The sequence below is a fragment of the Zingiber officinale genome, chromosome 8A (assembly GCF_018446385.1).
Source record: "Zingiber officinale cultivar Zhangliang chromosome 8A, Zo_v1.1, whole genome shotgun sequence".
In the NCBI taxonomy this organism is placed as follows: domain Eukaryota; kingdom Viridiplantae; phylum Streptophyta; class Magnoliopsida; order Zingiberales; family Zingiberaceae; genus Zingiber; species Zingiber officinale.
Genome location: NC_056000.1, coordinates 76,305,594 through 76,377,682, shown reverse-complemented (window position 1 = coordinate 76,377,682; position 72,089 = coordinate 76,305,594). Strand labels below are relative to the sequence as shown.

Sequence of the window (72,089 nt, the reverse complement as noted above, 5' to 3'; positions counted from 1 at the left end):
ATCAGAGTCTCAATGACCTAATTATTCAAGTTCATGCCCAATTAATTTAAATATTAAAAAATAAAATTCAATTTCTAATTTAATTGAACTGTGAATTAATTAAACTATTTTCTAATTAATTGCAACATGCATTAATTAAAAAAATTACACTAACGCTATCGGTGTTGTCATTACTTTCAACATGCATGCGTTTCAAAAGTTTTTTTTTCATGTATTAATAAACCTTACTTTAATGCATTAATAATAAACTTAATAGTTGCCAAAAAAAAACTTTGTTGAAATATAGGCATGAAACTTGGTACAAAACCTAATGCTTCAAGTTTTGTTCGCTATCACCCCCATCGCTTTTCTCTTCTCTTTCGCCAGCACTCACGTCACCATCACCTCTGACTCCCTTCGTCCGTCAGTCATAATCAGAGGGTTGAGCTCATAATTGTCCACCTGCTAAAAATGAAAACAAATTCCGTGGTTATCATTTATTGTGCTCAAGAATTGTAGCCAATATGAGTACAAGAAAATTGAATTCAACCGAATCGACCGAATCAAATAAATCAAGAATCGAACAAATTGAAATTTTAAAAAAAAAACTGAACTGATTGAATTTTTTTTACGAAAATCAAACAAATCAAGCTGATTAAATATCGGTTAATTTTATTTTCGACTGAATTAATCAAATTAATTAAAATTTTAAAGCTAAATTAATCAAATTTAAATTTTATTTAATTAATTATATTTTAAAATTAAAAAATAGATTAATATTATTATTCGGTTTAGCCGTGATAGGATCCGTTGGCCGGCTAGAAGGGGGGTTGAATAGCCCTACACAAATAAATAAACGAACCCTTCTCGGACAACTAACTTAAATAGCGAGCACTTGTATAAAATAACAAAGAAATCAAACAGATAGAGGCTCAGAGAGTTTTTACTTGGTTACAACCGGGGAGGTTGTTAATCCAAGGAAATGAATCGCACTATTTTCTCCTTCAGGTGGAGAAGCCTCTTTACAGCAGTAGAAAATGAGAAGCTAAACTAATAAAGAGAAGTGCACAAGTGATGTTTATCAAGAATGATTGTTGTTCTTCAGCTTCTGAACCAAGGCTGTATTTATAGCCTTGGTCGGTGTTGGTTAGTCCTAGGAAAACGTACTGGTTCCACTGTACAAAAATTTTGTACAAGTGTCGAACCTTTCCTTAAATAACCTATTGTGTTCTTTAGAAGTTAAATTAGGAATCACAGACGGAACTTAACATCATTGATTCCAAATTTAACTTATCTGTTCTTAATGGTTTAGATTTGAATCGCAAGCGGAACTTAACACTATTGATTCAAATCCACCTATGTTATTAATTCCATTAAATATTAATTTCCAAAATTGGCTTCCAGGACAGCATGGCGAGGCACATGGACTTCTTGGATATGGGAGCAACCACCACCGCCTAGACAAAGTCTTTTAAGGAAAGCTAATATTTAATTTCCTTAAATAACTCTAGGTTAACCAAAAAGAACAATCGAATCACAAATTCGAAAAAGAAGAAACACAAACTCGAAAAACTAATTTGAAAAACTAGATCTAATTGTCTCTTGTATTTAGAATTCTTACAAAGAAAATAACTAGTATGATGCGGAAGAAAATTACTAGTTATACCTTCTCTTTGTAAGCTAATGACCTCGAGATCTTCTGCCGTATTCCTCGCCTCGCCTTGGACGTCGTGTGGGTGACGATCCTCCAAGATGAACACCACCCAAAAACTTCTTCCTCTTCTTCTAAAATCAGGCCACCACCACCACCAAGGAGAAGAGAGCAAAAGGGAAAAGAGAAGGGAGAGGGCCGGCCACACCAAGAGAGTCTCCAAGCAAGAGAATAAGAGTTATCTCATGAGGCCTCCTCACCCCTTCTTTTATATTACTTGCCCAAGGCAAATAAGGAAAAACTTTTTACAAAAAATAAAATCATCCTCTAGTTTTTCCTTTCCCTTTTTATTTTTCCTTTTCTTTCCTCTTGATTGAATCAATCACCAACATTAATTTTGTGATGATTTTTTATTTTAATTATGGTCGGCCCCTTGCTTGGGCAGCAAGCAAGGTGGTCGGCCACCTCATAAAGGGAAAAAGGAAAAATAAAATTTTTAATAAAATTTTATAAGCCGTTATAAAATTTTATAAGCTCTCTCCTAATTTCCTAAAGTGGGAGTTAAAAAAGGAAAGTTTTAAAAAAATTAAAACCATGTTTTAAAATTTAAAACTTCTCTTATAAAATTTTCTTTTTTAACATGGTGATAGAAAATTTAAATTTTAAAATTTCTCTTCCTTTTTTTTTCTTCGACCATGAAGATGGTTTAAAAAAGAAAGTTTTAAAACTTTTAAATTCTCTTTTAAAACATGTGGCCTAATTCAAAAAAGGAAAGTTTTTAAATTTAAAATCTCTCTTTTAAACCTTGTAGTTTTCTACAAAAAGAAGATTTTAAAAATTCAAAACGCTCCTCCTATTTGAATTAATCTTGGTCGGCCCCTACATGCTTGGTCACCAAGCAATAGGGCTGGCCCCTATAGAAGTGAATGTGATCGGCCCTTGCTTGGTTACCAAGCATTGGGTCGACCCCCTTCTTGGACACCAAGATGGGCCTTTTTTTGGATGGACTTAAGGCTTTAATGAGGCTACGACAGGGACCTAGAGGAGAAATTTGTTTTGGCCTTCCGATGAGCTTGAGTATCCCGTGTTCGCCCCGAACATACAACTCAAGTTCATCGATAATAACTCATTCCACTAGAGAGTTATTACCGCACTACCGCACCAATCCCAAATTACATTATGGGCTCCTTCTTATTATGAGTGTGTTAGTCTCCCTGTGTTTAAGATAACGAATGTCCACTAATTAAGTAAGTTACTGACAACTCACTAAATTAATATCTATCTCCGAGAGTAGTACCACTCAATTTCATCGTCATGTCGGACTAAGTCCACCTGCAGGGTTTAACATGACAATCCTTATGAGCTCCTCTTGGGGACATTCTCAACCTAGATAACTAGGACACAGATTCCTTCTATAATCAACAACACACACTATAAGTAGTATCATTTCCCAACTTATCGGGCCTATTGATTTATCGAGCTAAATCTCACCCTTTTATAAGTTAAAGAAATAAATACTAAATATATGTGCTTGTTATTATATTAGGATTAAGAGCACACACTTCCATAATAATCAAGGTCTAGTTCTTTTATAAAGTCAGTACAAAAAGAACTTACCAAAAAATGGTCCTACTCAATACACTTAGAGTGTACTAGTGTAATTTATTAGTCAAGATAAACTAATACTTAATTACACTACGACTATTCCAATGGTTTGTTCCTTTCCATCTTAGTCGCGAGCAACTGTTTATAATTTATAAATAACTGATAACATGATCTTCTGTGTGTGATACCACACACCATGTTATCTACAATATAAATTAATTGAACAACTTACATTTAACAAATAAATGTAGATATTGACCAATGTGATTCCTTTATTTCAAAAATAAATGTTTACAAAAGCTAGGCTTTTAGTGTTGGTTGCTACTCGGAAAACCTAGAGGTTCCACTGTACAAAAATTTTGTACAAAGGTCTGAACCTTTTCCTAGCTACCATGTGTTCTTTTAAATTAAATTTTGGATTGCCTGCGGAACTTAACACGTTTGATCCAAAACTTAATCTATTTGTTCTTTTAGGTTTTGACTTGGATCTCCTGCGGAACTTAACACGTTTGATCCAAATCACCTATGTTATTAATTCCATTAAATATTAATTTCCAAAATTGGTTCCCAGTACTGACGTGGCGAGGCACATGGCCTTCTTGGATATGGGAGCAACCACCACCGACTAGACAAAACCTTTTAAGGAAAGCTAATATTTAATTTCCTAAAATAACTTTAGGTCAACCGAAAAGAACAATCAAATCACAAGGAAAAGAAAAACAAAAGAACACTATATCGAAAACAAATTCGAAACACTAGAATCGTATGCCTCTTGTATTTAGTATTATTTCCAAAAATAACTAGTATGATGCGGAAAGAAAAATTACTAGTTATACCTTTTAGAAAGACCTCTTGATCTTCTACCGTATTCCTCTTCTAACCTCGGACGTTGTGTGGGTAACGATCTTCCGAGATGAGAACCACCTAGCACCTTCTTCTTCCTTACAAGTTTCGGCCATCAAAACTTCTCCTAGGATGAAGAGGTTCGGCCACCACCACCATGCTCCAAGGGATGCTAGAAAAGAGGCTTCTTTTCTCTCCTTCTTCTCCTTCTTAGTTCCGGCCACCAAAGCGATCTCCACCATGAGAAGGTTTCGGCCACACAAAGGAGAGGAGAGGAAAGAAAGGGCCGGCCACACCCAAGGAAGAAAAGAGGGAGAAAAATAATAGAGTTGTTCATCCATGAAGGCACCTCTACCCCCTCTTTTATAATCCTTGGTCTTGGCAAATAAGAAAATTTAAATAAAAAATTCCTTAATTCTTTTGCCATGAAAAGGAAAATTTATTTAATTAAAATTTTTTTTTCTCTTCTCAATTTAAATGGCCGACCATTATACAAATCTCCAAGCAAATAAAATTTTAAACACAAATTAAAACTTCCTTATTTGCTTCCGGAAATTTATAAAATTTTTCCAATAATTTTATCCCTTCATGATTGGTTAATAAAAAGAAATTTTATAAATTAAAATATTTCTTTTAAACATGTGGATAAAAAGAAAGTTATCTCTAAAAATTAAAATCTCTTTTAATCTACAAATAAGGAAAGATATCAAATCTTTTCTTAATCTTTTGCAGAAACTTATAAAAGAGATTATTTAATTTTTAAACTCTCTTTTTAAATAATGAACATGTTTAAAAAGTAAAGTTTTCTTAAAATTTAAAATCCACCTTTTAATCACTAAATAAGGAAAGATTTTAAATTTTTAAACTCTCTTTTAAACATGTGGATGATTTACAAATAAGAAAAGTTTTTAAAAATTAAAACCATCCTTTTAATCTACAAATAAGGAAAGAGATTAATCTCTTCTCTTAATCTTTTGTAGAAAGCTATAAAAGGAAATTTTAATTTTTAAAACTCTTTTAAATCATGATATCCACATAAGAAATAATTTTAATAAAAAAACTCTTTTAATATTCTAGTGGCCGACCACCTAAGCTTGGGACCCAAGCTTTGGCCGGCCACCTACATGGCTTATCCACTTGGTCTTGGCCGGCCCTAGCTTGGGTTCCAAGCTAGCTTGGCCGGCCCCATTGGATGGGTAAGAAGGTGGGTATGCGGTGGGTATAAATCTCTATGTACTAGAGGCTACGATAGGGACCGAGAGGAGGAATTGGTTTTGGTCTCCCGATGAAATTACGTGTTCGCTCGAACACACAACTTAATTTCATCAATAATAATTCATTCCACTAAAGAACTATTATTGAACTCTGCACCAATCCCAAATTACATTTGGGCTCCTTCTTATTATGAGTGTGTTAGTCTCCGTGTTTAAGATAACAAATGTCCACTAATTAAGTAAGTTCTTGACAACTCGCTTAATTAATATCTAGCTCAAGAGTAGTACCACTCAACTTCATCGTCATGTCGGACTAAGTCCACTGCGAGGTTTAACATGACAATCCTTATGAACTCCTCTTGGGGACATTCTCAACCTAGATCACTAGGACACAGTTTCCTTCTATAATCAACAACACACACTATAAGTGATATCATTTCCCAACTTATCGGGCTTATTGATTTATCGAACTAAATCTCACCCATTGATAAATTAAAGAAATAAATATCAAATATATGTGCTTGTTATTATATTAGGATTAAGAGCACACACTTCCATAATAACTGAGGTTTTTGTTCCTTTATAAAGTCAGTATAAAAGGAATGACCTCAAATGGTCCTACTCAATACACTCTAAGTGTACTAGTGTAATTATATAGTTAAGATAAACTAATATCTAATTATACTACGACCTTCCAATGGTTTTTTCCTTTCCATCTTGGTCGTGAGCTACTGTTTATAATTTATAAGGTAATGATAACATGATCTTCTGTGTGTGACACCACACACCATGTTATCTACAATATAAATTAATTGAACAACTACATTTATCACAAATGTAGACATTTGACCAATGTGATTCTTATTTCTAGATAAATATTTTATACCAAAAGCTAGGCTTTTAGTATACATTCTAACATTTAGTATACATTCTAACAATCTCCCACTTATACTAAAAGACTAAGCTATCATATCTATTGTCATACATCTGATTCCCATCCCTTCCACATGCCGATCAAAAGCTTTCACCGGAAGGGCCTTAGTGAAAGGATCTACCAGGTTATCCACTGATGCAATCTTGGCGACGACAACTTCTCCTCGCTTGACGATGTCTCGTATTAGGTGGTATTTGCGCTCTATATGTTTACTTACCTTATGGGCTCGTGGTTCCTTCGAGTTTGCAACTGCACCGCTATTATCACAATAAATTGTGATGATTTTGGGAAAATCAGGAATCACATCTAAGTCCATTAGAAAGTTCCTGAGCCATACAGCTTCTTTGGCTGCCTCAGAGGCTGTCACATACTCAGCTTCCATGGTTGAGTCTGATACGCATTTTTACTTAACACTCCTCCATGCAATGGCTCCACCTCCTAGAGTAAACACATAGCCTGATGTAGACTTACTGTTGTCCCTATCTGATTGGAAGTCTGAATCCGTGTAACCTACAGGGAGCAAATCATCTGCCTGGTAAACTAGCATATAGTCTCTAGTCCTTCTCAGGTACTTTAATATATGCTTTACCGCAGTCTAATGTCCTTGTCCAGGGTTACTCTGATATCTGCTAACCATGCCCACGGCAAAACAGATATCAGGTCTCGTACACAGCATTGCATACATAAGGCTTCCTACAGTCGAGACATAAGGAACTGCCTTCATGTCCTCTATCTCCTTTGATGTCTTCGGAGACATCTCTTTAGATAAAGCTACTTCATGCCTAAAAGGTAAGAAACCTTTCTTGGAATTATGCATGCTAAAACGAGCAAGGATCGTATCTATATATGAAGCTTGAGATAGGCACAACATTCTTTTCTTGCGATCCCTTATGACTTTGATCCTAAGAATGTGTGCACATTCTCCTTGTTAGGACCTTCGGACGCGGCTAGAGAGGGGGGGTGTGAATAGCCGACCCCAAATTCACGTTTCTTCCTACAATTTTAGTTAGCGCAGCGGAAATAAAAGATAGAAACGAAAATGGAGAAGATCAAACCTCAAATGTGACGATATAACGAGGTTCGGAGATGATACTCCTACTCCTCGGCGTGTCCGTAAGGTGGACGAATCCTATCAATCCGTCGGTGGATGAGACCCCGGAAAACCGGCTAATAAAAACTCCTTCTGGGTGGAGAAACCTCGCCACAATCTCTCTTGCAATAGCAAGATCAGCGTACAAGAAATACAGCAAGAAGCCAAGAACAATATGAATGTAAAAACACTAGTTTGCTTGCCTTCTTGTCGACTGTTGATGAAGCAGCAACTTCACGCCAACAACAGCAGCAACTGATCAGTTGGAGTCCAGCCGAGGGAAGCTCACACGAAGCTTCAGCAGTGGAGAGCTCAACAAAGCTCAGATCGCAAGGAACAAGAAGGAGCAAGAAAAAGCCTTCACCTCTACTGTAGAGGCCCTTGATTTATATGAACCTGCGAAGAAGAAGAAAGAAGAAATCTAGCCGTTGTGTCTCAACGACTAGACCTGGACCGATCAGGCTCCACCCTGATCGATCCAGGATGGATCTGATTGGTCAGGGGACCGATCAGGCCCTAGGCTGATCGGTCCCCAGACCGATCCCAACTCTCACAGAGAGTTGGTTTAGGGCCTTGATCGGTCTGTGGACCGATCAGGCCATTGGTGGATCGGTCCACAGACCGATCCCCTCTCCTTTCTCCGAAGACTGAACGCTACTGTTTGGTTACTGATCGGTCACCAGATCGATCAGATGACCCAGTGTATCACTGGATCGGTCAGCAGACCGATCCAGATACCCATAGTATCACTGGATCGGTCAGCAGACCGATCCAATTTCCCAGCCTTAAACCCTAAATCCTTTCTGATCTAGAGAACGAGCTACCGAGCCCTCTCTAACCTAGTCCGGAGAACGAGCTACCGAGCCTTCTCCGACTTCCACGTCCGGTCCAGAGAACGAGCTACCGAGCCCTCTCTGACCTAGTCCAGAGAATGAGATACCAAGCCCTCTCTGACCTAGTCCGGAGAACGAGCTACCGAGCCCTCTCCGACTCCATCCAGTCCAGAGAACGAGCTACCGAGCCCTCTCCGACTCCATCCAGTCCAAAGAACGAGCTACCGAGCCCTCTCCGACCTCCCATGCCAAGCTTCCATACTTGGACTTTTCCCCGTGCCAAGCTCCCTGCTTGGACTTTTCCCGTGCCAAGCTTCTTACTTGGATTTTTCCGTGCCAAGTCTCCATACTTGGACTTTTCTCGTGCCAAGCTCCCTGCTTGGACTTTTCCGTGCCAAGTCTCCATACTTGGACTTTTCCCGTGCCAAGCTCCCTGCTTGGACCTTTCCGTGCCAAGTCTCCATACTTGGACTTTTCCCGAATCAGGTCAACACAAGTCGGGTCAACCAGGTCAACCTTGACCAAAGGTTGCACCCACAATCCCCCAAGTTCCTATTCTTGTCAAACATCAAAATATTTCTCTATTCTTGTCAAACATCAAAATATACCTCGAGTCAGGTCAACTCGAGTCGGGTCACCCAGGTCAACCTTGACCTAAGGTTGTACCAACAATCTCCCCCTTTTTGATGTTTGACAAAAACCATAATCAAGTTAGGTTAACTCGATAACCTAACTTAGGTTTTCCAATAGTTCTCCAATGTTCTTCCTTGAACATTCTCTGAGCATTCTCCCCAAACTCCAATGTTCTTCCTTGAACATTCTCTGGACATTTTCCCCCTTTTTGACACACATCAAAAAGAGTGAATCAAGGTCAAGAGTTTCTTCCTAATGAAAGTCTCATACCTTTCATTGAAACCCTTAATTTCCCCCTTGATACTAAAGTCAACAATCAACTTAGTGATAATCCCATATCACTCATCCTCAGAAATCTTGACGAGTAAAAACTCCCCCTAAAAGTCAACTCCCCCTTGACCAATAGGTAAAACTCCCCCTAAAGGTCAACTCCTCCTTGACCATTGCACCAACAATGTCTTGGAGAGTTTCAACCCTTTAGAAATCTAAAATACCAACTTCCACAGCTAAAATTTCAGACAACAGTCGAAAATCAGCATTTTGGCACGCTCTGACCGGTCACCAGACCGATCAGGCCTCCACTGGATCGGTCACCAGACCGATCCACACTGCCCTGGATCGGTCCAGTGACCGATCCAGACTTGCCTGGACCGATCAGGATCTCCTCTGATCGGTCCACGACTCTCTGATAAGATTTCTGATTTTTCTCCCGAAATTCAGAAACTCCTAAAAAATTACAGAAAATTCCAAAAATTGTAAAATTTTGAGGATACATTCCTCATAACATATATTATCATGGAAAAATAGTTTTCTATGAAAATAACTTACAATTTTTTAATCTTGATACAAAGTTCGAAAGACTTTGAAATAGCTCAAGGTTAATCCATCTTTGTATCAACTTGCTCAATGATGAATGCTATCACTAGAAAAGCTTCATCAAGGTTTTTCAAAACAATTTTGAAATGATCTTAAACCATTCAATTTAGGACCACAATCTTAGGGCTAAATGTACATGACTTGTACACAAGTTTTCCCTATGATCCTCAAATTCAAATTAGGCCCATCTAGGTACAAGAACTATGCACCTTGATCCTAACTCATAATCCTAATATCTCACACACATCTAAGGTGTATCAAACACATACAAGTCAATTTTGATGTGAGATATGGGTTTAGGTCATCTTAAGCTAAATTCTCATGCATTTTCTAAACAACAATTTGATCTCCATATCAAATTGTGTTTCTATCCTTAAATCAAATTAATTGATCATAAATGCAAGAGATGATGACATGACATAAAATAATATCATAAGTGGAAATATCTGCCAATGTCATGATGTCATGGCATAAAGTATGAAACTTAAATAAGGCATGACATATAACTAACCTAAGCATTATCATGACATTTCAAATGATAATAAAATAAATATGATGTCATGACATGGCATATGACAAACAATGTATGACAAATAACATATAAAGGTATAGAAAATACCTAATTCTAGCCTTAGTTGCCATTTTTGATAATTTTGATCATTTTTCCATAAATTCTATATTCCTAAGTGTAATAGACCTAAAATCATATACTAAAGATTTTTAGATCACTATGTGCCAATTAGATTGACCCTAGAAAACTCCTCAAATGTGGTTGGCACATCCTAATCACCTTAGGAATAATTTTTAATTTCATTTTCAAGGCTTGATTACACCTTGAAAATTCCTAAAATGCCACCTTTTGCCATGAGTAGGTTAACTACCTATCCAATTAAGGTTGGCACACCCTAACCCATCTAGCATGATGGAATCACACTCCTAGGAACCCAATACCTATTTGAGCTCATTGGGTTCACTAAATATTCACTAGGGATGACTTCCCTAGCAACCCTCCTAATGACCCTCCTAGGCTTTAAAGCCTTGGTCATTTGGGACTCATCAAGATCAACTCTAGGGGTGACTCCCCTTGTGACCTTGGTGATGGTCTTCCTAGCCCTAGGTCTTGTTCCATAATCGAATGGAACATTATGATAAGTGGGCTTGACCACTTGAGACTTAGGTTTGTGACCCAAACCTCTCATGTCCTTGGGCTTTGATTTTTTACCCTTAGACCCTAGAGTTGACTTCTCCAAATTCTTAAGAGCCTTTTCTAAAGTGTCAAGTCTTGACCTCAAGACTTGATTTTCCTTCTTTAATACCTCAAGCTTTAATTTTCCATTTTTCTTTGAGGTATTCCTAGGCATATGTCTAGTTGTTTTGGGATTCCTATTTAGGTTTTCCTTAACCTTAGATGAGTTAACTCTAGGGTTGGCATTTCTAGCATTGTCCTTATCTAGGCTAACATGTTTGGCACCTAAGCACATGTATCGGTTTCTATGGTTATCATGCTTATCATTATTGACAATTGCAATAAAACTACTAGCATGTGTCTTATTAGAATTGCAAGAATGTGCCTTAAAGGATACCTTAGGGTTTGCCTTAGCTCCCCCCATAGATGTGCTTGGTCTCTTGTCCTTGTGAGGTTGCCTCCCCCTTGGACATTGACTCCTATAATGTCCCCTTTGCTTGCATTGGAAGCACACCACGTGCTCCTTGCCCTTGCGTATCGGGACTCCGGCTTCCTTGACCTTTGGCGCCGGTGGAGTCTTCCTAATCCTCTTTGGACATTTACTCTTGTAATGCCCATAATCCCTACACTCAAAGCACATTATATGTAATTTAATTAAGATTAAGTTGCTTGAGTTACCTAGGGTTGAGGATGGATATAAGCTCTCTCCTTCATCCCTTCCGGAGGTAGAGGCTTCTTCTTCTTGCTCCAATCTTGAAGAAGAACTCTCCTCCTCTTCTTCCTTAGATGTTGAGTAGCCCTCAACTTCTAATTCCATATCTCCATGATGTGAGCCACTTGGCTCACTTGACTCCTTTTCATGACTTGAATTGGAGCTCTCCTCATGGAACTTAGCCAAGTTGTTCCACAACTCCTTGACATCGTTGTATCTACCTATCTTACACAAGATATCATTACGTAATGAAAATTCAAAGATTTTCGTTACCTCGTCGTTGATTATGGATTGGTGGATTTGTTCCTTCATCCACTTCTTCTTCTCGAGAGGTTCTCCTTCTTTATCCACCGGAGGAATAAAACCTACTTGTACACAATTCCAATTTACTAGGTTAGTCATAAGAAAATACTTCATTCTTACCTTCCAATACGCGAAGTCGTCGTAATCGTAGAAGGGTGGAATCGTGACGTCTTCTCCAAATTGATCCATTCTCTAGCTCGTGCTCCCCCGGGTGTTAATCCGACGAAGAGCGACCTCGCTCTGATACCACTTGTTAGGACCTTCGGGCGCGGCTAGAGAGGGCGGGTGTGAATAGCCGATCCCAAATTCACGTTTCTTCCTACAATTTTAGTTAGCGCAGCGGAAATAAAAGATAGAAACGAAAATGGAGAAGATCAAACCTCAAACGTGATGATATAACGAGGTTCGGAGATGATACTCCTACTCCTCGGCGTGTCCGTAAGGTGGACGAATCCTATCAATCCGTCGGTGGATGAGACCCCGGAAAATCGGCTAATAAAAACTCCTTTTGGGTGGAGAAACTTCGCCACAATCTCTCTTGCAACAACAAGATCAGCGTACAAGAAATACAGCAAGAAGCCAAGAACAATATGAATGTAAAAACACTAGTTTGCTTGCCTTCTTGTCGACTGTTGATGAAGCAGCAACTGATCAGTTAGAGTCCAGCCGAGGGAAGCTCACACGAAGCTTCAGCAGTGGAGAGCTCAACAAAGCTCAAATCGCAAGGAACAAGAAGGAGCAAGAAGAAGCCTTCACCTCTACTGTAGAGGCCCTTGATTTATATGAACCTGCGAAGAAGAAGAAAGAAGAAATCTAGCCGTTGTGTCTCAACGGCTAGACCTGGACCGATCAGGCTCCACCCTGATCGGTCCAGGATGGATCTGATCGGTCAGGGGACCGATCAGGCCCTAGGCTGATCGGTCCCCAGACCGATCCCAACTCTCACAGAGAGTTGGTTTAGGGCCCTGATCGGTCTGTGGACCGATCAGGCCATTGGTGGATCGGTCCACAGACCGATCCCCTCTCCTTTCTCCGAAGACCGAACGCTACTGTTTGGTTACTGATCGGTCACCAGATCGATCAGATGACCCAGTGTATCACTGGATCGGTCAGCAGACCGATCCAGATACCCATAGTATCACTGGATCGGTCAGCAAACCGATCCAATTTCCCAGCCTTAAACCCTAAAGCCTTTCTGATCTAGAGAACGAGCTACCGAGCCCTCTCTGACCTAGTCCGGAGAACGAGCTACCGAGCCTTCTCCGACTTCTACGTCCGGTCCAGAGAATTAGCTACCAAGCCCTCTCAGACCTAGTCCAAAGAACGAGCTACCGAGCCCTCTCTGACCTAGTCTGGAGAACGAGCTACCGAGCCCTCTCCGACTCCATCCAGTCCAGAGAACGAGCTACCGAGCCCTCTCCGACTCCATCCAGTCAAGAGAATGAGCTACCGAGCCCTCTCCGACCTCCCATGCCAAGCTTCCATACTTGGACTTTTCCCCGTGCCAAGCTCCCTGCTTGGACTTTTCCCGTGCCAAGCTCCTTGCTTGGACTTTTCCGTGCCAAGTCTCCATACTTGGACTTTTCCCGTGCCAAGCTCCCTGCTTGGACTTTTCGGTGCCAAGTCTCCATACTTGGACTTTTCCCGTGCCAAGCTCCCTGCTTGGACCTTTCCGTGCCAAGTCTCCATACTTGGACTTTTCCCGAATCAGGTCAACACAAGTCGGGTCAACCAGGTCAACCTTGACCAAAGGTTGCACCCACAATCCCCCAAGTTCCTATTCTTGTCAAACATCAAAATATAACTTCTCTATTCTTGTCAAACATCAAAATATACCTCGAGTCAAGTCAACTCGAGTCGGGTCACCCAGGTCAACCTTGACCTAAGGTTGCACCAACACTCCTAAGTCCTTCATATCAAATTGTTTAGACAACCATACCCTTATGTTCGATAATACCTTGACATTGTTGCCAATTAACAAAATATCATCTACGTATAGTACAAGAAATACCACCACGTTTTCGTTACACTTCTTGTATACACAAGACTCATCTGGACACTGAATAAATCCATATGACTGGATTACTTCATTAAACCGGATGTTCCAAGACCTTGAAGCTTGCTTCAGTCCATAAATGGACTGATTGAGCTTGCACACTAGATGCTCTTTGCCCTTTTCAATGAACCCTTCTGGTTGCTTCATATGGATGTTTTCTTCAAGACTTCCGTTAAGGAAAGCTGTCTTGACATCCATTTGCCAAATCTCATAATCCATATGAGTAGCAATGGATAAGAGTATCCTGATAGACTTAAGAATAACTACCGGTGAAAAAGTCTCCTCATAATCGATTCCATCTTTCTGAGTGTACCCTTTCGCAACAAGTCTTGCTTTGAAGGTTTCTACCTTCCCATCTGTCCCTTTTTTCCTTTTGTAGATCCACTTGCATCCAACGGCTTTTACACCATCAGGTGGTTCTACAAGCTCCCAGACCTTATTAGAGTACATAGACTCTATTTTAGAATTCATTGCCTTTTGCCAAGATACTGCATCTATATCTTGGAGTGCTTCATTATATGTCCGGGGATCAGGTTCATGTTTACCCGGGATCAAGTCCGAAGACTCTCCCAAAAACATGAATCTCTCAGGCTGCCTTACTACCCTCCCACTATGACGAGGCACCGTCTGTGGTTGTGTATCATGTGTGACACGTGTTGCAGTCTCTTGTGGTACTTTATCTTGTACTGTTGGTACTGAAGTAGACGTGTCCTCTCTAAGTTCTTCTAGAATAATTTTGCTACTGAGCTTGTGATCCATTATATAGTCTTCTTCTAAAAATTGGGCATTGGTGCTAACAATGACCTTCTGGTCTTTAGGACTATAAAATAAACCACCTTTCGTTCCTCTGGGATAACCCACAAACACACGAACTTCTGTACGAGATTCTAACTTATCAGCATCTGGTTTCAGCACATGAGTTGGACTACCCCAAATCCTAATATGTCTTAGACTGGGCTTTCGCCCATTCCACAATTCTGTGGGAGTAGAAGATACTGATTTAGAAGGTACTAAGTTCAGAATGTGCGCTGCTGTTTCCATAGCGTATCCCCAAAATGAATTTGGTAATTTTGAATAACTCATCATCGATTTAACCATCTCCATAAGAGTCCTATTCCTTCATTCTGCCACACCATTCTGTTGGGGTGTACCAGGTGCAAAAAATTGGGATTGAATCCCGGCCTCTGATAAGTAATTTCTAAACTCTCCTAAGAGGTATTCGCCACCACGATCAGACCGTAGTGTCTTGATATTTTTACCTAGACATTTCTCCACATCAGCCTTGTACTCTTTGAACTTATCAAAGCACTCAGACTTGCGGCGCATCAGGTAAATGTATCCATATCTTGAATAATCGTCTATAAAAGAGACAAAATATTCAAAATCACCTCTAGCCTGGATAGACATAGGAACACACAAATCAGAATGAACCAATTCTAACGCTTCTTTGGCTCTATACCCCTTGGCCTTAAAAGGCCTCTTGGTCATTTTACCTTCCAAGCAAGATTCACAAGTTGGAAAATTTTCCAACTCTAATGAACCCAAGAGTCCATCAGCTATAAGCCTTTGAATCCTACTTAAGTTAATATGACCAAGCCTTAGATGCCAAAGATACGCTTAGTTCATCTCCGAAGGTTCTTTTCACTTATTGGAATTAGAAGATGTGTCATTAATTTTCATTTGTTGCTTTGTGGGAGAAATTAGATTTAAAGTATATAAATTGCCAACCAATGCACCAGAACAGATAATAACCCTATTTCTATTTATAACCACATTGTTATTAAAGGAAACAGAATATCCATCCAAATACAGTTTAGAAACTGAAATTAAATTCTTTCTAAAACTGGGTACATAAAGATAATTTCTTAAAACCAATTTTCTATTCCTATCAAAAGATAAGTAGACGTCTCCCACTGCAACAGCCGCCACGTTAATAGCATTGCCCATGTAGACGGTAATCTCTCCTTCAGATAGTCGTCGGGTTTCCTGGAACCCCTGCAAGGAATTGCAGACATGATCAGTGGCTCCCGTATCTACACACCAGGTGCTGGTAGATAACACCGCTAAACATGTTTCAACAACTAGAGCATGAGATATACCTTTATTATTCTGATTCCTACGAGGACAGTCCGCCTTTCAATGCCCTATCTGCTTGCAGATGAAACACTTGCCTTTCGGCTTCTTCTATAACGACCCAATTTTCCTCATTAGGAGTTCTAAAAGTTCTTAAAAATATTTAGAGATTCTATAGAAAAATTCTAGAGATTTTTAGAAATTTTTAGAGTATTTTTATGCAATTTTTGGAGGTCGTTTGGTATTTTTACTAAACGAAAGAAGTTTTGACAAAAAATGTCCAAGCCGAGATTTGAACCAGCGACCTTTGACTCGGTCAAAACCATCCTAACCAACTGTGCTGGCGGTCATTGCTATTAAATTAGGAAGTGAAATATATTTAAGCTATAGTTAGAACGTTTGAAATAAATTGGAATAAAAAGTGCACAGGAGGAATCGAAGCCTAAACCTTTGATTCGGTTAAAAGCCAGCTAACCAACTGGGCTAGCAATTGTTATTTGATTAAGTAAAGGAAGAATTTTATTTAAGTAATAGAAGTTAATAGCAAGAAATAATAGGAAGAAAATAGATTGCAGTCGGGATTCGAACCATTGCGCCGGGCCTTAAGCAGAACGCAGCCCACCAACAGACCAGCCGAACTTTTCTTAACTAAATCTATATTGAAATATATTTAAGTAGTACTAGTTAACAGAAATATGAGAGTATTAAAAGGAGAACTTAGGTTTTAGCCGAAACCAAATTTCTCCTCCTCCCTCACGCGCGCGACGGTGATCGGCGGAACCGCAGAAAAGCTAGGGCTTTGTTCTCCGGCGCCGGTGAAGGCCTTTTTCCGGCCGGTCTTTACAGATTCGAGGTTCCCTAGTCGAAGAGAGCTCGTGGGCACGAGGAAGGGTTGAAATCTCGAGGTTTGAAGCTTCACCCGAACCCTAGACCTCCTTCCTCCTCTCGGTTGTAAGTCCAAGCAAACAAGGGGTAAGTCGCTTACTCACCTGCAGTAGGATAGCTTCGGATTTCTATTTCTTTTGTGTTCCGAACTTGTTCTGTGAAGAAGGTTAGATTAGGGTTGCTGCCGTGACCTTCAAAGGAAGAATAGATTATGTTCTTATCTAAATCCTTTGTGTCCTTAAGTTATCTAAAATAGTTTAAGGATTCATGTTTCCTTCAGTCTTTAGTTTTCTGCCGAGAATATCAGAGAAGAGAAACGGATTATATTGTTTCGAATTATAGATTTGGTCCAGTTGTGATCCCTCTTACCAGATGTCTAGTTGCCCATAATGATTTAATTAGGGTTGCTTACAAAAGGGTTAAGCTGTGAATTTGATATATATGTAATCAGTATTTGCTTTGGTTGCTTGTGGTTTGCAATAGAGTAATTCGGATTCCTTTATTTACTGCCATGAATTGAAGTTTATATTGTTGGTTTTCTTTGCCATCTGATGAAGCATGATTTGGAGAATTAGGGTTGCTTACCAAAGGGTTAAGCTGTGAATTTGATATATATGTTGGTTTGAATAGCTATGTATAGCATTTTGCTTCCCTTATATTACTTTCTTACCGTGGAACTATAAACAACTCCCACCGGTAGGCATGAGCATGAGCAAATCTATTCAAGTGAGCATTTATATTCATTCAAGTAGAAGTAGGCATGAACAGATACATTCAAGTGTGCATTTACATATTCATTCCGTTACTTGCTATTTAGATTTAGTAAATAACATGAACATGTGCAGATTTAGATTTCTAGTTCCTTTGCTATTGGAATAACATGAGCAGATTTCTAGTTTCTTATGTTATTAGATGTGCATGAGTATCCTTCCTTCTAAAACAATCAATTTCTAGTTTCTTTAGAGCTTAATATGCAGAATTGTGTCAGCTTAATATGCAGCATTTTAGTGTGCAGATTTTTATTAAGTATTAGTGTGCAGAATTCATTTACCCTTAGCTGAACATGTGCAGATTTTTATAAGCATAGCATGCAGATTTTTATAAGTATAGTATGCAGATTTTAATATGCAGAATTTTATTAGCATAGTAGGCAGATTTTTGGGTTAAGCATTCCAAAGTTAGATTTTGCTTAAACATTTCAGTTTCTTTTAAAGAAGTATTCTTTTAGAAGTATTAACAAGTATAAGAAAGATAAAGAAAAGAAAGAAAAAGGCCAAGGCCTTAAGTGGATCCCAAAGTCAAGACTTTAGGGATTTTAGCACACAAGGTGCTAAAGAAAATGCCGAGGCATTATATAGAAGTATTAAAAGATAACAAGTATTTTACTTTTATCAGTGGCACTGTACTGGACTCTCTGTCCTTGGGCTGGGCTCCCATAGTCGTCCCTAGGTTTAGATAACCTAGTAGTAACGGCTCGGCCGACGGTCGACGGTCGACGACCATAGGGTCGCCAAATGGGTCGGGTCGTTACAAAAGTAAAAGCACAGTTGCCGGGCCCAAGAAGAAGTTAATTATTATTTTGAAGTATTATAAGTATAAGTTTTGAACAAGTAAAGCAAGTTTTACATAAGTACAAAGTATTAAAGAATAAGTTTAGAACAGATGAACTAAGTTTCACTTTGTTTTAAAATCAGCAAGTTGAGTTTTCTTTTATGCTAGCATGCTATTTAGATTAGCTTACTGTTCTTTGCTATTTTCTGAGCATGAGTAGCTTTATATGTTTAGCATTTCAGCATGTCTTGTTCTTTTATTAGTAGATGAGCATGAGTAGTCTCCAGTAAGTAATCAGTTAGATCATGTTATAGATATATGTACATGCATATCGAGATTTTGTGAGTTAGATAGCGCTTACTAAGCAAATTTTGCTTATAGACTACACTTTCTCTTACTGCAGATAAAGGAAAAGAAAAGATTTAGCAAGGAAGGCGACAAGGTGGCGCGGATGGTGTGTGATGCCAGGACTATGGAAGCCTTGGGACTTAGTTTAAGAATTTATTAAGATTGCCATTTATTAAGAATGTATTAGATGAGTCATTTAGTTTTCCGCTGTTAGTTGATTGTATGTTTTTATTTTGTTTCCGCTATTCATTACTTGCATGATTTGATTTCATTAAACTGCGTGGTGATGTTATTCCTTTTGTGTGTTTGATATGTGTTCCAGCCGCCTGTGGCTGTGTATATTATGTTATGTATGTCAGTTTAAGGTCACCGGTACAGGGGAGATTCTGCCGAAATTTTTCGGTAGGGTTTCCATGTGATTTTTAATCATACCGGTTAAGTAGAGTTAGTAGTTAAGTAACGGTCATCCTTAGAGAATAGTAGTAGTAAGAAGGGTGGTCGTTACATCTTCATTCCAGCTTTTTGTCCTGTACTCCGAGGTTTATTCACCTTCTTTGCTGAAAAGACCTATTTCTTCTTTTTCTTGCCTTTCGACTTAGAAGTAGAACCATTTTCAGCATAGTGAATTTGAGAACTTTGACGAAATATACCTTTTGCTGCCTGTAGTTCTGTCAGAAGTTTCGCCAACGTATACTCTCTTTTGTTCATGTTATAGTTCAGGCGGAACTGCTCAAAACTTTTGGGTAGCTTTTGGAGAATTATATCGACCTTGGTTTCCCCATCGATTTCTCCTCCAAGAACTTGTATTTCGTTCAGATAGGCCATCATTTTGAGGATATGATCCCTTACGGGTGTCCCCTCAGACATGATGGCTGTCATTAGCTTTCTCATTGCCTCTTGCCTAGCAGTCCGACTCTGGTGCCCAAAGAGTTCTTTGAGCTGTTGGTAAATCTTGATGCTGATGTTGTAATACATTTGACATTGATGCCAAAATGTAACACCGCGCCATCTCATCAGCTTTTACCCATTTCTTATGATACTTAATCTCCTCTGGGGTAGAGTCACCGTCAGGTGCATCAGGGCAAGCCTCAGTCAGTACAAACTTATAGCTTTCAGCAGTAAGGACAATGTCCAGGTTTCTTTTCCAATCTATATAGTTGGGTCCAGTAAGTTTGTTCTCTTTCAGTATAATGGCCAGTGGGTTGAAAGTCATCCTAAGAATCACAAAAATAACTTTGGTCAGGACTCTAAATTTAGAATAATATTAATTCCTCAAACAATACTATTTTAAATTAACCAACACCTCAAAACACCGTGAATTTTGTATGCCACGATAGTGTGGACGTATACAAATTCAACATTTGTAAAAGGAGAGTGTAACCCATTAATTTTATTATCTTGTCAACCTAACTTTTGACAAATATAATTAATAGTTGGTTTCCTTCGGTCACACAAATAATAGCAGTAACTCCGATGGGGAGGATACTATTAGACGTGCCTAAGTGTATACCATTACTTGACACTAAGTCTATTAATAAGATTGTGCCCCTTCCAATGGGGAAGAACACACATTCTTAATTAATTTCCTATAGTCATCCAAAATGAAAGTTTGATCTAGTGATCCGCAAACAAACTCATCCGATATGGAGGAAGGCACTCAGAGCCAACGCGCAAGTTTTTTTTGCATCACTTACAAACCAGTAATGGAGACCGTAGAATTTATTAAAATAAATCCCTCTCCCACTTAGTTATTTAAAGTGAGGAATTTTAAACTATGCTAGCATATACCTCATGCATACACACACATCACAGTAAAAGCAATAAATATGGAAATTATTTTCCAACTATTATGGTCTTTTTCTGTTACTGTCCTCCATGTGCTCCAACCTTAGCTGCTGCCATCTTTAGCCACCGCCATCGGGTCGAGTCGTCGCATCCATCTTGCTTCTTATTCCGCTGCGCCTCTAGTGCTCCATAAGTACCACGCCTTGCAAGAATTTGATCCGCGATAAAAATAGAATTTTATATATATCGATCTTATATGCCACGAGGGAATGTACATGTAATCTAGATCGAAAATAAAATTATAAAATCCTAGGGCTAATACAGCTCCTGCTATATTAGTTACATACAATCATGCACACACAAAATATTGCCCTTGACATGTCTAAGGGTCCAATCACACACAACATCAATAAGTCATAATAGTTGGAGCCTGCAACCAAAGAGTTAGCACATCCTACCATTATCCTACCTAAATTATGTATGACATGTGCATAACCTATTTGAATTCTAAACACACAAAGGCAAACCCTAGCTCTGATACCAATTGTTGGTTAATCCTAGGAAAATGTACTGTTTCCACTGTACAAAAATTTTGTACAAGTGTCTAACCTTTCCTTAAATAACCTATTGTGTTCTTAAGAAGTTAAATTAGGAATCGCAGACGGAACTTAATATCATTGATTCCAAATTTAACTTATCTGTTCTTAGTGGTTTAGATTTGAATCGCAAGCATAACTTAACACTATTGATTCAAATCCACCTATGTTATTAATTTCATTAAATATTAATTTTCAAAATTGGCTTCCAGGACTGCATGGCGAGGCACATGGACTTCTTGGATATGGGAGCAACCACCACCGCCTAGACAAAGCCTTTTAAGGAAAGCTAATATTTAATTTCCTTAAATAACTCTAGGTTAACCAAAAAGAACAATCGAATCACAAATTCGAAAAAGAAGAAAACACAAACTCGAAAAACTAATTCGAAAAACTAGATCTAATTGCCTCTTGTATTTAGAATTCTTACAAAGAAAATAACTAGTATGATGCGGAAGAAAATTACTAGTTACACCTTCTCTTTGTAAGCTAATGACCTCGAGATCTTCTGCCGTATTCCTCGCCTCACCTTGGACGTCGTGTGGGTGATGATCCTCCAAGATGAACACCACCCAAAAGCTTCTTCCTCTTCTTCTAAAATCCGGCCACCACCACCACCAAGGAGAAGAGAGCAAAAGGGAAAAGAGAAGGGAGAGGGCCGGCCACACCAAGAGAGTCTCCAAGCAAGAGAATAAGAGTTGTCTCATGAGGCCTCCTCACCCCTTCTTTTATATTACTTGCCCAAGGCAAATAAGGAAAAACTTTTTACAAAAAATAAAATCATCCTCTACTTTTTCCTTTTCCCTTTTTATTTTTCCTTTTCTTTCCTCTTGATTGAATCAATCACCAACATTAATTTTGTGATGATTTTTTATTTTAATTATGGTTGGCCCTTTGCTTGGGCAGCAAGTAAGGTGGTCGGCCACCTCATAAAGGGAAAAAGGAAAAATAAAATTTTTAATAAAATTTTATAAGCCGTTATAAAATTTTATAAGCTCTCTCCTAATTTCCTAAAGTGGGAGTTAAAAAAGGAAAGTTTTAAAAAAATTAAAACCATGTTTTAAAATTTAAAACTTCTCTTATAAAATTTTCTTTTTTAACATGGTGATAGAAATTTTAAATTTTGAAACTTCTCTTCCTTTTTTTTTCTTCGACCATGAAGATGGTTTAAAAAGGAAAGTTTTAAAACTTTTAAATTCTCTTTTAAAACATGTGGCCTAATTCAAAAAAGGAAAGTTTTTAAATTTAAAATCTCTCTTTTAAAACTTGTAGTTTTTTACAAAAAGAAGATTTTAAAAATTCAAAACGCTCCTCCTATTTGAATTAATCTTGGCCGGCCCCTACATGCTTGGTCACCAAGCAATAGGGCTGGCCCCTATAGAAGTGAATGTGATCGGCCCTTGCTTGGTTACCAAGCATTGGGCCGACCCCCTTCTTGGACACCAAGATGAGCCTTTCTTTGGATGGACTTAAGGCTTTAATGAGGCTACGACAGGGACCTAGAGGAGAAATTGGTTTTGGCCTTCCGATGAGCTTGAGTATTCCGTGTTCGCCCCGAACATACAACTCAAGTTCATCGATAATAACTCATTCCACTAGAGAGTTATTACCGCACTACCGCACCAATCCCAAATTACATTATGGGCTCCTTCTTATTATGAGTGTGTTAGTCTCCCTGTTTTTAAGATAACGAATGTCCACTAATTAAGTAAGTTACTGATAACTCACTAAATTAATATCTATCTCTGAGAGTAGTACCACTCAATTTCATCGTCATGTCGGACTAAGTCCACCTGCAGGATTTAACATGATAATCCTTATGAGCTCCTCTTGGGGACATTCTCAACCTAGATAACTAGGACACAGATTCCTTCTATAATCAACAACACACACTATAAGTAGTATCATTTCCCAACTTATCGGGTCTATTGATTTATCGAGCTAAATCTCACCCTTTGATAAGTTAAAGAAATAAATACTAAATATATATGCTTGTTATTATATTAGGATTAAGAGCACACACTTCCATAATAATCAAGGTCTAGTTCTTTTATAAAGTCAGTACAAAAAGAACTTACCTAAAAATGGTCATACTCAATACACTTAGAGTGTACTAGTGTAATTTATTAGTCAAGATAAACTAATACTTAATTACACTACGACTATTCCAATGGTTTGTTCCTTTTCATCTTAGTCGCGAGCAACTGTTTATAATTTATAAATAACCAATAACATGATTTTCTATGTGTGACACCACACACCATGTTATTTATAATATAAATTAATTGAACAACTTACATTTAACAAATAAATGTAGATATTGACCAATGTGATTCCTTTATTTCAAAAATAAATGTTTACAAAAGCTAGGCTTTTAATATACACTCTAACAATCGGGACGCCTGGAAGCGTTCCAGGCGCCTAGAGTGGGATAGAAATCTATCCCCTGACGCAACGGTCAACATCCATGTCGAAGTGGATAAAATAAGGTTCCGGGCGCTCGAAATGGGTCCGGGCGCCTGGACCATAAAAGTCAATAGGGTTGACTTTTTTCAGTTCGGGCCCTCTGCTCCGGTGCTGCTAGCCTGGGTGATTTCTGCCATCCGGAATAGGGCTCACTCGAACCCAACTTCTGACCTTTGAGCAAACTTCCGCTCTTGCTTCTCGTCGCTCGGAAACGTCGCACGCGTACTCTTCCATAGCACCTCATCCCTCGAGCGAATAGAGCACGTCGGCTCTCTCCCATGTCGTCCTTCTCGCTAGTTGCGTGTGTTTGCTCGACTTTTTGTGCTCCTAAGCTCCTGCACACTTAAACACAAGGTTAAACACAACAAAACCTGACCTAACTTAGTTGATCACATCAAAATCACCTTGGGGTACCAACAATCTTCCTCTTTTTGATGTAAGCAACCCAGGTTAAGTTAGGATAAACAAATGTAAAATAAAAAGCAATAAATTTGCAATTCAAGTGCAAATTTTTTTTAAAAAAAATCTAGCTCCCCCTAGAATTAACTTCCCTTCTCCCCCTTTCATCACATAAAAATGGGGTACCAAAAAAAATCTAAGGGTAACTTTTATAAAACTCTGATTTTCAAATAATTTTGAAAATTTTATCAAGATTTTGAAAATACTGAAAATAATTTTGATAGCACTAAAAGTGTAATATTTTTAGAAAAAAAAAATTCTAAGTAAAAGAATTTTTGTGAAACAATCAATAATTTCCTTAGTTAAACAAATTTTCAAAAACTAATTTTGTAGAAATTTTGGTAAAGTAAATCTGATACTAAAAAAAACTTTAAGTCTAAAAAAATTCCTAAGTAAGAAAAAAAATTCTAAGAAAAAATTTTTGTGCAACGTATAAAATAAATTTTGGTAAAGCAAAGTTTATAAAATAACTTAAAAACAGATGAGAAATTTTTCTAAGTTAAACAAATTTGCAGAGAAAAATTTGAGAATTTTCCAAAAAAAAATTGAATAACTATTAAAGCATTAATTTCAATTTTAATACTCTATCTGTTAGTCAATTAAACATTTTATTTCAATATTTGACTTTCAGGTTGTGGCGAGGCACTTGGCTTTCTTGGTTATTGGAGCAACAACAACTTTTTAGAAAAAGCCTCATAAGGAAATTAAACATTTAATGTACTCTCTGAAAGCCCTAAGTCCAATTTTAATTAAGACAAGTGTTTAGAACCCAATATAGGTTCCCTCCAACTGGGTTAATTAGGAATTTCTTTGGAATGTATTTTTGAGAAACTTTCCTAATTTTTCCTTTGTGATATTTAAAATACCAGTTCATTATATCTTCTAATACTTACTATATTTGCATATATGATTTTTCAAGTTTTTTTTTATTTTTGTAAATTGTCATTTTCTAGCTTTAATTTATCAAAATCTTCTAATGGATAATATTTTGCTAGAATTACTTTTAATTCTTTAAAAAAAATTTCTAATTTGCAACAACTTTAGTTAATAATTTCATAAATTTAAATATTTTATCGGGAGGAAGAGATCATATCTGACTTACCTTGTCGATCTCGTTGTTCGTGGCTCCCCCTGAACTGTTACTTTCTTCCGATGTCTCTCTCCCTTCATCGATGCTCTCGATGCTCATTTCGGAGGAGCTTTCTTCATGTTCATCTTGATGACTTGCCATCAACGCAAGCCCGAAGAAAGCCTCAACTTCCGATTCGAACGATGTTTCATCCCACATCACCTTTAAAGTCTTGTACTTGTTCGTTTGGACAGGCTTCTTTCCTTTGTCTTTATCCTTGTTCCTTAACTTAGGAAAGTTATCCTTAACGTGCCCTTCTTTATTGCAATGGTAGCATCTGATTGTCCTTTTCTTTCTACCCTACGGATGGTTACTTTTTCTTGATTTAAATAACTTTTTAAAACATCTTACCATCATTACCATTTCTTCGTCGTCGAGAGAGGATTCTAATTCATGTTCGTCTCTCGTTGCCTTGAAGGTGATATTGTGCTTCAACTCTTTTGTACCTGCACATCTCGATTCATGCACTTCAAAAGTTGAAAATGTAGGATCAAAAAGAATTTAGATATCTCCACAATGGTATGATATTGTCCACTTTGGGCCTAAGCCCTCATGGTTTTGCTCTTGGCCTCAACAAATAGGCATTTTTTGGATAAACTTCTAGACTATGGTGAGTCACTTGGACATCATTAGAGTAACCATGCCTTCAAGGTTTTCCAAATAGTCATATCCACTGAACTTAGTACAAAACCTTGGTCTAAATAGTTAGGATCCGTAAGGGGTAGCTTCGGTCAGTTCTACTTAGTCAGATGCACCAGCTCGAAGTCATATCTTCCTAGACATGCATAGACTAAGTTTCCCTAACGTACTATCATCCAAAACTTCACCAGTACCATTGGTGAAGTTAAACTGTTATCCTTCTTTCTTCTAATCCTATTTACCCTGCCGGGTAGGTTATTTTTGGAGGTGTCAGCTATTCTGAAGCCTCCTCCCATATTGTTGATTTACCTTTTATGATTTAATTTATAACTTAGATTTAAGTTTTTAATTATTTTCTTTTGATGATTTATCTTTTTATAAATATAGTTTTTCTTTTGGCTCCTCCTAGATCATAGCCTCGATATGGTCTATTAAGGTAGTGTACTTGATTCTTGGAGACCCAATATTGACTAAGTCAAACAATTCATTAGTTAAGTTAACAAATTTAAGTTAACCTTTAGGCTGACTTTTAGTTTGATTTAGTTTAGATCTAATTTAATTCAATTTAAGGTTAGATTAAAGTTAGATTCAATTTTAGTTTAGGTTTAGGTTAGATTTAAATTAAGTTTAGTAAATAAAAGGTACTTGATTATAGCTTGGTTTATAGTGTTTAAGTTTTACTTTAGACTTATAATCCAAGTCTAGATTTTGTTGATTAGTTAAATTATTAATAATCTTTTCTAACTTATCTATTTTATCTTTTAAGATATTATTCTGTTTCTCTAATTTTCTCAATGTTAATTTCTTATGTTTATTAAATAATTTTAAGTTATTCTTATTTAGATTTGAATTAACTCTATTTATTGTATTGTTAGCATGCATATCCAATTTTGAAGAAAAATCTATACTAGAGCAAACAAGGTTATTTAGAGTACTGACATGTGTTGAAAAGATTGGATTTTCATATAATGTAAATTTATTTACCTTGATTTCTCTCCCTGGATTATTGAGTCTTCTTTCTGGGCATTGTCTTTTGTAGTGCCCCATTCGTTTGCATTTAGAGCATTCAATGTGCTTCTTCCCTTTCCTGATCATTTTCTCCTTCTCCTCCGATTGTGCCAATCGAATCTTATGAGTAGGGCACTCGTTTCTATAGTGCCCTCTCTCCCTACACTTAAAACAAGTTATGTGAAATTTACAATTTGAATTTATAAGTTTACCTTTAGGATCCATGATAGGATTCTCCCCCTTGACTGTTGTCATTTCAAATTCTGACTTAGATTCAGATATCTCATCTTTGGCCATCAGTGCAATGAAATCGATATGCTCTGATTCTTCTGAGTCTGGTTCGGAGGTTGACTCTGGGGATTCAAATTCAGATTCGGACTCAGCTTCTATTTGATCTTCTGGCTCTGAAGGGATCTCATAAAGCTTGAGCAATTTCTCCCAAAGCTCCTTAGCATTGTTGAACTTTCCAACTCGATCAAGATTTGAATTTGTTAGTCCGCATAGGAGAATACAAGTTGCTTTTGCATTTGCCTCGAATGCCCTTATTGTTTGTGCATCCCACTTGTCACACGTGATGGGTACACCTTCTTCAGTGGGGACAATAAATCCAATATGGAATATGGTCCATATTTCCTCTTCGGTCTTCAGTTGGTGCTCCACCTGGTCTTTTCGGTATCTGAAATTCTCGTCGGACGGAACTGGTAGGCATGTGGAGTTGTACCCATCTTCGTAGGCCATTAAGAAGGAATCTCGTAAAATAAAAACAATAAAACTTGTTCCAAGACGTGGTCTTGGATTAGTAGTGCGGGAAAAAGATAGAAATAGGAATTCATGAATTTCAAGAAAAAATAATAAAATATTATAAAAATATTATATCAAATTTTGCTAAATGCGATATTTTATCAATACTAATGAGTGGTGAAGAGATGAGAATGAATTTTTTTCAAAAAAATAATTTTGGAGGGAAAAAAACGAAAGACGTAAGGTTTTATTTTTACCCTAAACGAACGAGAAAGCGACGAAAAAATACTCGAATGGTAGTTGTACAAATTCAGAGCAACCCCGCTCTGATAACCCCAACAGAAAATAATTCTTTTCTATGTGTTTTCAATGTGGGACTATGTTTGCAACCTTGCAATCCCAACAGAAAATAATTCTTCTAAGGTAATAGATTCTAAGTCCTTAGAAATATAGAAGACATCTACTAGTGATGCCCATTTTGTATTTCTAGGGAATGCATTAAGAGTGTACCTTAGCGAATCTCGGTTGCTTACCTTTTCTCCGAGATTCGAAAGTCCAGTGATGAGCTCCTTAATCCTCGAGTGAAGGTGTGCAATCGTTTCATCTTCTTCAAATCGTAGATTGGTGAGCTGGTTGCGAAGTAAGTCCCTTCTTGCGAGTTTGGCTTTGGACGTCCCTTCGTATAGCTCAAGGAACTTCTCCCAAAGCTCCTTTGCTGAGTTGTAGGTGTCGATCCGGTTGGCTTCTTGTGGCGGAAGGACGCTCAGCAGATGGAACTCTGCTTTGCCGTTTACCACGTAGTCGACCTGCTCCTTCTTTGTCCACTGGTATTCTTCCTTACCCTTGGGTGCTACAAAACCGAACTTCATTATTAAAAGTAATTCAAAGCCGGTTTTAAAGAATACCTGTATTCGGTTTTTCCAGTTAGCAAACTCCCTCTTGAACTTCGATAGGTATATACTCGGTCCGGCCATTGATTCGGTGCTTCGATCGGCGGTTAGTCCTCCTAAACCGTGTTGGCTCTGATACCACTTGATAGGACTAGTTGGCCGGCTAAAAGGGGGGTTGAATAGCCCTACACAAATAAATAGACGAACCCTCGGACAACTAACTTAAATAGCGAACACTTGCATAAAATAACAAAGAAATCAAACACACAGAGGCTCAAAGAGTTTTTACTTGGTTAAAACCGGGGATATTGTTAATCCAAGGAAATGAATTGTACTACTTTCTCCTTCAGGCGGAGAAACCTCTTTACAACAATATAAGTACAGAAAATGAGATGTAAAACTAACAAAAAGAAGCGCATAAGTGTTGTTTATCAAGAATGATTGTTGTTCTTCGGCTTATGAACCAAGGTTGTATTTATAACCTTGGCCGAGGCGCCTGGAAGCGTTCCAGGAGTCTGGAGTGGGATAGAAATCTATCCCCGACGCAACGGTCAACATCCACGTCAAAGTGAATAAAATAAGGTTCCAAGCTCTCGGAAGGGTTTCGGGCGCTCGAAACCTAAAAGTCAATAGGGTTGACTTTTTCCAGTCTGGACCCTCTGCTCCGGTGCTACTCGTCTGGGTGATTTCGGTCATCCGGAATAGAGCTCACCCGAACCCAACTTCCGGCCTTCGAGCAAACTTCTGCTCCGACTTCTCATCCCTCAGAAATGTCGTGCGCCTCCCTCTCGTCCGCTCGCGTACTCTTCCGCATCACCTCGTCCCTCGAACGTACAGAGTCCGTCGGCTCTCTCCCGTGTTATCTTTCTCAGTAGCTATATCTTTCGCTCGACTTCTTGTGCTCCTAAGCTCCTGCACACTTAGACATAAGGTTAGACACAACATGACCTAATCTAACTTAGTTGATCACATCAAAATCACCTTGGGGTACCAACAAGCCGGATTATGAATTTTAAATCAACTAAATTAATCAAAAATCCAACGGAATTTTAAAAAAAGAATCTATGAAAACTTAAAATCAAATTAACCAAAATGAATTTTTAAATTCTTTAGATCGGTTGATTCAATTTTATTAAATTTTTGCTATGTTTAACATAAGTTTTGTAAACATGGTTCAAATTAAATTTACAATAACATTCATGTAATATTAATCCATCAAACTGATTGTTGTTCCCGTGTAACGGTACGCTTTCTTAGTTTTCTATATATCAGGATCGAGTCCTACTCTCATCGGCCTGTGCATATTGATAGTCGGTACCGGCCACTCTGAGTATTGTACTGACGAGCTACTCCGAGTATTTTCCAATTTATTTGATAGTCGGTATCGGCCACTCTGAAATTAACCTGCGGCCGTCACCTTTTCATGCCTTGTTCAGTGACTTGGTGCGTGCTATGCTATGAGAGGGGAAGCCTTACGCTCTGTAAAAGATCACTACGCCCGCTTGCTCGACCTGTGCATCCTCCACAAGAACCCAGCTCCGGCCGCACGAGTCCACTCCAAGATCATTGTCGCCGGCCTCGACCGCGACTCCTTCCTCTGTGTCAAGCTCATCGCCTTCTACTCCATCTCCGGCCAACTCCACAAGGCCGATGCTGTCTTCAGCCGCGCTCCCCACCGCGACGCCTTCGTCCTCAACTCCATGATCAGAGCGTACTCCTCCCACGGCCTGCACCGGGAAGCCATCGACCTCTTCCATCGGAAGAGGCATGACGGCGTCCGGCTGGATTCCTACACCTTCTCCTGCGTCGTCAAGGCCTGCGCCTCGATTTCCGATCTCGCGCGAGGGAAGGAACTGCACGGCCTCGCCTCCGAGAGAGGCCTCCACTCCGATGTGTTTGTGGGCAACTCGCTGATGTGCATGTACGCGAGATGCGGGAGGATGGAGGAAGCGCTCGAGGTGTTCGAAGGGATGCCGCAACAGGACACCGTGTCGTGGACCTCGATCATTTCGGCCTACGCGATCAACGGTCACAAGGGAGAAGCTGTGGAGAAGATGAGGCAGATGATCGAAAGCGGATTAAAGCCCGACCAAGTCACCGTCCTTGCAATCCTTTCGATGGCCACCGATGCGGCTGTCGTCCGAGAAGTGCATGGCTACGTCTTGAGAAGTGGGTTTGAACTGACGCCGATGCTGCAGAATTCGCTTATATCAGCTTATGGCAAGTGCGGCAGGGTAGATGACGCACGGAAGGTGTTCGAGAGATGTTCCCGAGTTAACAGAGTCACTTGGAACTCCTTGATCTGCGGTTATGCTCAGAATGGGCTGTTCCAAGAAAGCATGCAGCTTCTCAGGGAGATGAAGCGTTCTGGATGCGATCTCGACGTCATTACTTACAGTGGCATGGTGTCTTCCTTTTCTCAGAATAATCTCTTCGATGAGGCAATGGAGGTCTTCGACGAATTAGTGAATGCAGGGTTGAAGCCGGATGTTGTAGCTATTGCAAGTGTATTGCCGGCGATTTCAGGTTTGCTGCTCTCTAGTTGCTGTAAGGAAATTCATGCTTACTCTTTCAGACATTGGCTGGAGTCGGATCGCCGAATCCGAAATGCTTTGGTATCAGTTTACAGCAAATTTGGACGTGTGCAATGTGCTGAACTAGTTTTCAAGGCAATCCCAGATCCAGATGTGATATCCTGGAGTTCAATGATCATGGGTTATGCTCAAAACCATTATTTTGTGGAAGCTTTGGATACATTTCAGCAGATGATGAAGGCAGGAACAAAGCCCAACCCTCTTACAGTCACCAGTGTTCTTTCAGCTTGTGCGGGTGTTTCCTGGCTGAGGCAAGGGAAAGAGCTGCATTCATGGGCAGTGAAGAACTCCGTCGACGACCAGTCATATGTCGGAAGTGCTCTAGTGGACATGTATGCCAAGTGCGGAAGGTTGAACGACTCCAGAAAGGTGTTCGACTTAATGATAGAAGACAAGAGCTTGGTCACTTACAATGCGATGATCGGGGGTTATGCCGTGCACGGATTGGCAGAGGATGCGCTTGAGGTTTTTCGCATGGTGAAGGAGCCTGATCAAGTGAGCTTCATTGCGGCATTGTCAGCGTGCAGCCATGGAGGAAAAGTCGAAGAAGGGATCAAATTATTTCACAGCATGAAGGATATGGAAGTGAGACCTAGAGAGGGGCACTACGCTTTGATGGTGGACTTATTGGCACGGTCAGGAAGATTGCAAGATGCTCTCGATCTCATAGCAACAATGCCGATGAAACCAAGTTTGGAAATTTGGGGAGCAATGCTTGGAGCATGCAAGATACACTCTAACTTGGAGATGGGCATCTACACTGCGAATCAGATCATTGAGTCGGGCAGTGGGAATTCGGGGTACTTCGTATTGCTTTCGAACATATTGGCGAATTTTGGGAGGTGGAAAGAGGTGGAGGAGATCCGGGAGGCGATGACAGGTAAGGAAGTGAAGAAGGGTGCAGGGTGCAGTTGGGTAGAGGTGAACAAGAATGTGCATTCATTTGTTGCAAAGGATAGGTCGCAGCATCCGAAGTCGGAGAGCATGTTCATGATGCTAAATGTGTTGAATGAACATATGAAAGGAATGAGTTGCTAGCTTGTCTCTCACCCAATTTGTGGGGGTGTGACTACGAAGATATAGAGGAGAGCTACAGTTTAAACAAACTCGGGAATCGTTTGTTTAGCTTTGCCCAAACAAATCGTTTACTGACTGGTAGCTGCAGATGATTTATGGGGTTCACTTATAGAATAATATCTTCATTTTTGTAACTTCCGATTTAAATTATTCTGCCATGGATCAAGTGTTATTTCAATCGCACTCCAAACAAAATTTGAAGGCTGATCCGGTTACAAAGAGGTAAACATCTAGAAAGAAACCTCTATATACGAATGTAACCATCATAATAATTCTGCGTGTGTTATGGTACCAAAAAGACATCACCATATCACTACAAAGGAGTGCTACACTAACAACCTTGAAAACTTAATAGGTTTCCAATTCAACCAACTACGAAATAAAGGCCACAGGTGCTCTTTTCCACAAAAATTCTTCATCAACATACTCGAGGATACAGATATTAAGCATTATAGGTAACTTAAGGCCATACTAATAAGTACATTTTAGTACCGGAAGGTGTTGTCCTGGCCATACTTGCTTCTGATATTGTAATGATCATACTTTGGATCGCTATAGTTCGTGGACTTCATGTCAGCTGATTTTGCCTCAGTGCCAACAGCACCATAAAGAACCTCTGAACTCTTGTCACGATGGCGGGGACGTGCTCGATCCTTTGAGGTCTGAAAGTCCTCAGCCGAGCCATAGAAGCTAGAGTAATCAGGTCTCTTTGAGGATCTATGCTTACTGGGTTGTGATGGATCCTTGAATTTAGGTATCTTGTTAGATTTCTGGAGCTTTGGTGTAGCATTGCTGGTAACATTTGGTTCGTGAAGTGTCTCAGGCATAGGTGGGGTGCTCTTTTGTTTCTGCACAAGCTGTGGCTCAGTTTTATCTTCAGGCATTATAAGATGATCTTTCAGAGGACTCAGTCCAGTTCTACGTCCGAGATTAAATGGAAAGATGTTGAGAAGCATGTTGCCAATCCCTTCAAATGCAAATTTAGATAGATCAACGAGAAGCCTCCCTAGAGATGGCCATCCAGCTCCAGGCTCTTCCTTAATGGATTCTACAACTAGAGCTGGTTTCTCATGCGACTTGTGCATGTGTTGTACACTTTCAGAGACTTGGTTCTGAAGAAACATAAACCAGAAACTAAAATCCAATAAAGGAGACGTATAATAATTTCTCTGCTAATCTCAAGTAAACTTTCTTTATGTTAGATTTGCATCATGTCAGAATTAAATCTATTTTTTACATTGGCACTAAATGAATTCCCTAATCGCATTCGTGATAAACATCCTTTGTGTATATTATTCTAGTATGATAATAAGAAAAGATAAGAGAGAACAGTTAAGATAGATGAAAAACAAATATCTGCAAACAGGTTCAAATATCTTATACCTACCATTTAACAGTGAGACACTCGAAGAACATATTAATAAGAATAAAGAGTGAATGCTAAAATGGAGAAGGGTTTTGAATTCTTGTTTGATTGTTGTGTATCTCTTATGCTATTCCAAAATTTTTATAAAGTTTAATATACAACTAGCCTTGCTTTATGGGTCAGTGTCGGGTGGTTTCTGAATAATGAATGCAAAAAGTTAGTATTAACAGAGATGAAATTACTAACATTAATTTGTGAGATAATGAGAAAAATTGGAAAAACTATTACGAACCAAGAGTGGTTAGTGCAACACATAATAAGATGAGAGACAATATGCTACACTAATAAGAAGATGTTAAAGACAATCAATACATTCTAGATTTAGATGAGTTGGTCTTCATTCTAGTTAAATAGAGGGGTAAGATCCATGTAACTGACCCAAATCTTTGGAACCCATGGATAAATTGTAGTATCTATAGTTGATGCATAAATATTGCGTCAGAAAAATAAACAAGTGCTAAACAAAATAAAGTTGTATGGTTTATCACCTTCTGGGAAATAAATGGTCCAAATCCATACTGAAACAAGCATGAGATGTACCCTGCAAATATTGCACCAATGACCATAATAATATCTGCCACAAAAGAACCAGAAACAATAAGTTGTTATATCAATTGTAATTTGGATCATGAGGATAATTTTTTATAAAAAAGACTTTGTCAAATTGAGTCATTCACAATTTCAGATAAAGAATCAAGAAATGAGATACCAACAGTAAATTTTTGGAGACATTACATTATATGAAAGAAAAATACTATAGTAAACTACAGGCGTCAATTATCTACTTTGTTTTCTCTAGTGATTTCGTCCACCTATGTTGCATAAATAAAGGTTAGCTTACTATGCAGTTTGAGTAGTCAGAATAGTCAGACTTCAATGTGAAATTCAAAAGACAAAAAAAAACAAATGAGAAATGACATGAAACACTCGAGTAAGATATAATAATATGAAACATCAGCTATCTATCAGTTTTTCGGATGAAAACAATACTATTACTTCAATACAATAGAACGAGTTAGACTTCTCTAAACTTCTTGAAAGACTAAGTGTTTTATGTCATTTATCAAAAGAGGGGAAAAAAATAAGATTGAAATTTATCATCTTAACCTTAGGATGGAGGAGTCATAGCAGCAGAAAAAAATCATCACCAGTGTATGACAATTGATAGTGATATGTGCCAAAATCCAGGCATCAGATGCACACAGTGTAAAAAAAAACTTGCCCAAGAACAAATATTACAGAAATGAAAACAGGCATTAAAATCATGAACAAAAACAAACAGGGAACAATACAAAATCCTCTGGCATCAAAGATAAAAAGTTTACTAGAAACTTTCTTACATTACAGTTTTACAAGTTGAGTCTTGTTCGCAATAACAACCAAAGCCTTCAAATATGCATCATCATGCCCTTGTGGTTTCTGGTTTATATACATTCATTCCTTTCCCTAATACCATATTACCAATTAACAAACAAGAATCACCTTGCATTTTGACAAGTGATAGATGACTGAGTTCATATTTTTCAACTTGTTATGCCAATGTCCAAGAAGAACCAAATTATAGTCTTTATTTATAACACTAACAAGAAGGGGAGTATTAGCGCAACGGTAAAGTTGTTGCTTTTTGACTAAAATGTCACGGGTTCGAATCCTGGAAACAGTCTCTTGCAAAAAACAGGGTAAGGTGGATCCTCCACCAGGACCCCGCATGGCGGGAGCTTCGTGTACCGAAGTGCCCCATTTATAACACTAACAAATTTTCTCAATAGATTACAGCTCAACTTGAAATGAAGCTTGAAGTTTACAAGTGTTTAACAGTAATTCGAGAACATGGAAGAGAAAATATTGGAACAATAGTGCCATATCGCAAGGTGGAAAATGTATTCCAGTTCTATGTTTCTTGATTACAAAAATAACTATATATGAAGGAACATCACTGGAAAGTTTTAAGTAACCTGGTGTAGATACTGAAGTATCTTGGTATTCACAGTCCTCTTGCTGAAGAGAAATCTGGCGAAGAGCAGCATTACCCCTGTCTACAACTATAAGAGAACAAGTTCTTCCAACATATACCACATCAAAGTCACTAGAAAACTTAGCATCATCACTTGGTCCATCTCTATAACCTGCTAAATTGGATTTCCCTCCAGCAATAGTAGTTACACCTGATAACAGGGACAAATAAAAAAGCAGGTTTTTTTTGACATTTGCAGAAATTGGTGACTTAATTTTGCATTTCTTCAGCTCCAAATTCAGAAGGCTTTGTCCAAGTATCGTACCTGTTTCACTTATCTTACGAATAGCCAGATTGGAGGTATCAGCAACATACACATTCCCTTTGTCATCCATAGTGACACCTTTTGGATGATAGAAACGAGCATCAGCAGGTTTACCATCTACATGCCCAGAGTATCCCTGAAATGAACCAGCAACCAGTCTTGCTCTGCTATCTGCAACTCCATTTTTGTAAACCCAAATTACAATGCCAAAAAATACGAGCATATGTCTCATTTTGACTAATATAAACAAAAAAGTGATCGTCTCAACAAAAGTCTCAGATAGCATAGCCCCGAAGTATAACTCCAAAGAACTTATAACCTAAGATCTCTACTGATAGTTTGCAATAAAAAGACATGCAAGTGAAAGGAAGGCGGAATTACACTGGGAGAGAGGAGGAGTGATCCGAACTATATTATTGTTTGTGGCATCAACTGCGAAGAGCTCGCCCTCTGGGGAAACCCGGATGGCGTGTGGCAGCACTCCAAGCTTGCCGCCCTCCACAAGCGTCTCCACGAAGTACCCACTCTCGAAGTCGACGACGTCCCCATCTGCCAACCATCATATGGGACACACAGCTTGAGTCGCAAAGGAACAACTTTGAAGAAAAATCGAAGAGAAAGATGCCTCCACCTACCATGCTGGGTTGTTTTCGGGGCGGACTTGGTCCATTTGAGAACATGGGACAAATGCTTCACAATGGCACCTGCAGGATCATAACAAAAGAGTGATCCGCGCAATCTTCGGAGAGAAGGAGCAAAAAATAGATATAACCACAACGGGGTCGCTTCGACGACGACCCACAGGGCTACCTACCTTGCGTTTTGGAATCGAGAAAGGCGGCGGCGTAAGAAGCAGGGGTGGAGCTGACGATAAGGAAGACAACGAAGAGGAAGAGAACGGATCGATCCATCTCGCAGCTCAGAAGAAGCGAGCGAGAGAATCGGGCGGAAAGCAGAAAGGTACTAGTCCGTGAAGCAGTTCGCTCGGTGGGAGTGTGATGCTGCCGGCTGCAGTGTCATGGGCTCTGTTGAAAGCGAAGAAGAAAGGAAAGAGAAAAGGCAGGCCCCTTTTCAAGCTGTAACAAAATGGGCTGATAAGCGGTCCTGGTAGATGAAGGCCCAACATGGTCGAATGGATGATGTCTTTGAGGTTTGCCCAATGGACTGTTAAATGAGCCTCGTCTACGAAGGCCCAACAAGGCTTAATGGGAATCCAACCATTGTAATTACCTCCACTATTTAAAAATACTAATGGACAGCCGAGATGCGTCCATCATCATTGTTATTGGACAAATCATTCACGCTTAAAAAGCCACAATTAAAGAGAAATTACATCTCAATAAATTCTTTATGCAACCATCGTATTAAAGATAAAGTGCACTTAACGAGTGAAAGGAATATATATACATAACCAGTGAAAGGAATAAATTCTTTATGCAACCATCGTATTAAAGTGCACTTAACCAGTGCGCGACTACGCGTGCATAGGATATCATATTTTAATTTTTTAAAAAAAAAATTGAATTAAAACAAATAATTAAATTATTTTTTAAAAATTTTATTTTTAGGATTCAAATTTTGGATTATAGTATTAAAGTTATTTTTTTTTATATTTTACCTTAGGGTTTAGGCTTTCGATTATAGTATTAAAGTTATTTAGAGTTCAGGTTTTGGGTTATAATATTAAAGTTATTTTTTTTTAGATTTTACCTTTAAGATTTAGACTTTGGGTTATAGTATCAAAGGTATTTTTTTTTTAGATTTTACCTCTGAGATTCAGGTTTCCAATTAGGTTATAGTGTTTGGTTTTAAAATAAAATTAATTTAAGTATTTATTGAGTATTGTAATATGTTGAGGGGATATATTAATGTATTAAAAATTTATATAAAGAAATGTTAATTTTTTTAATTTAAAATATTAAAAAAATCGAAAAAATGAAAAAAAAAAAAAAAAAAAAAAAAAAACAAAGCGGTTGATATCCTGCGCGATGCGTACAATCATGCACTGCACAACTGTGCGCGTCGCGCAGGATATCACTGGTTTATATATATATATATATATATATATATATATATATATATATATAAAAGATAGATAGACATTTAGGATTGCATAGATTTGATCCAAACAATAAACTAAAAGATTTGTCAAGTGATTTCCATCTGTACACTTTGAATTGCTACTTTATGCACACAAAACCAAAGAATTAGGGCCGGAAGCGAGCCAACATATATAGATGACCTCCTTAGTAATCAGACTGGAATCAGGAGTTCATATTGTTGGTTGGGATAACTTTCCAGCTTAAGGAATAAGATCATAAAGAGCACGGTAGAGGACGGCGGCAGCTGGTGGCCTCGGCATCGAGCCCAAAAGTATGTCGGATGCCTTGACCGGAGCGCCATAGAAACGGGAGTTTTCAGACACACGAGTACCGACCATGTTGCTATTGAGAGCACAACCGACAAACGCACCTGCAGGATACAACAGCTAAGATGAGTTTCAAGCTGAACATGATAATTGATGAAGAGCAAAAGCTGAGTGAGTGCATTACAAATTCTTGCTGATGATAGAAATCAACTATGATTTGGTCATGCATATTCATGAATCCAAAAACTCCTAAATTGAAATTTGAGGCGGGATTCATTTTGGTTTATTATCAAATGATTTAAGAGGAAATGGCTAAGCTAATGACTCAAGCCTAATCTAACAGCCGAAGTTGTAATCAGACACGCAGGTTGTGTAATCTGCCTAGTAACCTTTCTTCGACAAAAATAATAAGCCCCATATCGGTCACCAGCAATGAATTGTGTATCGGGTTTGTTCATATTTGCTTAGATGCACAAATTCAAGTCAACAAATTCCAAATATGGGAGGGAACAGAACTGAGAAAACCGAAGGCATTTCTCTAGAACCTTAAATTTTTACTACTATTGTGGGTCTGGGATGTTTGCTATCTAAGAAAGAACAAAATTTCATATCTAATTTATATAGAGGTGTTTGTTGAATTTGATCAACCACAACATTCTCCAAAAAATAAGCTTGAGGTCTAGCTTTTTGAAGCAAACATAATTTAGCTGATGCATAATTCACAATTCTGCCTTATTCGGATGAATAAGGCAATTGGTATTTGGAAGAGACATACCTCTACTGCAGCTGTATGTCAAACAAGCAGCATAACCACCATCACCTGCACGTATGTCGGCCTCTGCTGTCCGTCCAACAATGCCAGCAGCTGCACTCACTCCTGCACCAAGTGATAAATGCCCATGGCTACTAAAAGTTTTGATGGCAGCTTTGTTCCTCAATACAATTATATAGTCAGTTAGCTCGCCTCCAACCTGTGCAAAGGATTAATTATTGTATCTTATGGTCTCAATACTCACTTCACCAAACTGACAGTATATACCAAATAAGGCTCTTATATATATTTTAAAAAAAAAACCTAACCTGAGCTCCCCATCCAAAACCAAATGAAGAGATGGCAGAGGGTGGAGACCAGGAGCCATCTTCTCGTCTAGAGATAACAAGACCAGTCCCAATTTTATAAGTAACAACCATACCAACACAAACAACAGTTAGGATTGCAAGGCCCTTTGCTTGTTTCAGAATAGCTTCAGGGATGGACTTCTCAGGCTTCAAAGAACCAACCTAGCAATAATTACAACAGTCTGAAATTCTATTTAATTAAAAATAATTTAAGAGGTATCGATATTACAAAATAACAGTCCTGGACAACATTGAGGGATAAAAATGCATGTTGGCTACTTTAAATAATTGTGACTAATACTGCTTGTTGATGGTGTTGTTTGTCAACAGTCATTTCTATTTAAGAGAGAAGTCAGGTATAATGCAGACACTGAATCTTTCAAATGTAATTAAAATTAACCATAATGAGCAGTGTTCAAAATGCATTAGAAGTGTACTATAAATAAATGAAGATGCTGATACGTTGCAGTTCATAAGATGTCCTAGAAATGAATTTAATTGGAATCCCACTTGTTCCAGCTTTTAGATAGTAGTCTATCCAGGCAATATCTCCTAGTCATGCAAGTGCAATTGCTAGATGTTGGCAAGACCACTAACAAATTTGAAACGTCCAAAGAAAAATGACCTGGAAATTGACGTTGAGAAATTCTGAAGTAAATCACAATCATTAACAGTTGGGAGAATTTATAAGTGTAAGCGAAATGTTTGTGAAAAAGCTAACATGAATTCCATGCCATTGGAACATAAGATTTACCTAGTTATGATCATACCAGTACCATTAGGAAAAATGGCCTACCTTAGTGTAAGTGCGAAGTATATTTGCTGCTTTGTAAATCTCATACTCCATAGTTCGACCCCATGGAAAGTTCAACCATGATCGCAAGGTGCTGAGGTCAGTCAAATCATGGGTTGGAAGTTGCGAGGCATGACTGATTTGATTCATCAAGTAAACCTGAACCGATTCCAATCGAACGCCACAAACGTCACAGACTCGTTGTGGGTCTGCAACTCTGAATTTTCTAGGAAGCAAGCTTCTTCCTTTGGAACAATCGTTGCAAAATATGCCACCACAAAACCGGCAATGATGCCTTGAGCACATTATTGGGTGAAAGCGCACATTGCACAACATGCAAGCTGCAGCAGCACTATCAGGCAACCACTTTGGTGGCTCAGTTTCCAAAATCACCATTTTGTGCCCATAGTTAGCCTCTGCCAGAGTCTTAGCCATTTCTTTCCATGTTTCTTCTAAGAGTTCTGTTGACATGCAAGGCACTTTACGACTCATAAGGTCGCCCGAACTAACAGCACTCACTTTGCCTCGCGCCATAAGAAGCATTTCATAAACCACATCCCATATGGTCATCTCCTTATCTTCTGATAATTGGTCCCAACTGAATTCTTCCTCAGGAAAGTAACCACCATTGGAACTAAATCCCTTGCTCCATTCATCATGGTCATTTTCAAGCATGGGAGGGACAGATACAGGTATCCAAAAGCCAGTTTCCTCGTAAAGCGGCGAATCATAAAAGAAATATTTGCCTGATTTCATTTCTACAGCATCTTCAGTAGTGTTCATTCTGCGAATAGAAGATTGAAGCACTTCTGGATTGCAAGATTTATCGCTCTTAGGTGAAGAGATATCATTGTTGATATCCTCTATTTGATCAGAAACCTGATTAAAGATTTCAGAAATCAATATACGGAACTTCCAACAAGCTGTTCTCTATCTTTTCAATAGTAGACATTATGCTGAAATCATGAATATAAAAAACCAAAAAACAATTCCTCGAGTATTTGACTAGTGGTTTTTGTGAACTCAGTGTAATGTGTTTCCAACTAAATTCTCTTTGCAGCATGAAAGCAAGCTAAGATAAATGGTAATATATAGTTTGTGTGAGAAAATACACAATTTAGTTTTTTTTAAATTCAATTCTACAAAAAAAATCTAATTTATATTAAAATGGAATGAACAGAATCAAAAATAACATTATAAAAGAAAGTTATGCTTGAGGAGAAGTGCAATCGGAAGCTGAAATCCAAGACACCATAGTTAAACAGAAAGAACAGAATGAAAAACCATTATGAAAAAAAAAAAGTTAGACTTGAGGAGAAGTGCAATGCGGAAGCTGAATCTAGTACACTATAATTAAAAAATGATGATCAGAATTTTTTTAAAAAAAATAACATTATAAAAAAGCTTAGAGTTGAGGAGAAGTGCAATTGGATGACGAAATCTAATACATTATGATCAACTACTCCTTCCTGCAAGTAAAGTTACATTCAACTAAACAGAAAGGGATGAAAAAAAAATCAACAACAAATTAAATTGTAGTATTGAATCCTATCATGTCAAAGAAGAAATTTAACCCTATGGACTGGAAATCAAAACCTCAGAAAAATTGATTTTCCTGGAAATTCACACAAGCACCTCCCCTCAATTACGGAGGAATCTGAAACCAAGTAGTGGAACCTGACCAAAATTTTCCCTTTGGTCCGGTCCCAAAACGAGATATGACAAGGGGAAATTAAAGTAACGACGAGTCGATTAAATCCAACCTCCACCGACGAAGGGCAGAAATTCTTCATGCATGTATCCGAATAGGCGGCAGACGGGGGAGATGTCGATTCCTCAATTCCCGTTGCAGAGTAGAGATTGTTGCTCCCTATCATAGTGAATCGATCAGGCGAGTCAGATTTCCAAAAGAAAATTCACCATTGATTGAAAATTGAAATAGATTGCTGGGAGATTGAGGATTCCGAAGGGATTTTTGGTGTTGGAGCTGCGAAGAAAACCAAAACCTGACGAAAGGAGGAAGAGCAGCCGTGGAAGGAACTATCAAAGTATATATCTATATATAGAGACACGACCCCAAGGGTACCCGTCGGCCGCCGGGGAGCTAAGTTGGGGCGGACCCAAATTTCTTTATTGGGCTCATAATTGAATGTTTGGGCCCAACAAGCTAACCGAAGATGTCATGAATATTTCATATTTAGAAATTTTTTTTTAAGAAAAAACTATGTTCTTATCTACATTAAACGCACCATTTACTTACTATAAATTCAAAAAATTTATGGTATATATTTCCTTTAAATTTTCTTATCCAACGTAAGCTTTCTTTTGTTATGACACACTAAACTTGGTACTTAATTCTTTTTCTGACCCAGCTTTAGGATTTTTTTTTAAATTTTATTTAGAAATCATGCTCTCTAATTTGATTTAAAACCATAAATAAAAAAAAAACTCAACCTGTTAATTTTTATTCAGTAGATTATTTTACAAATTAAATTGTCAAAACAGTGTATGCTATTTTTCACTATTCAAACTAAATTACAACTAAAATTGTAAAATCAATACTTCAAATATTTGGTAAATCAAGGTGTAAGAGGCATAATTTGTAAAATCGCGATTCAGAATCATTTTTTACAGTAGGATCGTAGCAGGATCGGTAGGATTAAATAGAATCGATAGGATCGGAACAAATCAGAACAGGATCGGTGAAAGCTTTGAGAGGTCATAACTTTTGACTCGCATCAAATCAAAATTCATTCAGAGATCTTTAATAAATTTCAAAGTTTATCCTTAATCACCCTATTTCAAATCCAAAAAATATTATTTAAATCCTTTTCGGATGTCCAGAAGATTTTATCTTTTTTTTTTATTATTTTTTTTTCATCTCATTAGGGTTTTAAACTATTTAAACATATGTTTAATTATTATTTTTTAAAAAAATTTTATCAATAATATTTTGTCATTTTTCTTTTCCCCAAAATAATGAGTTTTTGGATGTCTATTGTCTAATATTATGTGACATCAACCCGTCTTTAGAAAATTATTTTCGGTATTTATATTTGAATCAAAAGATTTAATAGCTTCTGTTATATATGTTAGGTACTTTGTTGTCTTTAAATTTAATTATCTTATAAATCAAGGAAATATTTTTGACATTAAATGTGTTATTATTATTGTGATAATAGAAATTTTATATTCTTTCATTTTATAATATGAAAATATAAATACTATTACTATGCTAGAATGATAGTTGAAATACAAGTTAATTTAAATTTGTACATGTAGTAATATAATTTGAGATGTTGAGTATAAATGATTGCATATATATACAAAATTAATTATTTATTTATATGTAAATGAGTTTTTAAGTATTTTTTTCTAATTATTAATCATCTATGATAAGATTTTAAGAATTTTTGGTAGGATCGTACGATTCTACGATCCGATCCTAACCGATCTGATTCTGATCCTAAATTGATTTTGTGTAGGATCGCGATTTTACAAACTATGGTAAGAGGTCTTCGAATACAATCTCAAGCTACAATCTCCCTGTTCCAAATTTGTTTTTTCGAACTAATTTTAATTTTTTTTATATATTTTATTTATTTCACGGGTTAAAAGTTAAAACATAAGAGATAAAAAAACTGACAAGATTGGATTCTCTATATTAAGAAATAATTATTATTAGTAAATATTTATTTATTTCCTAGGTATTAGGGAATAATTATTATTAAGAAATACTTATTTATTTTCTAGTATTTTATATATTTTCCTATTTTATGTGTTTTTTCTATTTTTCACTTGTAATGGTATTTATATGCCATATATTATCATTAATAGAGTACATGAATTCTATCGTCAAAATGGTATTAGAACGTTAAGCTTAACAACAATCCTTTTTTCCTTTTTTTTCATAATACCCACGGGTCGCCTTCTACAATTGTTGCCGTCGATGACATCACTCGCCAGCTATCTCTCATAAATACTCCTGATTCACCTTCCGTCCTTATGGTTCTTAACGTCAATGCTCAAACACCGTTGAAACTCACCACCTCCAATTACTATGTCTAGCACTTGTTGTTCATGTCTCTTCTATTCGAATATGACATACTGGGTTTTGTTGATAGCTCACGTCCCTGCCTCCTGTGCAGATAACGCCTACAGACGTCATGCTCCCTCAGGCGAATCCTGATCATATTCTCTGACTCCGTCAGGATCAACTTCTCCTCAATACTATTATAGGTTCGATGTCTTCTACTCTTGTGCAGTTTATTTCTTCATCAACTTCATCTAGAGATACATGGCATATGTTGGAGAGAACCTACGCTACTTCCTCATGTAGCAAAATTATGACTCGTCAAAATCTTGTCAGCCTTCAACAGGATAACAGATTTATCACTAATTATATGCAGGACATCAAAAGAAATATTGACGCTCATGCGCTTATGAATGTCAAAGTTGACTTTGATAAGCTTTCCATTCGTGTCCTGAATGGTCTTAGCCAAGATTACTGTAATATCTCGCATGCTCTGTAAGTTCATGACGCCCTTATTACCTTTGATGAGCTATTCGAGCAGCTCCTCAACTATAGAGCCCAGTTAAAAGTCTCGACACCATCTCCATCTTTGACGCCAATGATTGCTCTTGTGGCTCCAGCAGAGAATTCTCATAATTGGTATTTAAACTATCGTGGTGGTCGCCAGTAGGTTCCGTCAATGACCTAACAGCCGCGCCTATCTACTCTTGAGCTATCTACGTGTCTTCCTGCACATCCAGCTGTGTCCAGCCCCAATCGTTATCTTGGGCACTGTCAGATTTATGGTGTCCAAGATCACTCTGCTCGCCAGTGCAGTCATATGACCGCCTCGATGTTTGCTCTACTTCCGTCAACTCCTCCGCGTGCTCTGCATCCAATGTATAGTGCATTGTTTGCGCACACTGTTGTTCATTTTATATATCTCCGTGTGATTCTCGGGAATGGGTGGTTGACTCTAACGCCTCTCATCATGTCACCACTAATCTCACTACTCTCTCATTGCATGAGCCTTACTCTGGGAATGATAATGTCGTCATTGATCATGGTTCTGGATTACCCATTACACACACTAGTTCTTTCTCTTTCTCCACTCCATCTTTCCCTTTAGTTTTCTATAATATTTTATTTGTGACATCCATGTCAAAAAAATTTGATTTCTGTCGCTACACTTTGTGCTACTAATCTTATTACATTTCTTTTCTTTGATTCTTATTTTTAGGTGTTGGATCGTTGTACGAGAGCGATACTAGTCAGCAAGGTCCATAGAGATGGTATCTATTACTAGTCAAAATTTGCGTCTATGCTATCATCCCCTTCCGTATTTTCTGTGTCTGTCTCATCATCTATTTCCTTGTGGCATAGTCGTTTAGGTCATCCATCATTAAGTGTTTTGCAATATTTTTTGTTATCCTTAGGCCTTTCGTTTCTTGTAGATACTTTATCTAATTTTCATGCACTTTGTGTAATATTAATAAGAGTCATAAATTATCCTTTCATAAATCTAGTATTATATTATCTTTGTTGATCATTTTACGAAGTATATATGGCTTTATCCTTTACGTAAAAAATCAAATGTATACTCTACCTTTATTGCATTCAAAATTCTTGTTGAAAATCGGTTCTCGATAACTATCAAAACACTCTTCACTGACAATGGAGGTAAATTCTTAGTCTTCGCTCCTCTCTAACTACTCATGGTATCAGTCACCTTACCACTCCTCTACACACTCGTGAATACAATGGATACTCTGAACGTCGTCGTCGTCATATTATCGAAACTAGTATCACTTTATTGCACAGAGCATCTATTTCACTCACTTTCTAGTCTTACGTTTTTGCTATGACTATCTATTTAATTAACCATATGTCTAAAGTCAGTTTTTCCTACATGTCCTCTTTTGAAAAATTGTTCACCACCGTTCCTGATTTTTCTAAGCTTCAAGTTTTCGGGTGTCTATGATTTCCGTGGCTGCGCCCATACTCTCACCACAAGTTTGATTCCAAGTCAACCTCTTGTATCTTCCTTGGCTATTCTCTCACCTAAAGTGTCTTCCTGTGTTATGATGTCACTCTCAAAAGAGTTTTTGTATCTCGTCATGTTAAGTTTGTGGAGCATATTTTTTCATTCTCCATTACCTCCCCCTTGGATTCCACAGTAATATGTTAGGATCGATGGTCACGGCTAGAGAGGGAGGGTGTGAATAGCCGACCCCAAATCGTTCGTTTCTTTCTACAAATTAGGTTAGCGCAGTGGAAATAATATAATAGAAACGAGAACGAGAAGATCAAACCTTAGACGCAGCGATGTAACGAGGTTCGGAGATGAAACTCCTACTCCTCGGCGTGTCCGTAAGGTGGACGAAGCCTATCAATCCGTCGGTGGATGAGACCCCAGAGAACCGGCTAATAAATACTCCTTGTGGGTGGAGAAACCTCGCCACAATAACTTGCAACAACAAAATAGAAATACAGCAAAAAATACAAACAATATGAATGTAAAACACCTTGCTTGCCTTCGACTGGTTTCCGTTGATGAAGCAGCAACTTCACGGAAGAACAGCAGCAACTGACCAGCCGGGGAAGCTCACACGAAGCTTCACGAAGCAGAGAGCTCAGCAAAGCTCAAGCACAGCAAGGAGCAGGGGCAAGAAGGAAGAAGTTGTACTGTACAGGCCCTCGAACTCCTTTTATAACCTGCGAAGAAGACACAGAAGAAACTAGTCGTTGCTACGCAACGGCTAGGATGTGGACCGATCAGTCTTCATCCTGATCGGTCCACAAGGGTCCTGATCGGTCACAAGACCGATCAGGCCCTTCCCTGATCGGTCATGGAGACCGATCAGGTCCTTCCCTGATCGGTCCCATGACCGATCAGGTCATTTCCCTCCCGAAAGTGATCTCCTTCTGATCGTCTACTGATCGATCACTGATCGGTCTACTGACCGATCAGATAACACTCAGTAGGCTACTGTTTGGTTACTGATCGGTCACTAGACCGATCCAGATACCCAGTGTATCGCTGGATCGATCCACTGATCGATCCAGAGCTTGGTTTTTGCCCAAACCAAGTCTCAAACCTTCCAAACCAACATCCGGTCAACCTTGACCTATTGGTACATCATGCTTAGCATCCGGTCACTCCCTTGACCTGCTAAGACTTCCCACCAAGTGTCCGGTCAATCCCTTTGACCCACTTGGACTTTTCTCTTCGTGCCAAGTATCCGGTCACTCCCTTGACCTACTTGACCTTCACAATACCAGATGTCTGATCACCCTTGATCCATCTGGATTTTCCCTTTCCCGGCTTCACTCACCAGGACTTTCACCTAGCTTCACTCACTAGGGTTTTCACCTGGCTTCACTCACCAGGTTTTCCAATCTGCCCGGCTTCACTCACCAGGACTTTCCAACTGCCTGGCTTCACTCACCAGGACTTTCCGACTGCCTGGCTTCACTCACCAGGACTTTCCGAACTGTCTGGCTTCACTCACCAAGACTTTTCCAACTGCCTGGTTTCACTCACCAGGACTTTCCCTTTCACCTAGCTTCACTCACTAGGATTTTCATTCTGCCTAACATCCCAGTTAGGACTTCCCAGTCAAGTATCCGGTCAACCTTGACCTACTTGACTCTTCTTCATCCAACCTGATCAGACCCTGATCAGTATCTCTCCGCATAGACAACTGCACCTGCATTGTCCATGTCTACATGTCTTTCTGTATTGTCAAACATCGAAACCATGACCAAGGTTTACGCTTGGTCAACTAGGTCAACCTTGACCTACTGGAAATTGCGTCAACAATCTCCCCCTTTTTGATGTTTGACAATACCTTTAAGTTAGGCTAATCCAATAGCCTCAACTTTCTTCATGCCACTAGGTAATGACACATAAGTTACAACCTTACATTCTCCTTCTAAGAAGGCAACCTCCTTCTTAGATAATGAAGGTCTAACTTAAACCCTTCATTCTCCCCTATTGGCACACATCAACAAACTCTCCCCCTGAAGAGTAAGTTACCGTTGTTCACAACTTCACTCGTTGTGATCAACAAACTCTCCCACTAACTCCAATGTTCTTCCTTGAACATTCTCTAGACATTCTCGATTCTCCCCCTTTTTGACACACATCAAAAAGAGTGAATCAAGGTCAAGAGTTTCTTCCTAATGAAAGTCTCATACCTTTCATTGAAACCCTTAATTTCCCCCTTGATACTAATGTCAATAGTCAATTTAGTGATAATCCCATATCACTCATGACAAGTCCCCCTAAAGGTCAACTCCCCTTGACCAATAGGTAAAACTCCCCCTAAAGGTCAACTCCCCCTTGACCATTGCACCAACAATGTCTTAGAGAGTTTCAACCCTTTAGAAATCCAAAACTCCAACTTCATTGCTGAAATTTCAGAAATTTCAGACAGCACAGTCGAAACTGGCACGCCCTGATCGGTCACCAGACCGATCAGGTCTTCCCTGGATCGGTCACAGTGACCGATCCACAACTGCCTGGACCGATCAGACTCCCTTCTGATCGGTCCACAACCTCTGATATCAGTTTCTGAATTTCCTTCCGAAATTCAGAAACCCCTATAAAATTCCAGAAAATTCCAGAAATTATAAAACTTTGAGGATACATTCCTCATAACATATACTATCAAGGAAAAATAGTTTTCTATGAAAATAGCTTCCATTTTTCAATCTTGATACAAAGTTCACAAGTCTTTGAAATAGCTCAAAGTTAACTCATCTTTGTATCACCTTGTTCAATGATGAATGCTATCACTAGAAAAGTTTCATCAAGGTTTTTCAAATCAATTTTGAAATGATTTTAAACCCTTCAATTTAGGATCATAATCTTAGGGCTAAATGTACATGACTTGTACAAAGGCTTTCCCTATGATCCCCAATTTCGAATTAAGCTCATCTAGGTACAAGAACTATGCACCTTGATCCTAACTCATGATCCTAATATCTCACACACATCTAAGGTGTATCAAACACATCCAAGTCAATTTTGATGTGAGATATGAGTTTAGGTCATCTTAGGCTAAGTTCTCATGCATTTTCTAAACAACAATTTGATCTCCATATCAAATTATGTTTTTGTCCTTAAATCAAATTAATTGATTTTAAATGCAAAAGATGATGACATGGCATAAAATAGTATCATAAATGGAACATGTGCCATTGTCATGATGTCATGGCATAAAGTATGAAACTTAAATAAAGCATGACATTTAACTAACCTAAGCATTATCATGACATTTTAAATGATCATAAAATAAATATGATGTCATGACATGACATATGGCAAACAATATATGGCAAATAGCACATAAAGGTATAAAAAATACCTAATTCTAGCCTTAGTTGCCATTTTTGATAGTTTTGATCATTTTGTCATATGTTCTATATTCCTAAGTGTAATAGACCTAAAATCACACACCAAGGATGTTTAGATCACTATGTGCCAATTAAATTGACCTAAGAGAACTCCTCAAATGTGATTGGCACATCCTAATCACCTTAGGAATAATTTTCAATTTCATTTTCAAGGCTTGATTGTACCTTGAAAATTCCTAAAGTGCCACCTTTTGCCATGATTAGGTTAACTACCTATTCAAGTAAGGTTGACACACCCTAACTCATCTAGCGTGATGAAATCACGCTCCTAGAAACCCAATACCTATTGGAGCTCATTGGGTTTACTAAGTATTCACTAAGGATGACTTCCCTAGCAACCCTTCTAATGACCCTCCTAGGCTTTAAAGCCTTAGTCATTTGGGACTCATCAAGATCAACTCTAGGGGTGACTCCCCTTGTGACCTTGGTGATGGTCTTTCTAGCCCTAGGTCTTGTTCCATAATCGAATGGAACATTATGATAAGTGGGCTTTGATTTTTGACCCTTAGACCCTTGAGTTGACTTCTCTAAATTCTTAAGGGCCTTTTCTAAATTGTCAAGTCTTTACCTCAAGACTTGATTTTCCTTTTCTAATACCTCAAGTTTTAATTTGTCATTTATCTTTGAGGTATTCCTAGGCATATGTCTAGTTGTTTTGGGATTTCTACCTAGGTTCTCCTTAGCCTTAGATGAGTTAATTCTAGGGTTAGCATTTCTAGAATTGTCCTTATTCAAGCTAACATGTTTAGCACCTAAGCACATATATTGATTCCTATAATTAACATGCTTATCATTATTAGCAATTGCAATAAAACTACTAGCATGTGTCTTATTAGAATTGCAATAATGTGCCTTAAAAGGTACCTTAGGGTTTGCCTTGGCTCCCCCTATCAATGTGCTTGGTTTCTTGTCCTTGTGAGGTTGCCTCCCCCTCGGACATTGGCTCCTATAGTGTCCCTTTCGCTTGCATTGGAAGCACACCACGTGCTCCTTGCCCTTGCGTGTTGGGACTCCGGCTTCCTTGACCTTTGGCGCCGGTGGAGTCTTTCTAACCCTCTTTGGACATTTACTCTTGTAATGTCCAAATTCCCTACACTCAAAGCACATTATGTGTAATTTGCTAGAAACTAAATGGCTTGAGTTACCTAGAGTTGAGGATGGATGAACGCTCTCTCCTTCATTCCTTCCGGAGGTGGAAGCTTCTTCTTCTTGCTCAGAACTTGAAGAAGAACTCTCCTCCTCTTCTTCTTTAGATGTTGAGTGGCCCTCAACTTCTAAATCCATTCCTCCATGAAGTGAGCTACTTGGCTCACTTGACTCCTCTTCATGGCTTGACGTGGAGTTCTCCTCATGGAACTTGGCCAAGTTGTTCCACAACTCCTTGGCATTGTTGTATCCACCTATCCTACACAAAACATCATTAGGTAAAGAAAATTCAAAAATTTTCAATACCTCATCGTTGACTAGGGATTGGTGGACTTGTTCCTTGGTCCACTCCTTCTTCTCTAGGGTTTCTCCTTTCTTGTCCATCGGAGGCTTGAAACCTAATTGAACACAACTCCAATTTTCAAGATTAGTCATAAGAAAGTACTTCATTCTTACCTTCCAAAACGCGAAGTCGTCGCGATCGTAGAAGGGTGGAATGGTGATGTCGTCTCCGAGTTGATCCATCTCTAGCTTGTGCTCCCTCGGGTGTTAATCCGGCGAAGAGCGACCTCGCTCTGATACCACTTGTTAGGATCGATGGTCACGGCTAGAGAGGGGGGTGTGAATAGCCGACCCCAATCGTTCGTTTCTTTCTACAAATTAGGTTAGCGCAGCGGAAATAATATAATAGAAACGAGAAGATCAAACCTTAGACGCAGCGATGTAACGAGGTTCGGAGATGAAACTCCTACTCCTCGGTGTGTCCGTAAGGTGGACGAAGCCTATCAATCCGTCGGTGGATGAGACCCCGGAGAACCGACTAATAAATACTCCTTGTGGGTGGAGAAACCTCGCCACAATAACTTGCAACAACAAAATAGAAATACAGCAAGAAATACAAACAATATGAATGTAAAACACCTTGCTTGCCTTCGACTGGTTTCCGTTGATGAAGCAGCAACTTCACGGAAGAACAGCAGCAACTGACCAGCAGGGGAAGCTCACACGAAGCTTCACGAAGCAGAGAGCTCAGCAAAGCTCAAGCATAGCAAGGAGCAAGGGCAAGAAGGAAGAAGTTGTACTGTACAGGCCCTCGAACTCCTTTTATAACCTGCGGAGAAGACACAGAAGAAACTAGCCGTTGCTACGCAACGGCTAGGATGTGGACCGATCAGGCTTCATCCTGATCGGTCCACAAGGGTCCTGATCGGTCACAAGACCGATCAGGCCCTTCCCTGATCGGTCATGGAGACCGATCAGGTCCTTTCCCTCCCGAAAGTGATCTCCTTCTGATCGTCTACTGATCGATCACTGATCGGTCTGACCGATCAGATAACACTCAGTAGGCTACTGTTTGGTTACTGATCGGTCACCAGACCGATCCAGATACCCAGTGTATCACTGGATCGATCCACTGATCGATCTAGAGCTTGGTTTTTGCCCAAACCAAGTCCCAAACCTTCCAAACCAACATCCGGTCAACCTTGACCTATTGGTACATCATGCTTAGCATCCGGTCACTCCCTTGACCTGCCAAGACTTCCCACCAAGTGTCCGGTCAATCCCTTTGACCCACTTGGACTTTTCTCTTCGTGCCAAGTATCCGGTCACTCCCTTGACCTACTTGACCTTCACAATACCAGATGTCTGATCACCCTTGATCCATCTGGATTTTCCCTTGCCCGGCTTCACTCACCAGGACTTTCACCTAGCTTCACTCACTAGGGTTTTCACCTGGCTTCACTCACCAGGTTTTCCAATCTGCCCGGCTTCACTCACCAGGACTTTCCAACTGCCTGGCTTCACTCACCAGGACTTTCCGACTGCCTGGCTTCACTCACTAGGACTTTCCCACTGCCTGACTTCACTCACCAGGACTTTCCGAACTGCCTGGCTTCACTCACCAAGACTTTTCCAACTGCCTGGCTTCACTCACCAGGACTTTCCCTTTCACCTAGCTTCACTCACTAGGATTTTCATTCTGCCTAACATCCCAGTTAGGACTTCCCAGTCAAGTATCCGGTCAACCTTGACCTACTTGACTCTTCTTCATCCAACCTGATCAGACCCTGATCAGTATCTCTCCGTATGGACAACTGCACCTGCATTGTCCATGTCTACATGTCTTTCTGTATTGTCAAACATCGAAACCATGACCAAGGTTTACGCTTGGTCAACTAGGTCAACCTTGACCTACTAGAAATTGCGCCAACATAATAGACATTGACTCTGAGCTCTCTATCGCACCAATCCTCTCGTGCGACCCTCCGGCATCGGTGCAGCAACCTACCACTAGCTATAACCGCCCACAATTGACTTCTCACCACTGCCATCATCGTCGCCATCACCGCCTCGTGTTGTTGGGTCGTCCACGATGTCTGGTGGTGACCGGCCCTCTAGCCCACTGCCTCTCCATCCTCCTCTCACTTCTCAAAACCAATATCCCATGCAAACTCGCTCCAAAAATGTCATCTACAAACTCAATCCAAAGTATCTTCTTCATACTAGCCCTCCACAACCCTGTAAACCCTCTTCTATCACACAGCCGCTCAAAAATTCGAATTGGCTACAGGCCATGCACGAAGAGTATGATTCACTTCTCCGTAATCAGACTTGGACTCTTGTCCCACCTTAGCGCCTTTGCCATACCAAAATCTTGTGGGTAACAGGTGGGTATTTCGCATTAAGCGTAATTCTGATAGCTCAATTGATCGGTATAAGGCTCGCCTTATTGCCAAGGATTTTCATCAGCATCCTAGTATTGACTTTCATGATACATTTAGCCATATTATTAATCCAATAACAATGCACATTGTTCTTAGTCTGGCTGTGCATCGAAAGTGATGTCTTCGCCAACTTGATGTCAACAATGAGTTTCTTAATGGTCGCTTTGAAAAGGAGGTTTATATGGCACAACCTTCGGGTATGCGTAGTGCTGAGTTTCTAGATCATGTGTATAGTTTGCATAAGGCGCTTATGACCTGAAGCAGGCTCTGCGCGCCTAGTATTTGGAGCTTCGTGCTTTCTTGGTCTCTCTTAGCTTTGCTGTATCTCGGGCTAACACCTTCTTATTTGTTTATTTTTAGGATGGTACTCTTATCTATTTCCTTGTATATGTTGATGATCTAATCATTACAGGGAGTGATGCTTCTTTTGTTGACGTCATAATATATAAACTTCATACAAAATTTGTGATTAAGGATCTTGGGGCTCTGTCGCACTTCTGCGGTGTTGAGGTTCACCCAACCTCAAATGGTCTTCTTTTGTCTTAGCAAAAGTATGTCATTGATCTTTTCTCCAAACATAACATGCTTGACTCCAAGCCGGCCTCCACTCCATTATTGCTGACTCTCGTCTTACTTTTAATGATGGGTCTTCGTTTTTTGATACGACTAAGTTTCGACAAGTGGTTGTGAGTTTACAACATCTCCGTATGACTTATCCTGATATTTTCTTTGTCGTCAACAAGCTCTCACAGTTTATGCATACTCCTTCAGAGACGCATTGGAGCGTTGTGAAGCGTCTACTTCGGTATCTCAATGGTACTAGGGATCTTGACATTCGTTTTCTTGTGAATACACCTCTTACTCTTCATGGTTTCTCCGATGCGGACTAGGCAGGAGATCCAGATGATCGGTGTTCTATGGGTGCATTTATTATTTTTTTGGGTGCTAATCCAGTTTCCTGGAAATCTATCAAACAATGCACGGGTGTGTGCTCTTCGACTGAGGCCGAATATCATGTCGTTGCCTCTGTGACGTCTGAGATCCTATAGATTAAGTAACTTTTGACAGACCTGCTTCTTCCGGTTACCACGCTTACTATGCTTTTCATTGATAATTTGGGTGTCACCTATCTTTCAGCTAATTCTATTTTTCACTCTCGGATGAATCATTTGGCTATTGACTATCACTTTGTTCGTGATTTAGTGCAAGCCTCCGAACGACGTGTTACTCATATTCCCGTTGACGATCAGTTAGCTGATGCACTTACCAAGTCACTTTCTCAACCTCGACTATTTGCTATTTGTAACAAGATTGGTATCATTTCTGAAACACTATTTCGAAGGGTGTATTAGGAAATAATTATTATTAATAAATACTTATTTGTTTCTTGATTATTAGAGAATAATTATTATTAGGAAATACTTATTTATTTTCTAATATTTTATATGTTCTCTTATTTTATGTGTTTTCTTATTTTTCACTTGTAATGATATTTATATACCATATATTATTATTAATAATGTACATGAATTCTATCGTCAACACTCTGATTTATTTTCTCTAGTCCATTTTTTGTGGACTAGGAATGGTCCACAATGAAATTACAACCGGATCGTCCCAACGATTCGATCGCTGTAATTTCTCTCTTGATTCATTTTTCCACCTATATTATAGTTTAGATCAGAATGAACGACCAAAGAACCCCCCGCTTGATGCCTAATAGTTCAGCTATCCCTCAACCGTTGGTGGCCTTGGACTGTCTATCCGACCTAAATTATAACCTAACTAGTAAGGTCAACATAGGAAGAGGAATCCGGCAACTGAGGACCATCTCAGGGTCCACTGAGGACCAAGGATCCTCTCTCCGGACCTGCAGTTCAGCTATTCACCACTTTCCGCGTTTCTTTTGCATTTGCAACCTTCTTCCTCCCCTCCCTTCGCTCTTCTCGTCCCGCTGACCGCATGGAAGCTGAAGCCATCAGCAGCCGTAGCAGCAACCCCAGCTGCGCCGGTGGAACCGCCCCCTCTCCGCCACCAGTTCCCCTGCTGACCCCCAAAACCGTTCCCAAAGCCTGCGAGGCGACTCCGTGTCTGACGACGACCTTCGTCCAGGCGGACATATTCTCATTCAAGAAGGTGGTACAGATGCTCACGGGCTCTGCCGATACGGCGGTCGCGGCAGCCTCAGCGCCGATGGAGCAGCCCCCTCCTCCTGCGGGGAAAGCGACCGGCCCCAAAAAACAGGCTTTCAAGCTCTACGAGCGACGGAACGGCCTCAAGAACTTCAAGATGCTTAGCCCCCTCCTGCCGACGTTCATGAGCTCGATTCTCAACCCCCCTAGCAGCGGCGCCTCTGCTGGATCCTCTCCGCGGAAGCAACCAGAGGCCCTCTCGCCCAGCACGCTGGAATTTCCCTCCTTGGCGCTGAGCCCGGTGACGACCCTGATCCCGGATCCCTTCAGCCGGCCGCTGCACCCGAGCTCGGAGGCCGCCAAGAGGGCTGAGGACCGAGCCATTGCCGGAAAGGGGTTCTACCTCCACCCCTCGCCTCGTGCTATGGCCGACATAGAGCCGCCACGGTTGCTGCCTTTGTTCTCGTCTGAGTTATCTCTGGCCACGCCTCACCCTGTAGTTTGATTCCTAGGCTAATTTTCAATTCCTGCTCTTGTTGCTTCCGTTGTATGATTTGACCTTTTTAATCCACGACGGATCGAGATTTGCCATAGTTAGAAAGAAAAAAAAAATCTCCTTAATTTCTTCATTTGATTGGAATGCATAAGTCAAGTATACTCGATTGGGCAAAAGGATTTCTGGTTCTTACTCTTCATTACCTTCCTCACATGAATCGTAATTAAGCAAACCATGAGTGTTTTGAATCAGAAAGTCATGATGAATATCTACTAAGATATTTAAAAAGATAACAAAGCATGGCAGGTTAATTTCTAGGGTTAAGCAGCAAGATAAACTTGTGTTGTTTCAGAAATTACCATTTCTTTTAGGAAGATGTGACAATTTAACCGAAACAAGCTGCTGAGCTCGATCTGCAACTTTTAAATGCTTAACAACTAACTGCTGCTCAGTCATTTGTTGGCCTCTTTGTCAAATAGGCAGGGGTATCTATGCCAAAAAAAAATTTTCGAACCTTAATTTGAAGATGATGAATTTAGAATTAGGCAGGATTCTTAGGCCCGCTACAATGGCAAAAGTGTTTTGTCTCCAAATTCTTCTCGTACAAGTTACCCAGTTTTTTTTTTGCATCTATGAATTTCGTCAAACTGGGCATTGGCATGGGACCATGAGCTACTTCGTCTGCACAAAACAGGTAGGGAAGTAAAAGTCAATTAAAGCTGCAGCCATTCTCCTGTGGGACCCACTGATTTCTAAGGAGATTAGGACATCCGTATTGAATTCAATATTAATATATATCACCACTCCGCGTTATCTCATATTTATGGGACGGGTTGTCTTTTTTGACGAGTCTAATAGTTAACCCATGAAATATTATTATAATGAAGTCTGGAATTCGAATTTTAATAAAATCGAGATAAATATCTCTCTGATGTATTAATCATTATTCTAAAAATTAATAATTATCTATGATTTATCTATTTATCTTCTCCTTATTGACCCTGGGACGGATTAACAAAGGTTCTGGGACGAATATATTCAGATTTTGTCATGATATTTATGGGAGGGGTTGACGAATGAGCGTGTTAACCTTTTACCGGAAAACAGGGGCGAACAAATTATTTTTTACCATATTATTTATTTATTTTTCTCATTTATTAAATAGAATAGGGATTGGAGAAAGAACTCCTTCATCTCCTGATTATTCCGTCGTGATGATTTTGTTTTTTTCTACAATCATATCAATTCTATGTATTCGAACATTGATTGATGATCTGATATAATTACAATTAAATTTGATAGGCCGAATTAATCACACACTACGTATATAAGGTGATTAATATATATATACAAAGCCCAAGTACAAGTACAGGCCCAAGAACAAGTACAAGCCCAAGCCTAAGCCCATTATATTTGGTATTATCCAGTGCATGATGCATCCTCCGCCGCCGTGTACTCGCCCTCGGTCACGTACGACGACAGGTTAACGTACGCATCCTGCTCCCTGACCCTCCTCCGCCACCGCGCCCTGCACATCACGCAGATCGCCATCCTCCGCCCTCGACTCCGCCTCCACCTCGCCCAGCACTCCTCGTGCAACGCGTTCCCGCACCTCCCGCACCTCACCAACCCCTGATTATCTCCCCTGCCCATCTCATCCAAGCACACGGGGCATACCGTCCCCTCCTCCTCTTCCACCTCCGCCCTCTCGTCCGCCCCCGCGCTCCGCTCTCCGCCTCGTAACTGCTGGAAGCGCTCGCGCGCGCGGGCGCCGGCCAAGACGCCGGCGGCCGCGGCGGTGGGTGTGGCTAAGAGGCGGGCGAGCTCGTCGGGGAGGATGGCGGGGCGCCAGAGGCAAGGGGCGTCAAGGGGGAGGCCGAGGGCGCGTAGGAGGACGAAGAGGATGTGCTTGCAGGGGACGACGCGGTCGGGGCAGGAGCAGGAAGGCGCGCCGGCGAGGGTGACCTGGTAGACGTTGCCGGTGGAGCCGAGGACGAAAAAGTCAGCGCCAGAGCGGTGAAGGAGGCGGAGTGGGTGGTCGAACGCGCGGAGGATGCGCTCGCCGACGTGGGTGAGGGGAAGGGAATGGGCATGCGGCGGCGGCGGCGAAGAGGGCGAGTTGGAAGCGACGGACTCCATGGATAAGGGATCGATCTGCTAGGTCGCGCTTTTTGTTGGGTCCGGAGATGCGTTGAGTGAAGGGGCGGATAAGAGAAGGGACCGGATGGCTTCTCCTTCTCGTGGAAATCAGTTGGGTTAAGCAACGTTGGGCTCAAGTCAAGCCAGCTCCGGGTTAATTATTTATCCTAAACATTACGTGAATTGATTCTTTCATCATCTTTCGCCCTTTACTATAAAAAGCGATTCGTGAATAAATTATCTCCGCGTAGTGTTCTTTTGGTCAGGGAATAAAAGATTTATTATAATGGATAGAGATTAATTTTTAATAGATATATATTTTGGAGAAAAAATTTCTTCTCCTCCTTTGATGAATATATTTCTGATTATAAGTTGATTTTATGATTTATTTTTTTTCACATAATTTGAGGTTGGGTTGATATTTAGATGAATGTAATCATATTTACTATAACAGTGATTCATGAATAAATTGCCCCATAATTGAGTTGTTATAAAGTGGTAGACTTTCATACAAATAATCCTCCCATTTAAGGGGCGTTCAGTATTTGATTTTTTTTTTTTTTTTTTCATCCTATCATGAAGTCAATGATGAATAACGTTTAGCATGAGGATTTGCTATAATGGGTAGGAATTAATTCATGGTGGGTGTATGCTCTCGAAAAAAAAACTCCTCTCATCTCTAACCATTGAGCGGTCATCTATCAGTTGACACCGTGATTTACCTCCTTTTACGTGACCTGGGGACGTGGGTTGCGAGGAGTGCATGAGGTGAGCGTAATAACCTTTGCTACAACAATGATTCGTGAATAAATTGCTCCATAACAGAATTGTTACCAAGTGGTAGACTTTTATGCAAATAATTCTCCCATTTAAAGGGTCATTTAGTATTTGATTTATTTCTTTTCGTCCCACCATGAAGTCGACTATGAGGAACGTTTAGCGTGATCGTGAGCGTTATCATTATTAAGATAAAAAAATTCACATATCTTCACAATAATATAAAATTATCCATTTTGGATCAAAGTTCTCATGAATTTGTTTTTAATCTCTATCCAAAAGGTTTCATTGCAATAGAAATATCTTTATATTTTAAACTCATGATCTTTTTCATATATTTTCAATGTGAGATTTTGATTGTATTTCCAATAATCCTCCTCTCAAACATTCAATCACTATTAATCTGCTCCAGACCTCTTGAGACTTTTTCACCACCTAAGTTCACTCCCTAAGATTTCCACTAAGCATCTGATTACCCTTAACTTGCTTAGATATTTCACACATAGGGTTCACTCTTCCAAGATTTCCATCAAATATTATGTTACTCTTGACTTGCTTAGGTTTTTCACCATCTAGATTCACTCCCTAGAATTTCCACCAAGTATTTGATTACCCTTGACCTTCTTAGACTATTCATACATAGGGTTCACTCTTCTAAGATGTTCGTTAAACATCTGGTCATCTGTGACTTATTTATGGCCTACTTAGTTAGAATCATGGAATGAGATTGATTGAAGTAGAGAATGTAAATGAATATGATTAATAGAAGTATGATGTTTGGTTAGTATTGGGGAATTATTACCATTTTGATAGATGATGTTTAGTTTGCCAATATCAATATATCTTCTGTATTTTATTTTTAGCTACACTATATTATTTTATTGAAAAATATAAAATAATTATATTTGAAAGGGCTGTCTCACATTATATTTTTATTACATTACATTTGTGTTAAATATAAACTATAAATTCTATTTTTAAGTTACATCATAATTTATTGATTTAAAAAATATCATGTTATAATTTATAAAAAAAGACACACTTAGTACCAAAATTTTAAACGACATGAAAAATTAGCTCTCAAATATTTACGAGCAATAAATTTAGAGTCAATTTTATGACATATCCTGTACATATTCTTTCCTCCACTTTTATAAATATTTTATTATTTTATAGTTTAGTGGATTTACAAATATATGAAAGAACTCTCTTTTCCACTAACATTGATATATTATATATGAATTTGCTTTTACTTAGCAAAGATAATCAAATTAATTAAATAATTAAAATATACAATATAAAATAAAGAGGTTCAAGAATTTATTTATTTTATAACTAAAGATGTTGCTAATCCAACACACTTGAAAGCCTAATAAAAATCTTATTCGTTAAAGGCGGAGAAGCCTCTTACACATTTTAAAAGTTCAGGAATTACTAGAAAGATGGATATCAATAATTTCTACCTTGACAGGGCTTTTTATAGCCTCTTGAAAAAAGTTATCATTGCTTGGAGACGTCTCGAAAGCCATCCACGACGCCTCCAATACGGATAAAATTTAATCCATATTCCAATGGTCAGGAAACGATTCTGATTTATTGGAGGCGCCTTCAATGTCATTAGAGGCATCTCCACGCCTCTGCTTGAAGTGCCTTCAAGTTTGCTCAAGGCATCTTCGTGCCTTTTCATCCGAGGCGCCTCAGACACAATTGAGGCACCTCAAGTATTCAAGATCAACCTCCAAATTGATCTTCTTCGATCCCGCTCAGTTAGGTGATGCTTCAGTCGTCCGGAGTTGAGCTCACCCTAACCTAACTCCGATCTTCTCCTCGATCTGGCTTCCTCCCTGACTTCTCATCCCTCAAATGCATCGTGTGTTTCCTTCTGATCTGCTGGTGTATTCTTCCGCAGCACCTTGTCACTCAGATGCACTGAACCTGTTGACTCGATTCTCGTGCCATCCTTCTAGCTAGCTACGTCATCCGCTCAACTTCTTGTGTTTCTATGTTTCTGTACATTCAGATACAAGACCTAACTTAACCTGATTGATCACATCAAAACTAACCTGGGATGCAATATATATATATAAATTACTTAAAAATAACATTTCTACATTATATTAAGCAACAACTTGCTACATTATGATATTACCACAGACAGTCCTTGGACATTTGTTTTTACCAAACATCAACACCAATGGAGAAACACACATGTATATTAACCCACCCAACACCTGCATCATATTAATATTGGAAGCTGATGTGTCACGCCCCGGGGGAGTCACTGTCCGAAGAAATTTCGGCAGCATCTCCCTTGTACGGCGGACAATCTGAAACTTTCTACATCACCATATACCTCAGCCACAGGCGGTTGGAATAATAACAATAATAAACAAACAATAGCACAGACACCCACGCAGTTTATATCAATTTTAGCATGTGCCTGACACAACCACGCAGTTTAATAGTAATGATAAGAAGACTCAAAATCCACCCTACTCAACTACACCCATAAAGCTCAAAACCGATGTCCTACTCCACTACACTCATAAAACACAAATCACAACGAACTTACTTCTTCTGCCCTCTAGGCAGGCATGTAGTAAAAACAAATCCAAATAAAAGTCATCCACAAGTAAAACAATCCATACAAGATCCAAAGTATCCAAAATGGAACAAGTCCAAACATAGTCTAAAAAAGAACACCAAAAGACAAATAACCATCCTCGCGGACTGCATGGGGACTAGCGACTGGAACTCTCAGGACAGCATCAACCTGAAAATAACAACGGAGGAGGGTGTGAGTCCAACACTCAGCGGGTATCAACTGATATGCATAATAAAGAATATAACAACTAGCATTAATCATGCATACAGTCTCCTGATACAAGAAAGATAAATGCAACTGAGGAATACAGGAGAAAACTATACTAACCAGGACCAAGGTATAAGTACAACAAGTCGTCAGACCGAGAGTGTCATAAATCCTGTATATATGTTAATCATATGTATCCATATAAATGCAGCAAGTAAATGCAGCAAACACAAGAAATAAATACATTATGAATATGATGCAAATGTCATGTCCTGGTCACCCCTACTCTCCAGTCAGCCGTCTCACACATGATAGTGAGACCGAGTGGGTAGGGCTGTGACAACCGTGCACTCTGTCATCACTACTCCTGATGAGTGATCGAGTGAACGGGATGCTGTCGGAGTACACCAATCCTCCTATCCCAAATCATAAATGGGGGAGCTCAATGCTCTCATCTCCCGGTACACGATGACGGGGAGGGATCCCTGTCCTGCTAGAACGCTGCATCACACTAACCCATGAGTGGACCAATGGAGCCCTTGATAGAGCACCTGCTGCAACACACCCTGCCTGAATATACCACTAACTCATGAGTGGTCGTGTGTGTAGTTACATGTAACTGGCGATGTGCTCAACAATAATGGAGCCGACAATCGCACAGCATGCAATCATGGAAATGGTGCATGACACTAAGCACGATAATATACTGAACAAATCTACATACATATATGATGTGCACATAGTCAATAAATCATATCAAGGGTACAAAGATCAGATAAGGTATCACACCTAGGTCCTGAACATGGTGAAGTATGGTTATATCACTACCCCTATAAGCACGTATAACCAGGTAACTAATAACATGAGATGCAAAACAAGCAATCAACCAAGCATGTAACAAGTATCAGGTAGTGACTAACCGAAGCAAATAAGAAACATAATTATTGCTATTGGTTAACTTCACTACTATGCATATCAAAGACATAAAGTCAAAAGTACCCGCCTACAAATCGAAAAGTCCAAACTGGTCCAAATACGACGTCGAGATACTCGTCTCGCGTCAAAGTCCTATGTCACGAATAGAAATATATTTTATTTAGCTACAATCATATAAATAGCTAAATAAAATCTCTTACACTAAATTAGGGCAAAACCCTAATCCATAAACCTCGACCAACTAGGGTTAGCTTCATTAACCCTAATTACACCATTTGATTAATTCTAAACCTAAGTTAACAAGTATTGCTAACACAACTAGCAATCATCTACAACGAAGACCAAATTCTTACACAATACCTCAACCACAGTTGCTGTTGTTGCTGGAGCAAGGGCTGCTGGATGGGGTTGCTGCTGGAAAACAAGAACAAACCGCAGCACCCTATACGTGTTGGACACTTCACTGCTCAAAACAACAGAAACGATCAAGCGGTCACAACACAAGAATCAAGTACCCGATTCACTAATTAGGGCAACTCCCTTACCTCTAAGATCACTGCTAAGCGACCTTGTGTTCACGCCGTTAACCAGGGAAAATGATCGGAACCGATTGGAAAACCGACAGAGGCAAAAGAGAGGCAGCACAGTGAGTCTAGGTGGCTGCGGCGGCGGAGAACTAGGGCACTACTAGGGCCATCGGTGGCGCGGCAGTACCTGGTGATCAGTGGAGTCAGAGGCGCCGATCAGTGGAGTCGGAGGTGCCTGAGGGTCGGACTTGGTGGCCGGCGCAGGTGGGTCGGCGTCGGCGCACAGCTCCAAAGAGGGAAAGGGTCGCGGCACTGCGGTGATCGGCGCTGGGGACTGCGGAGAGGCTAGGCTCGGCAGTGTCTCGTCGGACCAGAGGAAGGGAGGGGAATCGGGAGGCGGCATCGGCGGAGATGCTAGGGCACAGAGGTGGTGGCTCGCGGCTCGCTAGGGCACAAAAGAAGGGAAAGAGAAGAAGGAAAGGGGCTCAACGAGGGAGAAGTAGAGAAGAGGGCTAAGGTGTGCATCTCGGGAGGAAGTGAGGAAAAGAAAGAAAGGAGAAAATCGCCGCTTATGGCGGTTAGGGCAAGCCGTCGGCGCCGGTTAGGAGGAGGAGACGGCGTCGAAGGGTTTAGGGCACGGCACGGCTCGCGGGAGGGAAAAAGAAAACGGGGAAAAGGAAAAAAGAAAACAAAAACAAATAAATAAATTCAACTTTTCCTCGTTTAAATGGGGTAGCCTAAATAGGCTTTTCCGGACCCCGTTTTTATTCCCGTTAACTCGTCCATACGAGCTCCGAAAAATTCTCGAAAAATTTCTAAAAATTTCAAAAAAATTCCCTTATTATTGTCTGCTATTTTCTGACATTTTACATTCTCCCCCACTAATAAAAATTTGGTCCCCAAATTTCGTTATCTACCATCAGCAAATACTAACAACAGGTAAAGCGTATAAATGTTGACCGGTAAATTAAATCACATACCTCAAATGAAAAGATGGGGATATCGAGCTCGGATAGTATCCTCGAGCTCCCAAGTAGCCTCCTCATCTTAATGATGCTGTCATCCGACTTTAACCAGTCGGATAGTCTTGTTTCTCAACTGACGCTCTTTCCGGTCTAGAATCCATACTGGAATCATCGAGTCCCTGAAAACATCTAGGGCTTTGTAAGCCTAAATGGTAAAACCTAGAACTCATAATGCCTGTACAACAGGCATACTCAACTATAAGATCCCCGACAACAAGTCTGAAATCTAATCACCAAAAATATAAATCACCAAAGAATAAATCCTCTAGTGTGAGAGCAACGCTCCATCACAGGAAATACAACATATGTGGGAGCAACGCTCTACCACAAGAAATCCTCAATATGTGGGAGCAACGCTCCACCACAACCATCCATAACATGTGGGAGCAATGCTCCACCACAACAATCCATAAATACCGCTAGAACATTGGTAAGCCCAAATGACATTACCAAAAACTCATAATGGCCGGAATATGACCACCCTCGTCTGACAATCAACAGTGGCATGATATGGGGACAAACAATCTATGCCAAGAATAATATCAAAGTCGACCATTTCCAATACTAACAGATCTACCGTAAGTATCATGTTGCCAAAATCTAACGGGCAACTCTGACCTCCTAGTGACGTCCATGGTGTCACCGGAGGGTAGAGAGACGGTCAGTCGCTGCGATCTGAAAGTGGGCAATCTACCAATCTCCCACATAAATGTACGAGATATAAAAGAATACGAGCTACCAGTATCTATCAGCATATCAGTAGATAATGCATAAATAGAAATCGTACCGCGGAAAATGGATCCGTCGGCACACTGCGTATCCTCTCTGGTGACCGCATGAATACGCCCAGTCTCTGGCGGAGGAAGAGGTGGTAACGCTGCCTGTGACTGCTGCATCTGGGCAGGAGCCTGCCACTGAGGTGGTACTAGATACTGCGCTAGAGAAGTCTGAAAGGACGGCGACTGATACTGGGCTTGTGGCTAGGGCTGCAGCTGATGCTGCCCCTGAGTCAGATAATGAGGTCCCAGAACGGAGCTCTGGGGTACTATGGGAGTACTGGGGTACTCCTGTCCGAGCATGCCAAATGCAGCTGCTGCAGGGGGAGCACTCCGCTGCTGACCATGCGAAGGTTGGGCTCTTCGCCCTCCTCGATAAGTTTCGGACTGACTGGACTGTCCTCCATGACCAGACCCTCCGGAAGTCATATGCTGAGTCTTCTGCAGACAATCTCGGCTCTGGTGCCCAGACAGTTTGAAATGAAAGCAAACTGACTGTCCCAGAGAGCAAGCTGAGGTGATGTGGTCTTTGGACCCACATCTGAAACAGCGAATGTCGCTGGCGGGTTGTTTCCAGTTTTGTTGCTGTGTAGCCGGTGGCTGCTGGATCTGTCCAAACATCTGACCCGACTGCTTCCTTTTTCTGTCCGGATACGCTCTCTACATAGCTGACTCAACCATGAGGGCTCTGTCCAACGTCTCTAAATAAGATGCACTACCCAAACCGACAAGCTTTACTTGCAAATGTCCATCCAGTCCCTGAACAAACTGCTGCATACGTGTACTGTCCTCAGCAACTAGCTCTGGACAAAATCTGGCTAATCGGTTAAACTCTGCATTATACTCTGTCACCGACCGGTTGTTCTGACGTAGGCTCATGAAATCCTGCCGGCGGGTCATCTGATATGCTCGTGGAAAGAAGTGGCTCTCAAAAGCCTCTCTGAACCTGGCCCAAGTAACGTTCCTCTCGCCTATGAGGGAACGCTGAGTAATCCACCAAGTGTTAGCCTCATCCCGTAAATGAAAAGCAGTCAGCTCTGCTTTCTCCCACTCGGAGCAAGCTATATAGAAGAAGGTCTGCTCCATAGTCTCTATCCATGATAGGGCCATACCCGGATCGAGGTCTCCTCGGAAGAGTGTGAATCGACTCTGCTAATACTGGAATCCTGGCTCGTGCCACGAAAACGAAAAGGTCAATGAGGTGTGTCGGAACGACTGTAGGAATTGTCGGAACCACTGGAGCTGGTGCTACAGGTGGTACTGCTGAATAGACCGGAGGAGGTACTCCCGGTGTTGCTGTATAAACTGGAGCATAAGCCGTCGGTGGCACTGTAGGGTGAATATAGGTGGCCGCGACTGGAGGTACAGTAGGTAGTGATACCGGAGGTGGAGCAGCCGACATCGCTGGTGCAGGTGCTGCTGGGTATACTGTAGGTACAGGGGGCACAGGTGTCGCTGGTGTCGGGTACACTGTAGGCTGGACCGGAGCAAGTGCGGGGTATGCCGGTAGTACCCCTGGTGGTACTGGAAATACCGTAGGGATAGGTACACTCGGCACAGCCGAGGTAGGTACCTCTATAGGAGCCATTGGGATCTGAGAGTCCGATGCGCCCGCGATATGCTGAGTCTGTCCCTGACTGACAGGCTCAGCCCCAGTAGGCATCTCTGGGAAATCCAGAGATCCCAAAGTCCTCGTACGTGGTCGTCCAGCACCACGTCTCGCAGCAATAAGTGTATATCTCCTCATATATGTTAAATTATATCACAGATATTACTACAAGTATAAACAATTATAAAATAACATCATACCTAATTGTTGTCTAGACATGTTCCATCGCTGCCCAGTCCCCATACTGACCTCAGAATTTCGAACGAGTAAATCGTCGTGAATCTATACAAATTCTAAACGGAAGTCCGAAATATAATCATAACAGAAATCCGTACAAACCGAAATAGATATCCAAATATCCAGAACACCAAAAGCAGGTATCATAACCCGCTCTGATACCAATAAATTGGTATCAGATAAATCTCGAAAATCCAACACACGGAAATCAAACAAGTATCGCCAAAACCTGGCTCTGATACCACTAAATTAGTATCAGGTTATTCCAAATATCCAAAATACGAAAACAAAGATCGTAAAACTGCGCTCTGATACCACTAAATTGTCACGTCCCGGGGGAGTCACTGTCCGAAGAAATTTCGGCAGCATCTCCCCTGTACGGCGGACAATCTGAAACTTTCTACATCACCATATACCTCAGCCACAGGCAGCTGGAATAATAACAATAATAAACAAACAATAACACAAACATCCACGCAGTTTATATCAATTTCAGCCTCTGCCTGGCACAACCACGTAGTTTAATAGTAATGATAAGAAGACTCAAAATCCACCCTATTCAACTACATCCATAAAGCTCAAAACCAATGTCCTACTCCACTACACTCATAAAACATAAATCACAACGAACTTACCTCTTCTGCCCTCTAGGCAGGCATGTAGTAAAAACAAATCCAAATAAAAGTCATCCACAAGTAAAACAATCCATACAAGATCCAAAGTATCCAAAATGGAACAAGTCCAAACATAGTCTAAAAAAGAACACCAAAAGACAAATAACCATCCTCGTGGACTGCATGGGGACTAGCGACTGGAACTCTCAGGACAGCATCAACATGAAAATAACAACGGAGGAGGGTGTGAGTCCAACACTCAGTGGGTATCAACTGATATGCATAATAAAGAATATAACTGTTGGAGGATCGGTGGTCGCTTGAAGGGGGGGTTGGATAGCTAGGCCACCCCTAAATCGATTTCTTTTCTACAATACGTTAGTTTGCGCAAGCGGAAATATAGAAACTAAAACAATGAAACACAAACGAGAATACAAACGCTAACACGCTCGATGTAACGTGGTTCGGAGATTGCTTGCTCCTACTCCACGACGTGTCCTTGAGGTGGACGAGCCCTTGATCCTTTGGTGGATCAGTCCCCGGCAATCTCCGGCTAAAGCTTCTCCTTCTCGGTGGAGCAAACCTCTCACAAAGTTCTCTTCCTCTTTACAAGATGAAACTTTGGGCTAGAAGGAAGAGAGTTGGCTTAGAAGCTTTGGGCAAGATTCAGAAGGTTTACAATAAGTATCAGTAACCCCTTCAATGCCCCAAAGCTCCCCTTAAGTAAGAGGAAAGAGTTGATCACCAATCAACTCATACCTGACACCAGTCGATGGTCCATGCACCTGGTGCTAGCCGTTAGGCAACGCCAACGGCTCTCTTTAGAGCCCGTTTTAGCGGTCATGTACCGATCGGTCTTAGGACCACGATCGATCCCTAGTCGACAAGCACGTAATGCTTCGTGCATTCTGGATCGATCGATGGTCCCATGACCGATCGGTGGTCCCAGACATCACTCCTCTCATCCTTTCCGAGTCGCCTAAGTCCTCTTCCTCGGCCTTTGTCCCTCGGATGCACCCGGCTCCTCTTCGTGCCATCCTTCACGCTGCCTTGAAGTCCACTTCCCTCGGCTCCACTCCATTGCTCCTCGTCCGGCGGTCCCTCGGATGTCTTCCACACCATCCTTCACCGACTCAAGGATCCGAGCCCTTGGATGAGTTTCCCATACTTGGCCGCACCAAGTTCTCATGTGTTCCACCAAGTCCTGCAAGACTCAAACACATATCAAATACATATGAAAGCCTAACTTAAACTCTTTGACACACACATCAAAACCTAGGTCGATTGCACCAACAATCTCCCCCTTTTTGATGTGTGGCAATATGTTTAAGTTAGGCACCAATAACAACTTTGAAAAGTACAAGCAATATGTAAATATGAAGCATAAAACCCAAGCTCCCCCTTAACACATGCTCTTAATCTTAATTTTCAAAGATTTGCACCCAAGTAGATTTCTAACTTAAACCTTCCCATTTCTCCCCCTTTGACACCATCAAAAATATTGTACCAGATACGTACACATACTATGGTATCAGTTCCAACCAAATTTGAACCAAAAATTTGATTTTAAAGACCAACAGAATGCTGAAAGGCTGGTACCAGTCGACTGGTATCTGCACCAGTCGACTGGCACAAACTGAACATCAATTTCACCCTATGGCAGCCAACTTCAGAAATCCATAAAAAATTCTAAAAAATTCGAAAAATCATGAAATTTTGAACACATATTTCTTATAATGTTCTTTAACTAAGAAAAATATGTTTTCATGAAAAGTCAACCTATTTTCAAAATTTTGACCAAGTTTCAAAAATATCAAAAACATGCAAGTTTGTATCAATTTCAAGCTCAGTTTTGCAATCATATGTTTTTAAAATAGCTAGACCACAGTAAATAAAACATAGAATTGTTTTCAAAACATTTGAAATGTCCAACTATGATCTATGGGCAAGATGTTCATTAATTAAACATTTTCTTTCCCCATAGTTGGCCTATGATCACTAAACATTGATACACTTCATAACTCATCAAAATGCCATAAGCATAAGTGAATTACTTGTATCATCCTAATATCTCACATTCATGGTTAGAAAATAATACAACTCATTGTGAGATAAAGGTAACCTCTACTTAGCCCTCTTGATCATAAATTTCTATCAAGGCTAAGTCCTCCCCCTTAAGGTCTCAAGTCAACCATATATGAAAAATTTGAATTATTGACTTCCATGGTTGACTTGCCATAAAATCCTCTTAACCCTTGAGGATTGATTTTGGCACCCAATAGAAATTCTTTCTAATTGGGTTGACCAAGTACTCTTTGGGGATTCATTTCCTATCTATGGTCTTTGTCTTGGATTGCCCCCTAGCAAGTAGACAATGATAGGTCTTTTCATTATTTTGTTCATTGTATCCTATGCCATTTTTCTTAAAACTTTCCCTTTGGCTCCCAATGATCATATTTAGGGTTTTTGAGCCAATTTCAAATTTTCTAAGGGCTATGGTGAGGTATTCTACTTTTTCCCTTAATTTCCTATTTTCCTCTTCTAAACATGAATCATTTGAACTTGTAGAGGAAGCATGCAAATCATCATCCCTAATAGGCAAGGATTCTAATTTTTCTTTAAGCATGCAAATGTCATTTTTCAAAGATTTGTTCTTTCTTTTTGCCTTAAACAAATCATCATTTGTGCTTGAAATAATTTTAATTAAAATATGGGGAGGAAGATTATGTACCTCACTTACCGAGAAGTCCGAATCCGAAGTTTGACCTCCCCCTTCACTTGAGCTCCCCTCTTCATCTTCACTTGAGCTCCTTCCTTCTTCTTGCTCGGATGAGGTGGAGGCTACATCATCAATCCCCATGAGAGCAAAATTGACTATGTGATGCTCTTCTTCCTCCGATGAAGATGAAGGATCATCCCATGTTGCTTTTAGGTTTTGAGCCTTCTTCCCCTTTTCTTTTGTCTTCTCCTTCTTCTTCTTCCCTTCCTTCTTTTTCAAGAGAGGACAATCATCTCTTATGTGTCCTTCTCCTTGGCAATTGTAGCAAATTATCTTCCTTGTCCTACTTTTGCTTCTTGAGCTTTTCCTAGCATGAGATTTGTTAGATGAAAAATTTCTAAAAGCTCTTCTCATTTTCCTTACCATATACGCCTCTTGGTCACTATCCATTGAGGCACTTGACTCCTCGGAATCGGAAGATGATGGAGATGGAGCTTTCTTCTTCCCCTTTCCCTTGTTTGCCACAAGGGCTACTCCTCTTGATCTATGAGCTTCTCCATCCAATCCCTCAACTCTTGTTTCATGAAGCTCCATTGTTGAGAAGAGTTCATCTAGAGAGGATTTCTCTAGGTCCTTTGATATGTAGTATGTATCTACAATGGAACTCCAAGTTGTGGATCTTGGAAAAGCATTTAGGGCTTTCGTAATCACGTCTCGATTTGAAAGTGTCTCACCTACACTTGTTAGTCCATTAATAATCTCCTTGATTTTACAATGTAAAATTGATACCTTTTCTCCTTTCTCAAGCTTGATATTATTGAGTTGAGTTCGAAGGAGGTCTCTTCTTGCTAATTTCGCTTCCGATGTTCCTTCATGAAGCTCCACTAGCTTTTTCCATAACTCCTTAGCACTTGAGTAGGTTCCAACCCTTGTTATTTCTTGTTGAGGAAGGACACTTTGTAGATGATGTATGGCTTTAGCATTTGCTAAATGTTCTTCCCTTTGCTTCTTGGTCCACCTTGTTTTCTCAAGTATCTTATTGTCTTGATCCCTAGGCACTTCGAAACCATTTTCCATGATTAGCATTATGTCAAAATCGGTTTCGAAGAATACCTCCATTCTCCTCTTCCACCAAGAGAAGTCTCCTTCGAATTTGGGTGGATGAATGTTTGAGCCGGCCATTTGATGATGTTGTTCTTCTTGGCGATTAGTCCGTTGAAGAATAACCTCGCTCTGATACCAATTGTTGGAGGATCGGTGGCCGCTTGAAGGGGGGGTTGGATAGCTAGGCCACCCCCAAATCGATTTCTTCTCTACAATACGTTAGTTTGCGCAAGCGGAAATATAGAAACTAAAACAATGAAACACAAACGAGAATACAAACGCTAACACGCTCGATGTAACGTGGTTCGGAGATTGCTTGCTCCTACTCCACGACGTGTCCTTGATGTGGACGAGCCCTTGATCCTTTGGTGGATCAGTCCCCGGCAATCTCCGGCTAAAGCTTCTCCTTCTCGGTGGAGCAAACCTCTCACAAAGTTCTCTTCCTCTTTACAAGATGAAACTTTGGGCTAGAAGGAAGAGAGTTGGCTTAGAAGCTTTGGGCAAGATTCAGAAGGTTTACAATAAGTATCAGTAACCCCTTCAATGCCCCAAAGCTCCCCTTAAGTAAGAGGAAAGAGTTGATCACCAATCAACTCATACCCTGACACCAGTCGACTGGTCCATGCATCAGTCGACTGGTGCTAGCCGTTAGGCAACGCCAACGGCTCTCTTTAGAGCCCGTTTTTTGCCAACGGTCATGTACCAGTCGACTGGTCCCCTTAGTCGACAAGCACAGAATG

The 72,089-nt window shown here is 39.9% G+C and overlaps 5 protein-coding genes across 5 annotated transcripts; 2 read left to right on the top strand and 3 right to left on the bottom strand.

Moving 5' to 3' along the window:
- Positions 1 to 29,775: 29,775 nt before the first annotated feature.
- Positions 29,776 to 32,298, top strand: LOC122009606 (pentatricopeptide repeat-containing protein At5g16860-like). The gene has a single exon (XM_042565823.1). It carries the CDS (start codon positions 29,943 to 29,945, stop codon positions 32,115 to 32,117), a length of 2,175 nt encoding a protein of 724 aa, XP_042421757.1. The 5' UTR covers positions 29,776 to 29,942; the 3' UTR covers positions 32,118 to 32,298.
- Positions 32,299 to 32,368: 70 nt separating this feature from the next.
- LOC122009607 lies at positions 32,369 to 36,921 on the bottom strand. Its single transcript, XM_042565825.1, has 7 exons — positions 36,676 to 36,921; positions 36,497 to 36,565; positions 36,243 to 36,410; positions 35,862 to 36,032; positions 35,538 to 35,747; positions 34,071 to 34,156; positions 32,369 to 33,268 (listed from the first exon to the last, which is right to left on the bottom strand). The coding sequence occupies exons 1-7, from the start codon at positions 36,770 to 36,772 to the stop codon at positions 32,642 to 32,644; spliced, it is 1,428 nt and encodes a 475-aa protein (XP_042421759.1). The 5' UTR covers positions 36,773 to 36,921; the 3' UTR covers positions 32,369 to 32,641.
- A 1,040-nt stretch (positions 36,922 to 37,961) lies between these two features.
- On the bottom strand, positions 37,962 to 42,167 carry LOC122009605. The gene is made up of 5 exons (XM_042565822.1): positions 41,905 to 42,167; positions 40,145 to 41,020; positions 39,310 to 39,510; positions 39,005 to 39,200; positions 37,962 to 38,333 (listed from the first exon to the last, which is right to left on the bottom strand). The coding sequence occupies exons 1-5, from the start codon at positions 42,016 to 42,018 to the stop codon at positions 38,164 to 38,166; spliced, it is 1,557 nt and encodes a 518-aa protein (XP_042421756.1). The 5' UTR covers positions 42,019 to 42,167; the 3' UTR covers positions 37,962 to 38,163.
- A 13,075-nt stretch (positions 42,168 to 55,242) lies between these two features.
- Positions 55,243 to 56,171, top strand: LOC122011712 (VQ motif-containing protein 4-like). Its single transcript, XM_042568081.1, has one exon. It carries the CDS (start codon positions 55,409 to 55,411, stop codon positions 56,081 to 56,083), a length of 675 nt encoding a protein of 224 aa, XP_042424015.1. The 5' UTR covers positions 55,243 to 55,408; the 3' UTR covers positions 56,084 to 56,171.
- A 1,114-nt stretch (positions 56,172 to 57,285) lies between these two features.
- LOC122011711 (mitogen-activated protein kinase kinase kinase 1-like) lies at positions 57,286 to 58,389 on the bottom strand. The gene has a single exon (XM_042568080.1). The coding sequence runs from the start codon at positions 58,211 to 58,213 to the stop codon at positions 57,494 to 57,496; it is 720 nt and encodes a 239-aa protein (XP_042424014.1). The 5' UTR covers positions 58,214 to 58,389; the 3' UTR covers positions 57,286 to 57,493.
- Between the last annotated feature and the right edge of the window lie 13,700 nt (positions 58,390 to 72,089).

Excerpts from the sequence above, each read along its gene's own strand:
- LOC122009606 (XM_042565823.1), top strand. The coding sequence starts at position 29,943 with ATGAGAGGGGAAGCCTTACGCTCTGTAAAAGATCACTACGCCCGCTTG.
- LOC122009607 (XM_042565825.1), bottom strand. The coding sequence starts at position 36,772 with ATGGATCGATCCGTTCTCTTCCTCTTCGTTGTCTTCCTTATCGTCAGC. Across the intron at positions 36,566-36,675 it reads TCTCGATTCCAAAACGCAAG|GTGCCATTGTGAAGCATTTG; the intron begins GTAGGTAGCCCT and ends ATGATCCTGCAG. Across the intron at positions 36,033-36,242 it reads CACTCCTCCTCTCTCCCAGT|ATAGCAGAGCAAGACTGGTT; the intron begins GTAATTCCGCCT and ends ATGGAGTTGCAG.
- LOC122009605 (XM_042565822.1), bottom strand. The coding sequence starts at position 42,018 with ATGATAGGGAGCAACAATCTCTACTCTGCAACGGGAATTGAGGAATCG. Across the intron at positions 39,511-40,144 it reads TACTTCGCACTTACACTAAG|GTTGGTTCTTTGAAGCCTGA; the intron begins GTAGGCCATTTT and ends AATTATTGCTAG. Across the intron at positions 39,201-39,309 it reads GTTTTGGATGGGGAGCTCAG|GTTGGAGGCGAGCTAACTGA; the intron begins GTTAGGTTTTTT and ends TCCTTTGCACAG.
- LOC122011712 (XM_042568081.1), top strand. The coding sequence starts at position 55,409 with ATGGAAGCTGAAGCCATCAGCAGCCGTAGCAGCAACCCCAGCTGCGCC.
- LOC122011711 (XM_042568080.1), bottom strand. The coding sequence starts at position 58,213 with ATGGAGTCCGTCGCTTCCAACTCGCCCTCTTCGCCGCCGCCGCCGCAT.